The sequence below is a fragment of the Notolepis coatsorum genome, assembly GCF_963971535.1.
Source record: "Notolepis coatsorum genome assembly, chromosome: 4".
Lineage (NCBI taxonomy): Eukaryota > Metazoa > Chordata > Actinopteri > Aulopiformes > Paralepididae > Notolepis > Notolepis coatsorum.
In genome coordinates this window covers 159,229,844-159,301,932 of record NC_140168.1, presented here as the reverse complement: position 1 = coordinate 159,301,932, position 72,089 = coordinate 159,229,844, and positions in this window count along the sequence as shown.

Genomic DNA, 72,089 nt, shown 5'->3' with positions numbered 1-72,089 from the left:
CAGGCAACTGCACCTCCTCATCCATCACGCTCAACATAGGGGCCCCCCAGGGCTGTGTTCTGAGCCCCCTCCTCTACTCCCTGTACACACATGACTGCGTAGCACAGCGGAACAACAACACCATCATCAAATTTGCTGATGACACAGTAGTGGTGGGCCTGATCTCTGCCAACGACGAAAGGGCCTACCTGGAAGAGGTAGAGAACCTGTCACAGTGGTGTCAGGAGAACTGCCTCTCCCTGAACGTCAGCAAAACAAAAGAGATGATTGTGGACTTCAGGAGGTCGGGGGTCAAGGACTACAGCCCCCTCAGCATCGACGGGGCACCGGTTGAGAGAGTGAACAGTTTCAAGTACCTCGGAGCCCACATATCCGAGGATTTGACATGGACCACACACATTGACAGTGTTGTAAAGAAGGCACGACAACGCCTCTACTTCCTCAGGCGCCTAAGGAAGTTCCAAGTCAGTCAGAAGATCCTTAGGAACTTCTACTCATGTACAATAGAGAGCATCCTGACTGGCAACATCACCTCCTGGTTTGGGAATAGCACTGCACAAGACCGTAGCAGACTACAAAGAGTGACACGTTCAGCCGAACGCACAATTGGAGGGGGGCTTCCCACCCTCCAGAACATTTACAACAAGCGGTGCAAGGGGAAGGCTAAGAGAATTATTAAGGACTCGAGCCACCCGAACAACTGCCTCTTTGAACTGCTGCGGTCAGGCAAGCGATACCGGAGTCTTAAGGCGAGCACAGAAAGACTCAGAAGAAGCTTCTATCCCCAGGCCATCAGGCTGCTAAACGAACAATAAACACTATGCAACAACCATCAAATGCACACAGCACACACACCCACACGCACACACTCACTTAAACAAACAACACACTGCAGCACCCACTCTCCACACTTTAGATCACACAAACACACTTTATATTTATTGATAAAGGATTTGCACTACAACTCGTACACCTACTGTAAATTGTACCTAAATTGCACCTCATCCTATTTCTGCCTTGCACTATATAGTATTGTATATTAGTACACTACACAGTATTGTATATTATATGGTAACTCAGTTACGTCTACTCTGCATCGAACATTGTACATATGTCTATACTGAACACTGTGACCTAATTTTTTTACTTCTAATTTACATGCTATACTATGTTATTTTATTTCATACTTATCTTGTCTTGCACAGTCTCTGGAGCGTAACAGTAAGAAGCATTTTGTATAAAAGTATTCTGTACTTCTGTATGACAACTATTAAAGAAACTTGAAACTTCTGGTTAATCATCTTCCCTTTATTCATTTGGTGTTATTCACCATCAAAGATAAAGAAAAAAAATATATATATATATATATAGAATTGATATTCTCCTTTGGTTCATTACAATTGAGTAACAGACACAATATTTCTGACACTGGGAATACATTCCCTGAGATCCATAGATGTCCCTAGATACCAATAACATGCAAATTGCCTTGTAGAAGTGGAGCAATCTTCCATTTACTTAGGTGTGTATTTTTTGGCCTTTTTCTTTTAGAAAATAGGGCTAGAGGTTAAGGGATGACTCCAATATTGACGGTACTGGTAGCATGCGATGGTGTGCTATATTTCCACAATCATGCCAGTAGTCCAAGGGTAAAGTATAGTATTGCACTTAGTACAGAATTACTTTAAATACTTTTCTTTCTACTTTACTTTGACTAATTCCATTTTTGGCAACCTTTTTGGTGATCTTTTTTATCCTACCTTTTTATAAAAAATAAATCCACTCCTCACTATAAATATATAACACATGCAAGTAGTAGTTACTTAGAGATATGGTTGAAGATTGGCAGCATGGTCCTTTAAAATGTGATGAAGTTAACCAATCAGCTACCACATAAAATAGAACAATGGGGGTTTTGTATGGCTGCGTTGTGAATCATTCATAAGGTTACAGGAAGAATGGGAGCTGAACGGAGGGAAGGAGAGACTATCTTGTCAGGTCGCTATAGTCCATAGGTCTGTCAGGTCTCTATAGTTGAAAATAACCCAACATTAATTAATACGTTCTGTATTGATCGATTTATGGCGTGATATGAATCTCTCCCTGTACCATAAGGGGTTAAACATTGGTTACAATGAATGGACCAGCCCTTTATATCTGTCCTGCTTCCATTTGGCCTTTTAAAGATGGAACTCTCATCACCTAACCAGTGACCTTGCTGGGTACTACCCAAGGAGTACTACCCAATTTAACCTCGAGAGCCGTTGAAAATGTCCTTCATAGCGTTTACAGGCGGTCACGCTGCATACATTGCTCCATATGCTTTTCATTTCAACATGTGTCATTGGCCATCTGTGTCCGTAATGCAATATAATGTCAGGCCGGTTGTGATCAAGGTCGTGGAGTTGCCTTGTGGAAAGAAGAAAAAGAAAAGTCACTAGAAGTCACCTGCTACTTTACCCACCTATTCCTTCTGGTTTCAGATGAATGTTACATTGCAATTCATCTGAAAGTTTCATTATGCCGGCTGACAGAATTATTCCAGACTGAGGCAAGACAGACGCTGTGCTCACCATCGCGATCTGATCAGAGGGAAGAAAGACAATTCTTTGAAAACCTTTTTTTCCTTTAGAAGAACCCCTGCTGGTACTGGCACCAAACTCCATCTCCCCTCCTCCTCCTGTCAGTCTGAAATAACGTGTTGATGACTTCCGCTCGTGTTGCCAAGTTACAAGTCTAAACTGGCGTCACTGGGTTTAGAACACTCTGTCGCCACAGTGATTATATGCCGCCGTGTAGTTTAGCTCAGTACTTCAGTGATATGTTTCTTGACCCCCCCCCCCCCCCCCCCCCAGAGTCACATGTACATTTGTGGTGTCCGGACAGACAGTAGGGGTTCAGTACCTTGCTCAAAGGTAATGTCCAACAGGAAAGGGCACGGAACAACATTTATGAAAGTGAACTTCAGACACTATTTCCTCAATATGTCCTATCATCCAGCTCCAGATCCCTCAGATCCAACCGTCAAATCTGCCTTAAGATCCCACAATCAAGATATTTAATTTGTATAATAATAGCATTGTGATGCTAGACTAGACACACATCAGTCTTTGGGCTTCAGTTTGGTTTGAATGTACTATTTTGAAATGACATGTATGTAATGATAAAACATTGTAACTCTACAGCGTACAGTATGTATGGTTGGTTTGGATAACACTTATTAATAATGTTGATAAAACATTGTAACTAGGGATGTCCGATATTATCGGCCTACCGATATTATCGGCCGATATCGGCATTCAAATGTGATATCGGAAAATATCGGTATCGGTTAAAATTTTTTTTTTTTTTTTTTTTTTTTTTACATTTCTATAAGCTTTATTTACCAAGGCAAGCAAGTAAGAACAAATTCTGATTTGATTTATTGTCAAAAGTATGCATAATGTTGTGTTAATTCCACAACAAGAGATATGTAAGGGATAAGGTATATCTAAGGTATAGTATAAGGTATAGGTCATTGTCGCAAAATAATTGACCGACACGGAGTTTAAAATACCGAGCCGCTTCGGCGAGGTGTTTTAAACGTCAGTGAAGGTCAATTATTTTGCGACAATGACCGAGTATAGCTATACATTATCCCGCTTATTACATGGCTAACTTACTAACAATATACCTAATTCATTTTACATCGACTCGCAACACTGGTTCTGGCTGCGTTCTGGCTCCGCTCGTCGCTCCGCCCCCTGTCATCGCCGGCAGCAGAACACCGGCAGTGTCTAATTGCACTGAAACAGTGTGTGTCAGTGGGCTTGATTGCGAACAGCTGCGCACAGCGGTCATTATTGTCCCACAGCGGTCATTATTGAAAAATAATGACCGCTGTCGGGGGGCTATTGACCAATCACAAGCAAGCATTTCGGCGAATGTGAAAACGCCATGTAATAAGTACTGTTAATTACCTGAAATTATTCAGTTTTTTGGGGGGGGGGGGGGACCCTGCATATATCGGTATCGGTTGATATCGGTATCGGAAATTAAGAGTTGGACAATATCGGTATATCGGTATCGGTAAAAAAGCCAATATCAAGCATCCCTAATTGTAACTGTACAATATGGTTGCTTTGGATAATAACACGTATTAATAATGTTGATAAAACATTGTAACTGTACAATATGGTTGGTTTGGATAATAACACTTATTGTTAATACTGTGTATGTGCCTAATCCCTCATGAACAGACCCGAGTCTTGCACAGTCTCTGGAGCGCAACAGTAAGAAGCATTTTGTATAAAAGTATTCTGTACTTCTGTATGACAACTATTAAAGAAACTTGAAACTTGAAACTTGAAACTTGAGTTTACGCAGTAATTGGGTGCATTTACAGTTTGCTCTAAACATCTCCTGATCTGTTGGGAATGTGAAATCAATTATAACCGTGACAATTCTACAGCCCACATTTTATATAAATTAGAATATCATGTTGGGTTTGGTAAATTATACACATTGGCTTCCTTTGTGTGTGGTATGCCGAGGGGAACTTTAAAAATGTCATCAGCGTTTTTAGCATTTTAACCTGCGGTACCTCCAACTACTGGACTCTTATTGCTTTTCAGTTGAACAAAAGCAAGGCTGCATGAGGAAGATGAGGATTGTGATGTGACAGCATCATGAGGAAGATGAGGGTTGTGATGTTCTGATGTGGCAGCTTCATGAGGAAGATGGGGGTTGTGATGTGACAGCATCATGAGGAAGATGAGGGTTGTGATGTGACAGCATCATGAGGAAGATGAGGGTTGTGATGTGACAGCATCATGAGGAAGATGAGGGTTGTGATGTGACAGCATCATGAGGAAGATGAGGGTTGTGATGTGACAGCATCATGAGGAAGGTGAGGGTTGTGATGTCGCAGCTTCATGAGGAAGATGAGGATTGTGATGTGACAGCATCATGAGGAAGATGAGGGTTGTGATGTTCTGATGTGGCAGCTTCATGAGGAAGATGAGGGTTGTGATGTGGCAGCTTCATGAGGAAGATGAGGATTGTGATGTGACAGCGTCATGAGGAAGATGAGGGTTGTGATGTTCTGATGTGGCAGCTTCATGAGGAAGATGAGGGTTGTGATGTGGCAGCTTCATGAGGAAGATGAGGGTTGTGATTGATTGCCACATCTCTGCTTTGGTCACGCCTCTTTTCGGGGGAAAACTACTCAGGGAATACACAGGGATTTAATTGTTTGTTCATAAAATACAACTTTAGGACAAAACACACGGATATAAATCACACTGAAGACCATCACTGACCATTGTCATTATCTCTTAGCTTTAGGTCACATGGAGATTCATAAGCATAATTACATTTCCGGCTAGGGAAATAAGGAAATATCCTGCAGCTGACTGGGGAATCAGGCTTGAAAATTGATCAAACAGAACTTCTCACAATGGTGCAAACGCTCAATGCTGGCCAGTGCTGGAAAGTAACTGCTTGACTTAACATGATGCACCAACAAAACAAACGTTTCAAACTATTTAAGTGTTCCGTCGAAGGAATCTATACAGGCCAAATATATTAAGATAAGATAAGATATTCCTTTATTGATCCCCTTGGGGAAATTCAGGCATCATACATTACATTACATTTACATTTAGTCATTTAGCTGACGCTTTTATCCAAAGCGACTTACAAGTTATGTACGACAAGTCATAAGGAAGGGCACAACTCTATCAGCTGAGCAACAATGTTCATCAAAGTGTTGAGTGCTACAGTGTAGGTTAGTTTATTAGGACAATTGCATGACAGTAAGGTTATAGTTAGGGTTAGATTTTTTTCCCCATCATATCAGCATGGGGGAGGGGAGGTACAGGTAGTAGAAGACATGATACAGGTCATAGAATTATAGTACAGTGGAGAAGTAAACATTTAAATAGAATAAACATAGGCTGTGTTAACAATATAATTAACTCTGGACATGCGCATATGGGCAAGTAGGCAGTGTAAAAAGGTCAAGGTGCAAGATGAGGGTATGTATGGCCTGTTATATTTGCCCTACAATAAATATAGTACAGAGGGAGGTTAGTGGGTACACAGACCCACTCCAGTTTGCATACAAGCAACAGAGAGGTGTGGATGATGCAATGATAACCCTGCTGCATCACACCTACACACAGCTGGAGAAGCCCAAGTCCTTTGTTAGGATGGTATTCGTGGACTTCTCAAGTGCATTCAACACCGTGCAACCTCATCTGATGGGACAGAAACTCCTCTGGATGAATGTCAACCCCCACCTCATATTGTTCATTCTCTCCTTCCTCACAAATAGACACCAGACCGTCAGATTCAACGGCAACTACAGCTCCAACAGAACTGTATCCACCGGGGCACCACAGGGATCTGTCATCTCACCAGTCCTGTTCACTTTGTACACCGACGACTGTAGCAGCTCAGACCCTGAGATGCTCTTCATCAAATACTCTTCTCCCATCCCAATTTCGCCTCGCCAATTCTCCCTTCAATTCTCCCCTCCCCTGTCTCGAACGTTGCTAGACTATGCTTCCCACTGGTCGGCTGCAGTGAGGACCAAGCCTTGCATCACGTGTCCCCTCCGGTACATGAGGAGGCAGCTGTTGCATCTTTTCACCTGAACAGCGTGATCTCTCAGTGGCGAGGAGTAACGCGTGGGAGGCTCACGCTGCCCCCGATACTTCCTGATTCTGCTGTACAGGCGCACCAACCGACCTGTAGGAGTCGCTGTCCACAACGTCCAATCCCAACCCACCGGCTTTTCCACCCCTAACACTGCCGATTGTGTTAGTATGAACGACCAGCCAAGCCGGTAGCAATGCCGAGAGCTGGGCTCGAACCCAGCATCTCCTGCGTTAGTGGCGAGCGCCTTGCCCACTGCGCCAGTTAGCCGCTCTTTCATCAAATACTCTGATGACACAGTCATCGTTGACACTACCAACTCCAATGACCGCATCATTGGAGAAATGAACAGGTTCACAGAGTGGTGTAAGAACAACTTCCTGGAGTTAAACCCCAGCAAAACGAAGGAACTGCTGGTGGACTTCAGGCGTGACCCCACAACTCCCCCGGCTCTGGAGATAAATGGCCAGAAAATAGAGCACGTTGAGGAGTACAAATATCTTGGCACCACCATCGACCATAAGCTCACCTTCAAGACCAACACAGATAACATCCACTGTAAGTGCCAACAGCGACTGTTCTTCCTCAGGAAGATGAGGAAGCTTCAGGTCTGACCATCAATACTGCAGGCTTTCTACAACTCCTTTGTGGAATCGATAATGTCCTTTAACATTACATCATGGTTTGGGGTGATGCGTGCCATCAACCGGAAACCTCTCGACAGGGTCGTTAAGATCAGCGGCAAGATCATTGGGAAGGACCAGGAGCCACTCAGCAGCATCCACAAGAAACGGACAGTTAAAAAGGCCTCCCAAATAGTTGAGGACAACACACACACCCTTCACACCCATTACAAACTAATGCTGGACTTTGTTTGTACTTTGGTAAAAGAAACAATCCCCTCTACCACAATTAGAGTTTACCCAAACCAAAAGCCCTGGGTGGACAAATCCGTCCGTGATGCTCTGAAACCGTGCACCTCAACATACAATGCCGGGCTTGTGACAGGCAACATGAATGACCACAAGGTGGCGAGATACAACGTAAGGAGGGCAGTAATAGTCGAAACAGCACTACAGGGATAAAATGTAACTTCAATATGAACAGGCTGACTGTAGAGGTATGTGGCAGGGCCTCAGAACCATGACAGATTACAAAGGCACCTCCCTCAACCTGAACAGTGACATCCAATTGGCAAAATGATCTCAATACCTTCTATGCGAGGTTTGAGGCTGTGAATAACAACACCAGCCTACAAACCACTGCAATGGAGGGGGGGGGGGGGGGCACTGCCGATGGAGACTCAGGGCTAGATCCACAAAGAATTGGATTGCACGGAGCAAGTTGCACCCTTACTTACAATTCATTATGAATTGAAAATGGTGGACCCTGATGTAAACAAGACGAAAGTCTTTCCCTGGTCTGCATCCCCTTAACAATTGTGTGTATTGAGCCGTACTGTATTGTACCCATTCTGCAATCTGTTAATAAAATTTTCATTCAATCAATCACCATGCAGGCAACTGTGAGAGCAGGCAACTGCACCTCCTCATCCATCACTCTCAACATAGGGGCCATAGGGGCCCCCCAGGCCCCCCCCTCTCCTCTACTCCCTGCACACACATGACTGTGTGGCACAGTGGATCAGGTGGGCCTGATCTCTGCAAACGACGAGAGGGCCTACCTGGAAGAGGTAACGGTTCTAGCGGGATGGTGTCAAGAGAACAGCCTCTCCCTGAACGTCAGCAAAACAAAGGAGATGATTGTGGACTTTAGGAGGTCAGGGGTCAGGGACTACAGCCCCCTCAGCATCGATGGAGCACCGGTTGAGAGAGTGAACATAGGGTTGGGCACTGAGAACCGGTTCTAATAGGAACCGGTTCCTAACTTCCGGTTCTGGAATCGTTTAGAACAGGAATCGAAATGGAGAATCGGAACCGGAATCGTTCAAATCCAAACGATGCCCAACCTTAGTTTTAAGTACCTCGGAGTCCACATATCCGAGGACTTTTTTTTTATTTTCCATTTTTCAACATAGAACAAGACATCACAATACAATAACATTAACAATAATAATAATAATAATAATAATAATAATAATAATAATAATAATAATAGTAACAATAACAACAACGACGACGACAACAATAATAACAGTACAAGGCAGGTAAACAAGAAAGTAAAATAAAAATTTAATTAAAAATAAATGTGGCTCTTATGTGTGTTCATTATCTATGTGTGCTATATATATGTGTGTTCTACCTACCCATGTGTGCATGTGCCTTACCTATGTGCGTGTTTTATGTGTGAATGTGTGATGTGCCTGTGTAATTTACGCTTGCATGTTGCCTGTGTGTGAGTGATGTGTTCTATGTGTGTGCATGCGTATATGTGTGGTGTGAGCGTGTGCATGTGTACGTGTATATGTAAGCACCTTTGCATCAGTTACGGTTCCCTTGGCAACAATGCCAGCACAGTCAGACAAAACAAGGCAGCATTGGTCTATTGGGAGGTTATGGGTAATGGGGAAATCCGGCGAGTACAGTGGTGGATAGCGAAGGTCCAATATGTGACAGATAAGGGTCCCATATTTCATAAAAAGTGTCCAACTTGGAATGCAGCATGCATGTGATATACTCACAGGGAATGCATTCCATTATGATATTGTGCCATGACCTCTTTGATGGGACCTCATCCTTGATCCAAAACAACAGGATGTTCTTCCTAGCAGCAAATGTCAACAAATTGAACAGTCTCTTATGTTTGAAATTGGCAATATGAATATCTGGGAGGCCTAGTAAGAGGCAGAGGGGATCCAGCTTGATGGGGGTGTGAAATATGTCAGATAGTTCCTCTACGATGTCGAACCAATAGCTCTGAAGCTTTACACAGGTCCAAAAGCAGTGGACGTGGTTTCCAGTCTCTATCTTGCATTTAAAGCAAAGTGGGGATGTATTGGAACACTTTGAGCGCCACGCCCGAGAATATTCGGGTTTACGCCCCGACCGCTGAATGCCACGCCCGAGAATATTCGGGTGTTTTTAAAAAAATAAATTATTAGCGATCTGAAATAATATTGCATCACGCGAGCCTACCGTTGGAGATCCAGGGGCCGCTGGCGATCAGATGTGAAAAAAGCGCCCCCTATCGTCTCCCAGATGGTAAATCACCCTTTTGGAATGGACTCAATGAAAGTGAATGGGAGAACGGATTTCTGACTCCACATTTTACTTCTCACTGATGCAGCCGGGGTTACCAGAGTTCATTCTGGAGCCTCTGAGCCGCGGGGAATCATGTGTTCTACTGTACACACGTTGGATCAATACACTTATCGATATTTTCGAATGGTGATCAGGAATTGGAATATACCATTTGGATACCATCTGATGTCAGGTAAGGAATCTATGTTATCAGTGTTAGGATAATCAGACTTGTTTTCATGGAGATATAAGCGTTTCCACTATATGAGATATATCTGTTTTGACTGTAAAAGCCATGAGGAAATAATAGCAGCGATTATCAGCGCACGGCACGAGCGTGCGTGCGCACAAATATACTATCGATCATCTAGCGTTTATTTGAAAACGACAGACAAATGATAACGTTCTGGATTATTCCAGTAAAAGGCGATTATCATAGAATGTGTTGTTTTATCTTCGAAACCGAGTGGTTTTCAAAATGCTATAAAAAGGAAATTAAGCGATAAAAACACAATCTGCCTTGCCAATGTTGACTGGAAAATGATTCTTTGATAAGCGATGGGCAGATTAGACACATAGCCATAATTTAAAACATAGATTAGGCGATATTAACGTTAACATTGGCCGTGGACCGTGGCATCAAGGGGGTAAAAAGGAAAACCCGGCGTGGCACTCAAAGTGTTAAGGGCAGGGGTAATATGAATGCAGTGCAAGATTCTAACTTGAATAGCCTTGGTGCGGTTGCTGTAACTGTCTCTATGTTCAAGTTTAAGTTTAAGTATGATGTCATAGTAGAACCGGCTAGAACAGGCTAGAACATTAGCGCTGCCACAACATTCTGGAACGTTCGTGATTCGTGATGATGTCATAGCTGAACATTCTAGAACCGCTCACATCCCTCTATATAAGTGGACGCTTCGGCACAAACAGTCCTTTCGGGTAGAAGCCACAAGAAGAAGAATCTGCTACAGTCCCTAATTTCCTCTCGTATTGCATGCAGCCAATAAGGTACGTTTGGCGTCATAAATGTGTGTCGTATGTGTAGGCCCAGGCCATGTAGCTCAGGTGCTAGCTAAAGGCTTGCTAAGCATCAATGATTGACGGACGTAATGTGCTTGTAGGTTAAAGGGGAGATTAAGCATAGCGATATAAACATAGTCATAGCATCAAATTAGTATTTAGATAAACCACAGAAAAAATCATGTTATTGTGGGGGACAATAATGGACAATAGAATTCACATTCATATTCTGTCACCTCCATGTTCATTGTTATGCACAGGGTGTGGTTAGAGGGCATTGATGTTATGTAGTCACACGGGTTGACGTGATGACGTATTAGTTTGTATTAAGGAAGTAGGAAGTAAACATGACACGTTACGTGTATTGCATCTAAACAACCGTCTGGCAGTCTGTTTGTTCCGCATTCCTACAGTGGTGACCCTGACGTTCGTTTTTGGACGCTTCCAAAGACTGGATTACATTTTTTGAACAAGCAAACATGTCTGTGAACGCTGTAGCAGTGAAGCTACCGGAGTTCTGGGAGCTGCAGGCTGCTGTTTGGTTCGCGCAAACAGAGGCGCAGTTCGCTATACGGAGGATAACAGAGGATGATACAAAGTATTATTACGTGGTATCGGCGCTCGGCGGGGCTACCGCATCCAGAGTAGCACATCTGCTCGGGAATCCTCCGGAGGATAGTAAGTACGACACACTGAAAGACGTACTGCTGGAAACTTTTGGTCAAACGGAGTCTGAGCGTGCACGTCAGCTACTGTCTTTGCCGCGCTTGGGCGATGCTAAGCCATCGGAGCTAATGGATCGAATGTTGGCTTTACTACCAGGCAACCACAAGCCTTGTTTTATCTTTAAGGAGCTATTTCTGCAGCAGCTACCATGGCAAGTGCGGTCGGCTTTGGCTAACTCTCCCATTATAGACTATCAAGTCAAGTCAAGTCAAGAGTTTTAATTGTCACGGCATACAGGTATACAATGAAATGCGGGTGGTCTTGCCCGCAACGATGTGCAATACAGTGGTACAACATATAATAGAATCAAAATGAAAAAACAACATTGTGCAGTAAACAGGTAACAGGTAACATGGAGTGACATCTCGGTATCTGTACATAGTTATTTACAGAGCATATGGGACATGCTAGTTAGCTTTGGTAGTGCAATACACTGTTCCTGTTATTCTAATTTAAAGTGTCCTTTCCTTTGGCCATAAGTGTGCGTGTGTGCGACATGAGTGTGTGCCCGCTCATGTTAAAGTGTTAAGTGGCTGCTCGTGTGTGAGCGGGGCACAGCGTGCGTGTCGTGTGTGTGTTCATGTGTGCTTGTGTGTGGATAGTTCAATGTTCTGAGCACTCAATGTTCATTGTTCATGGCTCTGATGGCCTGGGGGAAGAAGCTGAGCCTAAGCCGCTCTGTCCTAGTAGCTGGGGTTCGCAGGCGTCTGCCTGACCTCAGCAGCTGAAACAGGCTGTTATTGGGATGGTGAGGGTCTTTCATTATCCTGCAGGCTCTGGATTTGCACCTCTTGTTGTATAGAACCTGCAGGGGGGGTAGTGCAATACCCGTGGTACGCTCGGCTGAGCGCACCACTCTCTGTAGGGCCTTCTTGTCCTGTGCCGTGCTGTTTCCATACCAGGCAGTGATGTTTCCGGTCAGGATGCTCTCTACAGCTCCTGAGTAGAAGGACTGGAGTATCTTCCCCGATACTCTGAACTTCCTTAACTGTCTCAGGTGGTAGAGGCGCTGTTTCGCCTTCTTTTTAGCGGCACGGTGGTGTAGTGGTTAACACTGTCGCCTCACAGCAAGAAGGTCCAGGGTTCGATTCCCGCTTGGGGACCAGGTTTCCATGATGCCAGGTACTCAGGTGGGGTATCTCCCAGGCCTTTCTGTGTGGAGTTTGCATGTTCTCCCCGTGCTCGCAATGGTTTCCCCCCGATAAGATAAACCCAATGGAAAAACATGCACAACAACAGATCGCTAACGCTGTGGCGTCCTTGACAAAGACGGACAGGAGCACTTGGATTGGTCCCCTGGCGCGGCTCACGTTGACGCCTGTCTGCTCCCGGCTGCCCTTGGGGGGGAAGGACGACGGGATGGGTTAATCGCAGAGACAAATCGCATCTGCGATCCTAAAGAGACAATGCATGCGTGTGTGTTCCGGTGTGTGTGCTAAACTAACCGCTGTGTGTACCACTAAAACATTGAGTGTCGTTGCATGGCGAATAAAGACCTCTGCAACAGGTCCTGCATTATTATATATTATTATTTACTACTGTGTCTATGTGTGTTGACCATGTCAGGTCCTCTGAGATGTGGACCCCCAGGTACTTAAAGCTGCTCACCCTGTCCACTGTGGCCCCGTTAATCATCAGTGGTGTGTGCGTCTCCTGCTGTCCTCTCCTATAATCCACGATCAGCTCCTTGGTTTTACCAATGTTCAGGAGCAGGCTGTTGTCCTGGCACCAGCGTTCCAGTACCTCAACCTCCTCCCGGTAGGCCTTCTCGTCGTTGTCCGAGATCAGCCCCACCACCACCGTGTCGTCTGCGAACTTCACTATGGAGTTAGAGCTGAACTTGGCCACACAGTCGTGTGTGTAGAGTGAGTACAGCAGGGGGCTCAGAACACAGCCCTGGGGGGACCCGATGCTCAGGGTGATGGTGTTGGAGGTCTGACCCCCCACCCTGACCGCCTGGGGTCTTTCGCTCAGAAAGTCCAGTACCCAGGCGCTCAGGGCAGAGCTCAGACCTAGCTCGATCAGCTTGTCCACCAGTCTGGTGGGGACTATGGTGTTGAACGCTGAGCTGTAGTCAATGAACAACAGTCTCACATAGCCCCCCTTCTGACGGTCAAGGTGCGAGAGGGTGCTGTGCAGTACCTGGGAGACCGCGTCGTCGGTGGACCTGTTTGTCCTGTATGCAAATTGCATAGGGTCCATATCACTGGGGAGGGAGGCACAAATGTGGTCCTTGACCAGCCTCTCGAAACATTTCATGACCACAGAGGTGAGTGCCACCGGTCTGTAGTCATTTGGACATGTTGGGGAGGGTTTCTTCGGTACAGGGATGATGGTAGACATCTTGAAGCAGGCAGGGACCACTGACTCCGCCAGGGATTGATTAAATATGGCGGTGAACACTGGGGCCAGCTGGTTGGCACAGGACTTGAGTATGCGTCCTATCGGGCATTGGCTAAAGAGGCTGCTACACAACAGTGTCAGGTGGCTAACAATATTGTGTACCAGGTGGATGACTCTCCGCCCCCTGCTGTTGCTGCTGCCCTGTCCAGAGCCCCCGCCCCGGCCCAGAGACAAAAGCCCACAGGTATGTGTTTTCTACCATGCACAGTTTGGCTCTAAGGCTAGAAAACGCCTACCCCCATGCCAAGGGGTCGGGAAACGAGAGGGCCAGCACCCGCTAGCTGCCATGAGTGTTGACCATGAAGGCAGTTTATTATTTATTAGAGACACACTTTCTGGGCGGCGTTTTTTGTGCGACACTGGGGCCACTGTGAGCGTTTTACCCGCATCTGTTTTGGATATACAAGCTGGAGTACGGGGTTCACCACTAGAGGCGGCCAACGGCAGTCCCATACGGACCTATGGTGAACGGCATGTGACATTGTGTTTGGAGGGACAACATTTCTCATGGACGTTTGTTACCGCTGAGGTGTCTAACCCATTGTTAGGTGCAGATTTTTTGTGTGCCCATGGGCTGCTGGTGGACATTAAAAACCGGCGCTTGGTCAGCGCAGAGACTTTTAGCTCATTCCCATGTGAACTCAGTGGTTCTAGCTCCTCAAGGCTGTCCAGTACCCTTACTGCCTCTGAGTTCTCGAGTATGTTGGCGGAGTTCCCAGTTCTTACCATGCCAACTTTTTCAGCAGCTACAGCTAAGCACGGTGTGGAACATTATATACCGACTGCAGGCCCGCCAGTACATGCCCGTGCACGGCGCCTGGATCCAGGTAAACTGGCTATTGCTAAAGCGGAGTTTGAGGCGATGGAGTGCCTCGGCATAGTGCGCCGGTCCAATAGCCCCTGGGCCTCGCCACTCCATATGGTGCCAAAGGCCGCCGGAGGTTGGCGCCCGTGTGGTGATTATCGCCGCCTGAATGATGCTACGACCCCTAACCGCTATCCTATACCACACATTCAGGACTTTTCATCTCGCCTTGCGGGGAAGGTCATATTTTCTAAAGTGGACCTGGTTCGTGGTAATCACCAGGTGCCGGTGCAGTCACAGGACATTTCCAAGACCGCGGTAATCACCCCTTTTGGGCTTTTTGAGTTCCTCCGCATGCCTTTTGGGCTCAAGAACGCTGCCCAAGCATTTCAGCGCCTCATGGACAGTGTGTTAAGGCAGGGGTTCCCAAACTTTTCAGGCCAGGGCCCAGAAAATAAGGTGTCAGAGAGCCGCGGCCCAATGCACATCTTCGGGCTTTTTTTTTTTTTTTTTTTGCCAGGCGACCGATTTTTTAAGCCAAATATCACTTCAATCCTATTAAGTTAGTTCAAGTTAGTTATTCATTTATATGTGCTATTTATGAGAGGGCTAACTTGTTGCAAAATAATAATGATAATAATAATAATAGCCTCATTAAAATACTATTGTTGCTTCGGTTGTTTTCAGCGTTTTATGTGCATAATCTGTTATTTAGCTTGAAATGTTCGTTGAAATAAGTAGATTTTTCGTTTTTGTTTATTTATTAAGTTAATATAAAACCATATAGTCACATTTTAGAATACAATAGAATAGAATTTTAGAATACAACTAGAAACACTGTCCTGGCCTGCTTCTAAGTTCAGTGGCCTGGCAAAAAAAAAAAAAAAAAAAAAAAAATCATCTCGCGGCCCACCCGTGGCTGCTCGCGGCCCACCTTTGGGTCGCGACCCCGACTTTGGGAACCACTGTGTTAAGGGACCTGCCTTTCCTGTTCATTTTTATTTATTTATTTTTTACTTTATTTTTTAGCGTTTATCGCTTTCCTGGTCAAGCATGACCGACAGTTGCAGGGTGAAACGGGAGAGAGAACAGGGGGAGACATTCGGCAAATGACGGCGGGTCCGGGAATCGAACTCGGAGTCAACCAGATCCGTGACGCAGCACGGAGTCCCGCGCGAGCGCGGTAACATGGTGTGCTACTGGAGCACCCTCCTGTTCATTTATTTAGATGACATCCTCATCGCCAGCTCCTCCAGGGCTGAACACATGGTTCACCTCCGCACACTTTTTGAGCGCCTGAGTCAGCATGGCTTGATTCTTAACCCAGCCAAGTGCCAGTTTGGACTGCGAATAATTGATTTCCTCGGGCACCGCATCACAAAGGATGGGGCAGTGCCTCTGCCATCGAAAGTGCAGGCTGTGAGCGAGTTTCCGCAGCCCTCCACCGTCCGGGCACTACAGGAATTTTTGTGTATGGTGAATTTTTATCATCGCTTTGTGCCTGGCGCAGCCCAGCTCATGCAGCCCCTCTACGAGGCACTCAAGGGCAAACCTGCTAAGCTCACTCTCACCTGGACGGAGGAGGTGGAGGGAGCTTTTAAAAACACTAAGCAAGCCCTGGCTACAGCGGCCATGTTGGCGCACCCATTACCTGAGGCGCAGATCTCTCTCACAACCGACGCATCTGATTATGCTGTTGGGGCAGTGTATGAGCAGCTAGTCGATGGTCACTGGCAACCCCTTGCCTTTTTTAGTCGGCAGCTCAGAGCCAGTGAGCACAATTACAGCACTTTTGACCGGGAGCTCCTCAGCCTCTATCTGGCGGTATGGCATTTCCGTTTCTTGTTGGAGGGCCGACCATTCACAGCATTTGTCGATCACAAACCGTTGACCTTTGTTATGGCCAAGGTCTCAGAGCCATGGTCCGCTCGCCAGCAACGCCAGTTGTCCTCCATCTCGGAGTTTACAACAGACATCCAACATGTGGCCGGGAAGGACAACCCTGTCGCCGACTGCCTCTCTCCTCGGGATTGATTATGCACAGATGGCAGCCGATCAGCTTTCCGACAAGGACGTCCAGGCATGTAGGACCACCGATACAGGTCTTCAGTTGGTGGACATCTCTTTTAATGACACTGGTTCTACGCTCCTGTGTGACATCTCACTTGGGCAGCCTCGCCCTGTTGTCCCTGCCGCTTGGAGGAGGCGTGTTTTCGACGCCCTTCACTGCCTTTCAAACCCGGGCAGGAAACCATCTCAGCTGTTGGTGGCAGCCAAGTTCGTCTGGCACGGTCTTAAAAAGGATGTTCGGGATTGGGCTAATTCTTGTCTAGAGTGTCAACGGGCCAAGGTACACCGCCACACCAAGGCCCCACTAACCCCTTTCAATGTGCCTGAAAGGCGGTTTGATCATGTGCACATAGACTTGGTTGGGCCACTGCCACCATCACACGGTTGCACCCACCTCCTTACCATGATTGACAGGACAACCCGTTGGCCAGAGGCCGTGCCACTATCTTCAACTACATCTGCCGACATTGCACGAGCATTCATCGGCACCTGGGTTGCCCGTTTTGGTGCTCCATCGGATATAACCTCCGACCGGGGACCTCAGTTTACATCGGAGCTCTGGAATGCTGTGGCCCAGGGTCTCGGGGTAAAGCTGCACCGTACAACGGCTTATCACCCTCAAGCCAATGGACTGTGCAAGAGGTTTCATAGGTCAATGAAGGCCGCATTCAGGGCCAGTCTTCGGGACAATGGGTGGGTTGACAGACTTCCGTGGGTCATGCTGGGCCTCCGATCAGCCCCTAAGGAAGATCTTCAGTCCTCCTCAGCCGAACTGGTTTATGGGCAGCCATTGCGAGTCTCCGGGGATTTCATGCCCAACACCACAACGCCTTGGTCTGCTGGCCAGCAACGGTCTGTTTTCCTGGACAATGCCAAGGTATTTAGGCCGGTGCCTACGTCACAGCACATTGTGCCCCAGGCTTATATTCCACCGAATCTCCATACAGCAAAGTACGTCTTTGTCCGCCATGATGCCCATCGGTCGCCACTACGGCCACCATATGAGGGGCCTTTTCGTGTTCTGGAGACAGGGGACAAGTCATTTGTAGTCGAAATAGGAGGGAAACCGGACCACATTTCAGTGGACCGTCTGAAACCGGCTCATGTGGACCTGGACCGTCCGGTTCCTGTAGCTCAGCCGCCGCGGTGCGGCCCCCCTCCGGCCGCCCTCCGGCCATCAAAACCTCAGACCGCCCTCCGGGGTCTACGGGTTCCACCATGACGCAGGGTTTCCCCCTGGCCGTTAAGTCCTCAGACCACCCTCTGGTGGTAACTGGTCCCGTCGCTACACAGACTCTGGACACCCGAAGCCGCTTCGGCAGGATTTTACGGGGTCCTCAACGGCTCATGCTGCCAGTTCTTGTGAATTCTGGGGGGGCGCATGTGGGGGACAATAATGGACAATAGAATTCACATTCATATTCGGTCACCTCCATGTTCATTGTTATGCACAGGGTGTGGTTAGAGGGCATTGACGTTATGTAGTCACACGGGTTGACGTGATGATGTATTAGTTTGTATTAAGGAAATAGGAAGTATACATGACACGTTACGTGTATTGCATCTAAACAACCGTCTGGCAGTCTGTTTGTTCCGCATTCCTACATTATAAAAATAAGGCGTTTCTAAGAAAAAACTATTTGTTATGTCCATTTATGTAGCATTTATGAACATGTGCGCCGCCATTTTGTTGCTGACGTCACGGTGTTGGTTTGGTGTATACACTGCTGGTTAGCTGCCTATAGTAAACATGGATTGTCGGGTCAGTCAGTAAATAAAATGTTGCCTACCAAACAACGGGACCGCGGTGGTTCTTTTTGTATTGCTCCTGGCTGTTCAAACAAATTTTACCGTGTGAAAGAGAGAGGAAAGTTGGTTAATTTCCACAAACTACCAGTGAAAGAAACAGTGTTGTTGGCACGTTGGCTGGCTGCACTCAAGCGGCGCGATCAGCCTGTTGGACAGGGAATGAAGATCTGCAGCGAACACTTCATTGCCTCGGATTATGTTGTTGCGGGTGGGAGGTTTGTCCAGAAGACCACTAATCAGCTGAAGCCCGATGCGGTTCCCTCGGTCTTCGACAGACAGAACGGCGCAGGCAGTTCAACCAGCGTCGCGGGGCATTTAGCTACCTGGCTACCTAGCTCCAGTTCAACCAGCGTCGCGGGGCATTTAGCTACCTGGCTACCTAGCTCCAGTTCAACCAGCATTGCGGAGCATTTAGCTACCTGCACGGAGGGAACTGCCACTTCCGACTCCTGTGCTGAGAAAAGAGGGGGTTGGTAGCCCAGAGATACCTCGAACGGCGAGAGGCCGGTGGCGGAGCTGACCAGGGAGTTGATGGCGTACTCAACCCAGGGGAGGAACCGGCTCCAGGATGCAGGCTTCTTGGCGGCAACACACCGGAGAGCAGATTCCACGCTCTGGTTCATTCTCTCCATCTAACAGTGGCCCCCAATCCCTTACAAAAAAGGCCCGCCATACCTGGGAAGTGAACTGGGGCCCCCGGTCCGAGACGTCGTCCTGGGGAAAACCATGGAGGCGGAACACGTGGCTCGTCAGGAGGTCCGCTGTCTCGGAAGCAGATGGAAGCTTGGGAAGGGCCACGAGATGGACCCCCTTGCTGAAACTATCTACCACCGTCAGAATGACTGTGTTTCCCTGGGAGGGTGGAAGGCCAGAGACGAAGTCCAACACCACATGGGACCAAGAGCGGCACGGAATGGGAAGTGGCTGCAGTAAACCGGCAGGTGCCTGGTGAGAGGCCTTGCTGCGGGCGCAGACCGTGCAGGCCAACACAAACTCCCTGACGTCGTTCCTCATGGTGGGCCACCAGAACCGACGAGCCAGGAAGGAGAAGGTGCGGTGGACGCCGGGGTGGCAGGCAAACCGGCTGGTGTGGCCCCACTGGAGAACCCGGGACCGGACAGAGTCGGGGACGAAGAGGCAATGAAAAGGTACGTTGCTCGGAGCGGGATGGAAACGTAAGGCACGCTTGACCACGGTCTCGATGCCCCAGGTGACCACTCCCACCACCCTGACCTCACAGAGAATGGGAGTCGGATCCTCAGTAATGGATCCCCCTTGGAGTGTAACCGGGACAGAGAGTCAGCCTTTGTGTTGCGGGACCCAGGGCGAAAAGTCGAAGAGAAGCCAAAACCGACTGAGGAAGCTGGCCCACCTTGCTTGCCGGCCGTTGAGGCGCTTGGATGTGCGGATGTACGTCAAGTTCTTATGGTCAGTCCAAATGGTGAACGGTTCCTCGGCCCCCTCCAGCCAATGACGCCATTCCTCCAAGGCAGCTACCACTGCCAACAGCTCCCGATTCCCTGTCGTAGTTCCTCTCAGCAGGAAGGAAACAACGAGAGTAGAAGGCGCATGGATGGACCTTCTGGTCCGTCGCCGACCACTGAGACAGGATAGCCCCTAGTCCAGTATCCGAGGCGTCCACCTCCACAATTAACTGCCTCTTGGGGTCTGGGTGGAGCAAGACCGGGGCGGTGGTGAATCTGTTCTTGAGGGAACGGAATGCAGCGCAGGCCGCTGGAGACCAGTCAAGCGGCAGGGAGGGAGAGGTCAGCTTGGTAAGTGGCTCCGCCACTTGGCTGTAGTTCCGGATGAACCTCCGGTAAAAGTTTGCAAAACCGAGGAAGCTTTGTAGCTCCTTCTGAGAAGAGGATCTTGTGGGGGTCGGCTCGGGTCTGGCCACTCTCCACGATGAAGCCAAGGTAATCGACGGAATCGGAGTGGAAATGGCACTTCTCTGCCTTAACGAAGAGCCGGTTGCGGAGAAGGCGATCAAGTACTCGGCGGACATGATGGACATGTTCCTCGAGAGTCTTGGAGAAGATGAGGATGTTGTCAAGGTAGACCACCACAAACTCATCGAGCATGTCATGAAGGACGTCGTTCATGAGCGCCTGGAATACCACCGGAGCCGAACGGCATTACCAGATACTCGTAATGACCCCTGGGAGTCTTGAAGACGGTCTTCCACTCGTCGCCCTCTCGGATCCGGACCAGATGGTAGGCACTCTGGAGATCCAGTTTAGTGAAGACGGTAGCCTGGGTGAGGGGCTCAAAGGTGGAGTTCATGAGAGGAAGAGGATACTTGTTCTTGATGGTGATCTCGTTGAGTTGGCCATAGTCAATGCAGGGCCGGAGACCTCCTTCCTTCTTCTTAACAAAAAAGAAACCGGCCGCCACCGGGGAGGACGAGGGCCGAATGAGGCCTGCTGTCAAGGACTCTGAGATGTACTCCTCCATCGCTGCCTTCTCTGGGACGGTCAGACTGTAAAAGCGGCTGCCAGGAAGGGGAGCCCCAGAGCGGAGGTTGATTGCACAGTCGTAAGGCCGATGAGGAGGAAGGGCCTGAGCCCGGGACTTGCTGAAAACCTCCCCGAGATCGTGGTAATCAGGGGGGATAGTAGAGAGGTCTGGGGGCGGCACACTAGGGGAACTCCGGGGTGACGGACTGGACGCAGCCTGAAGACACTGGGCATGACAGGAGGAGCTCCACCCCATGATGGTGCCGGAGGACCAGGCGATGTGGGGCTCATGCAGCGCGAGCCAGGGACGACCCAGAACTACTGGGACTGAAGGGGACCTGGTAATAAAGAACTGGAGTCTCTCAACGTGATTACCAGCAATGGTGAGGAGGACAGGACAGGTGCGTTGAGTGATGTCGGCCAGGCGGTGCTGATCCAACACGAAGACCTCCAAGGGCCTCTCGAGGTTCTCAAGCGGAATGTTAGCCTGGGTGACAAACTGAAAATCCAGGAAGCCCTCATCAGCCCCCGAGTCAACGAGTGCACCCACCGTCGCCCGCTGGTCCGGCCAGGCCAGGGTGATGCTCGTCAGATGGTTAGGTGGTGCAGGGGTGTGGGAACAGGAAAAACGGCTCACCAAGATCTCCCGGGGTCCCAGCAAGCTTTTTGGCCGGGTAGGACAATTGTAGACACGGTGTCCCACAAGGCTGCAGTAGAGGCAAAGGCTGGACCTGAGCCGGGACTCCCGTTCGGCCGGGCTAAGGTGTGTGCGTCCCAGCTGCATGGGTTCCTCCCTGGTCACAGGCCGGGAGGTGAAGGGGCTACCAGTCTATTCTTTTACCAACGGATTTCCAGTTCCGTGTTCGCGTTCTGCAATCTGATTGGCCACTGACGTTTCTGGTGCAATCTGATTGGCCACTGCCGTTTCTGGTCATGTGACATGTGCGCCCAATCGCGTGACGTGCCCATTTCCGCCTCGAACAGCAGCAAACTACCTAACGCCTAGTTTATCACTGGTTAAGCTTAGGCGACTCTTTCGAAGTTGGTTAAGGTTAGAGTATGGAATCAGGGCTGGTGTTCTATCGCCCTGCTCTAAGACACTCTAACCTTAACCAACTTCGAAAGAGTGCCTAAGCTTAACCGGTGAAAGAAAGAGGCGTCACACGATTGGCGCGACCAGAAACGTCAGTGGCCAATCAGAGCGCAGAACACGAACGCGGAACATGAAATCCGTTGGTAAAAGTATTCAGGCAACCGGGCTCCAGGATCCTGGCCACAAGCTGGGTGGTGGAAAACCCTTCGGAGCTCTGCCACAAAATCTGGGTAGGAAAAACAGAAGTCAGCCCTCATGGACCAGGAAGCAGTAACCCACTGTGATGCTCGGCCTGTGAGCAGTTTAGTCATGTAAGCCACCTGGGCTCCCTCTGTCGTAAATCTGCTGGGTTGATGAATGAAAACCAACTCACACTGCATGATGAATGTGGCACAGTCCTCTAAGTTACCGTCGAACAGTCGTGGGCTGGAGAGATGGGGCTCCCGGGGAGCGGGGTCGGGAGGTGCAGGGTTAGTCGCAGCGGGAGGTGGTGGACCGGCTGCGACTCCTGCCACTGGTGGGGTTAAAAGCAGGGTGTTAAATGCTGCACTGAGAGTCTGCAGCTGGTGTAGAATATCTGCCTGCTGATTACCCTGCGCAGTCTGCTGGGTGGTTAGTGTGTCCAGAGAAGTCTGGATAGGCTGGACCTGGGCCCGGAGGCCCTGCACAGCAGCTGCAGCCGCCTTTAGCTGTTGGGTGTGGGTGTTGGTCAGCTGGATCTGACCTGCCAAGGCTGCTCTAACACCGTCTGTGTCGGCTGGGGTCGACATGGTTGGGTCGTAATGTTAGGTTTTGTAAACAACCCCAACAGCACGACACAGACAGGTAGTTCAGAGTTAGCCAAAAACGTTGGGCATATTTATTTTCACAAAAAACTGAAATGTGCAACAAAACAGTAACTCCATTAGAGGGGAATGTCTTCTAGTCAAGTAGGGCTCTGCTGCACTGCCCACAGCAGGGTTGACTATGCGGCTCTGCAGCACTGTCCTTCACAGAGTCTACTCTGCGGTTCTTCGGCTCTGCAGTGCTGTCCTTAGCAGAGTCTACTCTGCGGTTCTGTGGCTCTGTAGCGCTGCAGCCCTAGGTTATTCCAACTTGCGGGGAAAAGGAAATGGAGAATCTCATTAGTCCCAGAACGCAGAAAATACAGGGCAGAGTCCAGTAACCAATCAAATCTACACTTCTTCAGTGTTGTAGGAAACACACAAAAAACGGAACCAAGGCGGAGAGTCCAGGACAGAACGAGGATTGCAGTTCATGGAAAAATAGTCCTCCAAATGAACTCACCAAAAGCAAAGTCGAAGTGGGTAACGAGGCACGGGTCCACGGAGGCAGAGAGAGAAACACAGCAGCAACTTCCAAGTGGCGCACTGGAGAAACAACGAGAGGGAACAGCAGTAGAGCTGGTGGTGACAAAACAACCCGACACAGAATGATCAGCAAACCGAGTATAAGAGTGCTCCCGCCGAGCTGATTGGAAACTCCTCTCAGGTGCGTGATGGTAATTGGCACTGAGAAGCGCGCAGTACTGGGCCAGCCCTCACAGATAGTCAATTATATTGACTTATTTGTTTACACTGCTTGTGTTGTTTTTACTCCCTGTGTACCCCCCCCCCATGCTGCTATGATGCCTGAATTGATCAAGGGGATCAATAAAGGAATATCTTATCTTATCAACCAGAGTGGATAAATTAATTAACGTTACAGAAAAATAAGAAGTATCCAAGAGTTTTGAACTGGGGACCATATTGTCCACAGGCAGGGCACTAACCAGTTGAGCTAAACGAGCCTTCATGAATTGCTACTGACTAATCCATCATTTACACTTTCCAAGTGCCAATTGCGGTCGTCGTCCATTATTGGCATTAATAAATCAGATATCATGCTATTATGTCATGTTCTACAGTAGGACGTACTACTATATGATACCCATTAAAACAAGTCATTCAGATTCAGATTCAGATTTCTTTATTCACCATATTGTACAGGTACAAATGGAACGTGATTTGACGTTTCAGTGCATGATTGATTTTTTTCACAAATAGGAACAACATAATAATAATAATGATAAATAAATAAGTGCAAAACAGGACAGAACAGTGAGACAACAATACGACAGTAAAGTGCAGTGGTTTGGGACATGGATACAGTGCAGCACAGTTCAAGTCCAGAGGTCTAGCCCTAGCAGCCATAGAGGGGGGGGAGCAGGGGGACACCTGACTCATTTACCAGGCGAGCTGCTGAGGGGAAGAAGCTGAGTCTATGGCGGGACTTTAATGTCTTGGGCAGCCGTAGCCGCCTGCCGTGGGGGAGCATAATGAAGAGGCCGTGACCCGGGTGGGCGGGGTCTGCCATGATCTTCCTCGCCCTCCTCAAGGCCCTGGTGGAATGTAGGGACTCGAGGGAGGGAAGGGGGCAGCCGATCACCCTCTCCGCTGATCGTATCACCCGCTGCAGCTTGGCCTTGTCCCTGACCGTGGCTGCAGGGAACCAGGTGATGATGGAGAGGGTGAGGATGGACTGGATGATGGCAGTGTAGAACTGGACCATCATAGTCCTCGGCAGCCTGAACTTCCTCAGCTGACGTAGGAAGAACATCCTCTTCCGGGCCTTTTTATTGAGAGCGATGGTGTTCAGCTCCCATTTCAGGTCCCGGGAGAGTGTCATGCCGAGGAAGCGGCAGGACTCCACAGAGGCCACCGGGGTGCCTCCCAGAATGATCGGGGTGGGGGGGGCTGCCTTCCGCCTGAAGTCCACTACCATCTCCACTGTATTCTGGGCGTTCAGGTCCAGGTTGTTGCAGCTGCACCAGCTCAGCAGCCTCTCGATCTCCCTCCCGCAGGCGGACTCGTCCCCCCTGGATGAGACCCACCAGGGTGGTGTCGTCCGCAAACTTCAGGAGTTTGACCGAGGGGTGCAGAGAGACGCAGCTGTTGGTGTACAGGGAGAATAGTAGTGGGGACAGAACGCAGCCCTGTGAGGAGCCAGTGCTGATGGACTTGGGATCGGAGATGTTAATTCCCAACTTCACCCGCTGTGACCTGTTAGTCAGGAAGTCCACCTGCAGGTAGAGTCCGGCACCTGCATCAGGGACATCTGATGCTCCAGGATGTGCGGGAGGATGGTGTTGAAGGCCGAGCTGAAGTCCACCAACAGAATCCTGGCGTAGGTCCCTGCAGTGTCCAGGTGTTCCAGGGCATAATGCAGAGCCATGTTCACAGCATTCACAGTCATTCGAATAATAGAAGCATACTTTGCTGGAACGATTCATTTCAAACGTATACAGCGTGTGTGCTTTTGTGTGTGCGCTCTTGCGCTGACTCGTTAAGCCTTTCCCTACACATATTATTTTCTGTAGCATTTCTTTATCCACTCTGGTTGGATGGTGTATTGTACTCGCAAATCGCTTCCTGTTGAATGAATCGGTTGAGTGCAATGCCGACTCTCTACTTTCCCTGTCTTCACAGCCTAGAATATGACACGCCCACTGATGATGTCACGGTTCGCGAGGAAAAACCAACTATTTTCCGGTGCCAGCTGAGCACCGACTTGTCACGTTCTGAACCAATTAATCCCGGTCTGAACGTGCCGTCCGGTGCGAGATTATGTTCGGGAACCGGCTCCAGCACGGAGCCTGGCCGGTGTAAAAGGGCTAAGAGAGAGCACAGAGAGAACACAGAGCAGAGAGAGCACCGATAGAACACAGAGAGCACAGAGAGAACACAGAGAACAGAGAGAACACAGAGCAGAGAGCACAGATAGAACACAGAGAACAGATATAGCACAGAGAGAACACAGAGAGAGCACAGAGAGAACACAGATCAGAGAGAGCACATATAGAACACAGAGAACAGAGGAGCACAGAGAGAACACAGAGAGAGCACAGATAGAACACAGAGATCACAGAGAACAGAGAGAACACAGATAGAACACAGAGAACAGAGAGAGCATAGAGAGAACACAGAGAGAGCACAGATAGAGCACACAGAGAGAACACAGAGAACACAGAGCAGAGAGCACAGAGAACACAGAGAGCACAGATAACAGAGATAGCACAGAGAGAACACAGAGAGAGCACAGAGAGAGCACAGAAAGAACACAGAGAGAGCACAGAGAGAACACAGAGAGAACGCAGAGAGAGCACAGATAGAACACAGAGAACAGAGAGAGAACACAGAGAGAGCACAGAGAGAACACAGAGAGAGCACAGATAGAACACAGAGAGAGCACAGATAGAACACAGAGAACACAGAGAACATAGAGAACACAGAGAGCACAGAGAGAACAGAGAGAGCACAGAGAGAACACAGAGAGCACAGAGAACACAGATCATTTAGCACCAGTGTTGGGACTAACGCGTTACAAAGTAACGCGTTACAGAAACGAAGTTACTTTTTGCCGCAACTAGTACTCTAACGCATTACTTTTGAAATTCAGTAACGCTACTTACGTTACTGAATGGTTTGTTAGTTCGTTACTGCATTCTTTTTATGTAGATTCATAGCGAGCGTCCTTATTTCGCCTGCGTTTGTTTTGTTTACTGTAGACTGAAAGGCGCTATATAAAACGAAGTATTATTATTATTATTATTTCTTTCCGTAGCCTCATTCTGGTTTCGCACTTCTGATTGGCCACTGACGTTCTGAAAGAAATAGGCGCTCTCTACAGTAAACAACAAGAGGACGCTCGCTATGAATCTACATAATAAGAACGCAGTAATAATAACGAACTAACAAACCATTTAGCAACTACTTGGAGAGATAATTAATATACAACATGGAAACGAGATAAAGAACATGTTTGAAGGGCTGCTGGAGTCAACTGGACTAACGTTACATCTCGACCACCGCAGACTGGTGACGGTGAGTGCAATGTGTTCACTGAAACTCAAGATCAACGGATTTTGACTGTACTTAATCTGCCAGGGAATCTCATAATACTAATCAAACAATATAAATATAGTCCTTTCATGCACAATTGATATCCTAACTATTCTAACGTTGCAATGCTTTGATAACAACGCTGCAAGATGGTTATGAATGAATTAATGAATGGATGAATGAATGAATGAATGAAAACTTTATTTAACAGATTGCAGAATGGGTACAATACAGTACGGCTCAATACATACAATTGTTAAGGGGATGCAGACCTGAGAAAGACGTTTGTCTTGTTTCCATCAGGGTCCCCCATTTTCAATTCATATAGACATTTATGACATACACAACATACATGACATTTATGGCATAGGGACATATAGGTATTTAGTACTGATACATTTGTGACATAAGCGGTATTCAAATATACAGTACTGTTACCCCTAGATCCTGACAGAGTATATACATATGATGGGGAGGGGACTGTACATTAGGAGGGGGTGGGTGGGTGGGAGAGAAATATACATACAGCGGGGAGGGAATATATAATGAAACGCTCTAGACCACATTGCTTAGCAGAGTTCGGTGATGTGAATGGAAACTGTCAAGTTGATCAACCGATTTTGAGTATATGGGGCATGGGACTTGAGCAATTTATTTTTTTTATTTTTTTTTAAATAACTAAATAGTTACTTTTCACAGTAACTCATTACTTTTGGGTGTAAGTAACTAGTACAGTAACGAAGTTACTTTGAAATGAAGTAACTAGTAAAGTAACTGAGTTACTATTTTTCAGTAACTAGCACAACACTGTTTAGCACAGAGAACAGAGAGAACACAGAGAGCATTTAGCACAGAGAACACAGAGAGAACAGAGAACACAGAGCACAGAAGTTGTACAGCAGACATGTAAGAGGTGTGGCGTTCATTTGTTGATGATGTTGTTGTCATTGTTGTTATTATTTATTGTTGCTTATATTTATTTAAATTTTATTATTGTCCTGTCTTTATTTAGTTTTGTTTAGCGTGGGTGGGGGAAGGGACTAAGGGGTGAGAGAATTGCTGTGTGCATGTATCTGCTGTACACCTGCATGTTTCTCAAATAAAAAGCAGTTAAAAATAAAAAATAAATGAATCCTTGAACATTCAGACAATCAGTAATGCCACAATCTGATTACGGATTACAGTAATCTAGTTACTTTACTGATTACTTGATAAAGTAACTAGGTTACTAAGTTGTAATCGTCCCCCCTGCTGCTGCCACAACATAAGAATGACAACAGTTTTAATAATGCTTTACTGAAAATGCATGTCATAAATCATGATTGGCTGCTCAGACAGGTCATGATGAGACGTCAGCCATCAGGCCATATAAGGTCACAGCTGTCCACTGCTCAGGTACTCTAGGACAGTGGTTCCCAAACTAAATAAAATAGAAAATGTATAATATAATTTTTATTTAAAATAAAATTGTAAACCCGTCCATTCAATTCACGGTTGTTTGCAGCTTTATTGAATTTGAATTGAAAAAAAAACTTTATTTATCCCCGAGGGGAGATTAAGATGTCCTTACAGCAGCGTAACAGCAATTTAAAAACAGCAATTAAAAAACAGTTTATACATAACATACATGTGTTAAAACAAGATGGACAAGTACACAGGGATACAAATAGCTAAAATAGGACTAAAAATAGCTAAAAAAGAGTGGTGAAAAAGAAACAGGTCCAATCATGAATGTGTTGTTAAATAATTAAATTAATTGGTTACAGTCCACAACCCAGCTCCTCCAGTCCACGGCAGTTGGCCCGTCCTGGCCCTGCTTGGTTGTGGAGCCTGATTGCCACCGGCACAAATGACTGCCCAAAGCGATTTGTGGTATGTCGGGGGGGGGGGGGGGGGGGGGGATGAGTGTGGCGGGTGCCCTCTAAGCCATCCTAGGTTGTCAAAGTGGGCAGGCGTGAGGTGGGTTCTAGGAGTAAGGTCAAGCAGTAGTCTGACCAGTTTGTTTTCAGATGTTTGTAATTTTGTTTTTAGCGCCTTTGAGGTGCTTTGGTACCATGAGGTGCAAGCATAGTCGTAGTACCCTTGAATGAGTGCTCCTGCCAAAGTCTTAAGGGTATTCTTGTTTACCAGAGAGGAGATCTGGTACAAGAATCGAGTTTGTTGGTTGACTTTTTTTTATTACATTGGATGTTTTATGTTTGTGTTTATTTAGGATCCCCATTAGCTTTTGCACTAGGCAAAAGCTATTCTTCCTGGGGTCCGGCACACACAAATGTACAACAACATTCAATACATTACAATTTAGGGCTGCAACTAATGACTATTTTGGTAGTCGACTAATCTGTCAATAATTTTTTCGATTAGTCGACTAATCGAAAAAAAACTATATTAAAAAAAATAAAATAAAAATTTATTATTATTATTATAATTTTTATTTTTTTTGCACTACCTATCTTTGTGAAAGTGGCTTCTCAGCTCTGGTCCAGCTGAAGACAGAGCAGAGGAACAGATTGGACATTGAGCATGACCTCAGAGTTGCTTTGTCTACCATCACCCCAGACTTTGAGACTCTTGTCAGGACCAAACAACATCCCCAGTTATCCCATTAGTTCCCCCAAACTTACTGTCGGTCTGTTATGTTAACACTTTGATCGCCATGGTTAAATTCATAATTTACCATCCCTCGCCATCTCTATTTGTCTATGGAGAAGTTCCCCTTCTTTGCAGGGCTATAACTTTTTAAATTGTATTGCTAAATTGACATTATTATGGCCCATTCAATGTCCTATATCTATTGTTCAGGGCGTAGCAACGTTATACTTTTTCATTCACATATTCATACTAAAATACGGTCTAAAGTATAAGTATGTTTTTATCGTTTTCTGCAGCTTTCTCCAGAACTTGATTTATAGCCCCAAATGCATTATATTGATGATGAAATACAGTTTGATAGCGATCGGTGCCAGATAAAAAATTTCAACTGGAGGTACTTCTAGAAGTTACTACGTATCATCTGATGTTGACCGGATGGGCGGGGGGTCGTTTATAATTCCGTGGCCAACGTTAGATGATTCATGTAGTGTGGGTGATATGGTCATCAGAGCAGTTAGTAAAGAACATGTTGGAAAATAACGCTGGATCTTACCGTATCTTCCTCGCGCCGTTGGACGATCAGCTTGGAGTAGACAGTTTTCTATTATGGGATGTTGATCTAGATGAACCATTTCCATATTGTATAATACTATATACGTCCAAATAACGTTGTTTATTGAGTTAGGGCGAGCGATTGATTATCCAGTGTGTCGAGATGGAGTCCGGCTAACGATCGCGAGTGCCCGGATGAAATATGGGTGAGCACTTCCTGTTTGGCGCGTCACTTCCCGTTGGGCGATCTGCCGATCGGCCACCAGATGGCGCTCTTGAACCGTTAGACAGTTGAGTGGAGCTCAGCAGTATATCTCAGGTCCCCGGGGGAGAAATATGATTTCGATCACAGATTTTTGAAATATTGATATCAAAGACGCGTTACGGCGTCTTCGGCAGAATGAGCATGGCGGGCAATGACGAGTTTCGGCGTTTCCGGCGATTAAAGTGTTAAGCTAAGAAGTCTTCAGCTGGACCAGAGCTGAGAAGCCACTTTCACAAAGATAGGTAGTGCAAACAAATATATAATAATAATAATAATAATAATAATAATAATAATAATAATAATAATAATAATAATAATAATAATAATAATAATAATAATAATAATAATAAAAAATGTAAACTACTAATCGACGCAACAATTCCTCGTCGACGATTTTTTATAATCCACGTCGATTATGTCGACTAATTGTTGCAGCCCTACATTACATCAACATCAATACATTACATCAACATCAACATCAGTCACATCATCAATTACATCACTATCAACATCAGTTAGAATGATATTGTACAAAATATCCACCAGCAAAAAGCATTAAAATAAAATCACTAAAATAACTAAAATTACTAAAATCAAACAAATAGTGCTTCCTGAGCAGCACTCACCGCCATCAACTTAAACACAACCAACAGTCAACTGGTTTTCACCTCTATGCCATAATGGCTCAGTGCATGCTCGTCAGCAGATGGCACTTTAACTTCCTCTTGAAGGTAGCCTTGGATTCTATTTCAGCTAAGTAGCTTAGCAATGAGTTCCATTCCATGATAGCTCTGTAAGTCACAGAAGATTTTAGTAGATTTGTTCTCGGTTTAGGTGCCATTAGATGGCCAGACGTAGCTTGTCTAGTCATATGGTCTTGTTCTTCTCTTATGTAAACTATATGATCATAAAAATACTGTGGTTTTTTGACAACTTGAACATTTCTGAGAAAAGTAATGAGACGGGATTGCAGACGTTTCTCAACTGGAAGCCATGATAATTGTCTGTGCATAACTCCAATATTAGTGCACTTTGAACAGTGGAGAGCTAGCCTTGCAGCCTTATTTTGAGCTATTTGTAGTTTCTGTATATGACACACACACACACACACACACACACACACACACACACACACACACACACACACACACACACACACACACACACACACACACACACACACACACACACACACTTCAGAAACAAACATAGTATCAATGAGAGCATCAATAATACACCTGAGTGATGTCTAGTAAAAAAAAAATGTTTTTTTTTTTTTTTTTTTTTTTGGCCCCCCCCCCCCCCCCCAGTGCTGGGCCCTTGGAATCATCCTAGACTACCCCCCCCCCCAGCTACGCCCCTGTGTGTTTTTGCTGCTGATGACCATATTACGGGACCACGGTGGTGGTGGGGCTGATCTCGGACAACGACATTGAACTGTCCACACACAAGCACACATGAACACACACACGACACGCACACTGTGCACGCTCACACACGAGCAGCCACTTAACACTTTAACATGAGCGGGCACACACTCATGTCGCACACACGCACACTTATGGCCAAAGGAAAGGACACTTTAAATTAGAATAACAGGAACAGTGTATTGCACTACCAAAGCTAACTAGCATGTCCCACATGCTCTGTAAATAACTATGTACAGATACCGAGATGTCACTCCATGTTACCTGCTACCTGTTACTGCACAATGTTGTTTTCTTCTTTTGATTCTATTATATGTACCACTGTATTGCACATCGTTGCGGGCAAGACCACCCGCATTTCATTGTATACCTGTATGCCGTGACAATTAAAACTCTTGACTTGACTTGACTTGACTACGGGACAGTGTAATCAAGATGTGACAAAACCAGAGCCTGGATGACTTCCTTCAAAGTGGTTGGTGTTAAATACGTTGTGCATTTTCTTGTCACAGCTATGCTCCTTCCTATTTTTGTTATGATACTGTCAATTTGCTTTGTCCACTTTAAACCTGAATCAAGAACCATGTCAAGCAACTTAGCCTCCAGCCAGAGTCAGGCTTAATTGTGGATCGCTGCTTAATATGTGTCTGGATCCGAACACCATTGCTTTTGTTTTTGCAATGTTGAGTACCAGTGTGTTATTGTTGACCCAGTCTGTTATGGCTTTAAGCTCTATTCCAAGTATATTGTTTAACTCACTACATGTTGATGCTGTACTGTACATTGTCGAATCGTCAGCATACATGATTACACTAGATTTATTTAATACATAAGGGAGGTCGTTTGTGAATATTGAGTATAGCAAAGGCCCAAGCGAACTTCCCTGTGGTACCCCACACTGCAACACCTTACTTTCAGAAAAGCTCCCATTGAAAAATACTCTCTGGCTTCTCCTAGTCAGGTATGTCTCCATCCAACACATAGCAACAGAGCCAAAGCCATAGCATTTGAGTTTGTTCAGCAGCACACTATGATCGATCACATCAAAAGCTGCGCTAAAGTCTAACATCACAGCTCCAACAAGCCTTCTATCATCCATGCTCTTAAACCATTCGTCGGTCATTTGGGCAAGTGCTGCACTAAAACCCAATAAGTTTCCAGAACTTAAAAAAATGTACGTAACCCCCTGCCTCAAATTTTTTAAGTTGATCAACTCAAATGTTTTCAGTTGGCTAAGACTTACAATTCTCAGTTAAGGCAACTCAAAAATATGGTCTGTTACTGTGACTTACAGTTCTCAGTTAAGGCAACTCAAATATGTTCAGTTACTGTGACTTAAGGTTCTCAAGTGGAGTGGACTCAAATATGTTCAGTTACTGTGACTTACAGTTCTCAGTTAAGGCAATTCAAATATGTTCAGTTACTGTGACTTAAGGTTCTCAAGTGGAGGCAACTCAAATATATTCAGTTACTTTGACTTACAGTTCTCAGTTAAGGCAATTCAAATATGTTCAGTTACTGTGACTTAAGGTTCTCAAGTGGAGGTAACTCAAATATATTCAGTTACTGTGACTTACAGTTCTCAGTTAAGGCAATTCAAATATGTTCAGTTACTGTGACTTAAAGTTCTCTAGTGGAGGCAACTCAAATATATTCAGTTATTCATGTGATTAAGTTAACAGAACTCAAATAAATTGAGTTATTCTTATGCCTCATTTCTTTTAAGTTAATCAACTCAAATATTTGCAGTTACTATAACTTAAGGTTCAGTTTTAAAATCCATGTGAATAAGTTAACAGAAAAATAACTACACAAGCACATTATATCAACTTCAAACTCTTATTTATTTCTATTCAGAGTATACATCTATTTAACTTACAAAAACATTGTGTTGCCCTCTCCAACATTATGGCAATGTTAAAATTGAAAAAATATATATAGAAAAAATATATATAAATACATACATGTTATAACATGTACATAAAATGTAATGTATATTACACATTTAATCCCACTGGTCACATTAGTGTAATAATGTTTGTTATAAGGCTCTGAAAATGTTACTGAATGATGTATCAATGTATTTCCAGCAAATATTGAAATAATAAAGGGTCTCAATATGTGCAGTGCACATGACCAGAGCTGTTTACATCCTGGCTAAATTACTCAAATTTGTATAGTGTGGTCATAGAATGAGCAAACATGTTGACGGCAACTATTGTGACCGTTGGGATAACACAGTGTATCTATGTACAGTACAGAATAAAATGTATAGATTATCTGAAAATATATATAGAAAATATATATAGAAAATAAATACATGTATGTTATAACATGTATAAAATGTAATGTATATTACACATTTAATCCCACTGGTCACAATAGTGTAATAATGTTTGTTATAAGGCTCTGAAAATGTTACTGAATGATGCATCAATGCATTTCCAGCAAATATTGAAATAATAAAGGGTCTCAATATGTGCAGTGCACATGACCAGAGCTGTTTACATCCTGGCTGAATTACTCAAATTTGTATAGTGTGGTCATAGAATGAGCAAACATGTTGACGGCAACTATTGTGACCGTTGGGATAACACAGTGTATCTATGTACAGTACAGAATAAAATGTATAGATTATCTGAAAATTGTCAATCCGCTTGGCACATGTAAAATTCACAAACTTTGTGCTGTATATTGGGTCCTGCCAATGTGGAACCAAAATACCAATCCACATTACACGCTATACACCTGGCAATACTGGTAATAGTGACATACCTACATATAGGTATGGAAATGCAGCTGTACTTGCTCCATGACGTTCTATATCATGGAACAAGATGGTGTTTTCATTGAAAGAGTTGGTCAGAATGTCAGGGGCACCAACGGTCATTTAGAGCAGGCTATGTTTGCAGAATGATAACTATAGAACACTACAGTACTCTGTACTGAGAACACAGTACTCGGTACTGAGAACACTATACAGAACACTCTACCACTGCCTACAAGCAATGGAAGCAGTCAGAGCAGAGTGGCATTTATGCCCATTGCCTCCTATTGTTCCTCGAGAAACAAACGTTTTGGGACTTGGATGTTGCCTTTGAGATTCTGATAAACTCTTTCAACTCTAAAACTTACTTGGATGAAATTACAATAATGCTATAGACGGTTAAGAAAATTCTAACTGTAAAACTCTCAAATGTAAACATATTACATACAAAAAAAGAACAAGGTACATTGAGTAGTTTGGACCTATTGGCTGAACATCTGCAAAGTAGTACAGCAACTTTTGAAGGTATTATTTTGACATGACAAGACATTTCAGATGAGTTTCTATAGACACACTTTTGAGGTGTTGGTAAGTGCTTTGGGGTAGTGCATAGATTAGTCCAAACATTACAGGAAGGAATCACCAAATCTGGGGAAGCTGATCATGATATGACTTTCAATGACAATAGAGATTGTCACAGGCTGGTAGTGAACTGGACTTGTGTCATGATCACTGATTACAGTAAGGAATAGAAACTCATCTGAAAGAAGGATGTGGGGTGAGGTATTAATTTCCTTGTCATGTCAAAATAATACCTTCAAAAGTTTAATGCAAGAGCGGTCAGGTGACGTAGCGGAGATTGCGTTCGTCACCAACGCTGGAGACACTGGATTCGCGTGTTCGAATCCAACTCCCTGCGTTGTCACCAGCTTGGCTGGCCGTTCACACTAATACAATTCGGCAGTATTAGGGGGTGGGGAAGCTGGCGGGTGGGAATCTGGCGTTGTGGACAGCGACGCCTACAGGTCAGGTACATTGAGTAGTTTGGACCTATTGGCTGAACATCTGCAAAGTAGTACAGCAACTTTTGAAGGTATTATTTTGACATGACAAGACATTTCAGATGAGTTTCTATAGACACACTTTTGAGGTGTTGGTAAGTGCTTTGGGGTAGTGCATAGATTAGTCCAAACATTACAGGAAGGAATCACCAAATCTGGGGAAGCTGATCATGATATGACTTTCAATGACAATAGAGATTGTCACAGGCTGGTAGTGAACTGGACTTGTGTCATGATCACTGATTACAGTAAGGAATAGAAACTCATCTGAAAGAAGGATGTGGGGTGAGGTATTAATTTCCTTGTCATGTCAAAATAATACCTTCAAAAGTTTAATGCAAGAGCGGTCAGGTGACGTAGCGGAGATTACGTTCGTCACCAACGCTGGAGACACTGGATTCGCGTGTTCGAATCCAACTCCCTGCGTTGTCACCAGCTTGGCTGGCCGTTCACACTAATACAATTCGGCAGTATTAGGGGGTGGGGAAGCTGGCGGGTGGGAATCTGGCGTTGTGGACAGCGACGCCTACAGGTCAGGTACATTGAGTAGTTTGGACCTATTGGCTGAACATCTGCAAAGTAGTACAGCAACTTTTGAAGGTATTATTTTGACATGACAAGACATTTCAGATGAGTTTCTATAGACACACTTTTGAGGTGTTGGTAAGTGCTTTGGGGTAGTGCATAGATTAGTCCAAACATTACAGGAAGGAATCACCAAATCTGGGGAAGCTGATCATGATATGACTTTCAATGACAATAGAGATTGTCACAGGCTGGTAGTGAACTGGACTTGTGTCATGATCACTGATTACAGTAAGGAATAGAAACTCATCTGAAAGAAGGATGTGGGGTGAGGTATTAATTTCCTTGTCATGTCAAAATAATACCTTCAAAAGTTTAATGCAAGAGCGGTCAGGTGACGTAGCGGAGATTGCGTTCGTCACCAACGCTGGAGACACTGGATTCGCGTGTTCGAATCCAACTCCCTGCGTTGTCACCAGCTTGGCTGGCCGTTCACACTAATACAATTCGGCAGTATTAGGGGGTGGGGAAGCTGGCGGGTGGGAATCTGGCGTTGTGGACAGCGACGCCTACAGGTCAGGTACATTGAGTAGTTTGGACCTATTGGCTGAACATCTGCAAAGTAGTACAGCAACTTTTGAAGGTATTATTTTGACATGACAAGACATTTCAGATGAGTTTCTATAGACACACTTTTTCCTTGTCATGTCAAAATAATACCTTCAAAAGTTGAATGCATCATCAAGTCATTCTTGAGAGTCTGCAACCTGGGAGACAGTTCCCCAGCTTCTAGACCTAGTAAAATCTTCTGAATGAATTCAAAAGTGTTGGTAAGTCCCTTGGGGTAGCTGAGGTGTAGTGCATAGATTAGTCCAAACATTACCAGGAAGGAATCACCAAATCTGGGGAGGCTGATCGTGATGTGACTTTCAACGACAACAGAGATTGTCACAGGCTGGTAGTGAACTGGACTTGTGTCATGGTCACTGATTACAGTAAGGAATAGAAACTCATCTGAAAGAAGGATGTGGGGTGAGGTATTAATTTCCTTGTCATGTCAAAATAATACCTTCAAAAGTTTAATGCAAGAGCGGTCAGGTGACGTAGCGGAGATTGCGTTCGTCACCAACGCTGGAGACACTGGATTCGCGTGTTCGAATCCAACTCCCTGCGTTGTCACCAGCTTGGCTGGCCGTTCACACTAATACAATTCGGCAGTATTAGGGGGTGGGGAAGCTGGCGGGTGGGAATCTGGCGTTGTGGACAGCGACGCCTACAGGTCAGGTACATTGAGTAGTTTGGACCTATTGGCTGAACATCTGCAAAGTAGTACAGCAACTTTTGAAGGTATTATTTTGACATGACAAGACATTTCAGATGAGTTTCTATAGACACACTTTTTCCTTGTCATGTCAAAATAATACCTTCAAAAGTTGAATGCATCATCAAGTCATTCTTGAGAGTCTGCAACCTGGGAGACAGTTCCCCAGCTTCTAGACCTAGTAAAATCTTCTGAATGAATTCAAACGTGTTGGTAAGTCCCTTGGGGTAGCTGAGGTGTAGTGCATAGATTAGTCCAAACATTACCAGGAAGGAATCACCAAATCTGGGGAGGCTGATCGTGATGTGACTTTCAACGACAACAGAGATTGTCACAGGCTGGTAGTGAACTGGACTTGTGTCATGGTCACTGATGACAGTAAGGAGGGCCACTGCAACACCCTGAAGCTCTGGCTCATCAGTCGTGTCCTGAAGGAATGAAAGAGACATAATAATCACAAATAAATCCATGGTTTCTACAAAGTGCAGCACAAAGCTAAGTATATGGAGTTGTGTTTGTAAGTTGTTCATATTTTAGTTAGAAATTTTTTTTTGGTGAGAAGGTTATTTTTATTTAACCAGGTTAGTCCTGTCGAGATCAAATATCTCTTTCACAAGGGAGACAGACTGATACTAACACTGATACTAAGCTCAAGAACACAGATAATTTTTTTTACTAAACTTCTGATCACTTTGAACAGAACACCAAGCCAATTCATTTGTAACAAGGTGAAAGAAAACAGGCCATACTTCTCCAAATCAACTGTATGGATAGACTAAACAAGGGTAAGTCCGAAAACATGCCACTGTAAAAGCGTCAGAGTCCCTATGCAGATAGGAGAATCTGTCTGAACGACAAAGAACTCTAACGAAACTCTCCCTCCCTCGGCTGTTATTGGCGCAAGGGTTTAACCTCATTCCTATTATGGGTAGATAGGTAGACGGCTATGAGCCCAGATGCAACGAGTAATTGTCTACTCAGTATCAAGTAAGCGTCATGATTACGTCATTACAAACTGGGACTTAATGGGAGAGCAGGAAAGATCCAATGACTTCAGTCACAAATCCGCCGTCAATGCAAAGGTAAACATACCTCTTTATATAGAGAAGTTTTATATAAGAATAATCTATTGTGTATAACATTCAACTCACGATTCTACATGGGCTTCAGGTGGTGGTCTGCGTCTTCTCCGCGGTGGTGACAAAGTTCCCGCAACTGGCGAAGAATCTCTGAAATATTGGATTGACAGTGACACACAACAGAATATTATTTTATGCCTGAATTTCCCCCAAATTGCTAATTGGCTAATTGGACAGCACTTCTCCACAATCAGTGGCTACATGTCAAATAGGTGCAGATAGGAGAATCTGTCTGAACGACAAAGAACTCGCAAAACTCTCCCTCCCTCGGCCGCTATTGGCACGACAGTGTAGCGGTCATTCCTATATGGTAAGATAGGTAGACGACTATGAGCCCAGATGCAAAGAGTAATTGTCTACTCAGAATCAACTAAGTGTCATGATTACGTCATTACAACCTGGGACTTGAATGGGACAGCAGGCAAGATCCAATGTCTTCAGTCACAAATCCGCCAATCAATGCAAAGGTAAACATACCTCTTTATTTATATAGAGAAGTTTTATATAAGAATAACGTGTCAGATAGGTGCAGATAGGAGAATCTGTCTGAACGACAAAGAACTCGCGAAACTCTCCCTCCCTCGGCCGCTATTGGCACGACGGTGTAGTGGTCATTCCTATATGGTAAGATAGGTAGACGACTATGAGCCCAGATGCAACGAGTAATTGTCTACTCAGAATCAACTAAGTGTCATGATTACGTCATTACAACCTGGGACTTGAATGGGACAGCAGGCAAGATCCAATGTCTTCAGTCACAAATCCGCCAATCAATGCAAAGTGTCACCCTTAATACAATTATTCTTCTATCATTCTTATGTGTTGTAATCTCCTCTATTCAGTGGCAATACCAACAGCTATTTCTGACCAGGCCATGCAGCTGTTGGTAGGAAGCACAGACAGAGAAGGGAGGATTTGGCCTACTAAGATAAACTAGTTACAGTATGCATAAATATATGCTATAAGAATCAATCTACTGTTCCAGTTATCCATTGTAAGAATGTATAGACTACCATCTACAAATATGTATACTATTACAAAATGTGCTGTTTACTGTATTAAAGCAGGCCATGGTCATATAGAAATGCACTGATTTGACCCACAGTCTGTCCTTCACAAATGAACCACCTATGACAGAGCTAAAATAGCGAGGTTCTCGGTTTACAGTCTGTCTCCTTGTTTAGACGTGTTGCATGGAGTATAAATTGGCAAGGGAGGGAACAGGATGGGACAGACTTCTGCTCTGCTCTCACCAAGCTAAGTTGAACTGTCCACTCTCAGCTGTGATGTGTATTCTCTGTAATATTGTTTTATTCACTCTGTAATAAATCTTTGAACCTAAAACCTTCTCCTTACCGTCTCTCCAAGGTCAAATTAACTGAACCCGACAAATTGGTGGCCAGTACGGGTATTTGGCCTTTGGAACGGGACGGCACTCGTGGACAGGGCTGGGCGGCACTCATTAAACGGATCCGTCAGAAAAGGTAAGCATAGCCTGTTATATCGAAATCTGCATAGGTTAACAATAGTATGAGTGTCTCCCAGTGCCTGAAACCGTGAGTGTTCTCTCCATTACATTTATAAAACATTTGGATAACAATTTGGTTAAAGTCAGATTGACATTTTCCTAAAAGAGTGAATAATCAATATTATATTCTGATACTGTATAACCCTGTGATGTGCTGATATGTATTTCCGTGGGACAGTGGCAGAAGACCTTTTGTAAGGCCGGGGATTATACCTGAATAGTATTATATGTTAAAAAGGCCTAGAAGAGATGCCATAGTTGTAAACCGAAGACATAGTGTAAACCAAAGTCCTACAAAAGATAGGCCTGCCTGAAAAGACAGATATATGACATAGTGTAAACCGAAGACATAGTGTAAACAAAAACCTAAAAGGATATAGGCCTGCCTGTAAAGACAGAGATATTGGGCAGACAAACATTGAATGCAGGGCTGATTACGTTTGGAGGTGCGGGCAGTTTACGGACATATGGATTAATATTACCTTTGTCTTGTCCTGGTACTAGTCTCCTATATTGTCTCAGGATCACTGCAATTCAAGTCTGCAAAATAAGCTTAGACTGTTGTAAACCTATTTAAACGGCATGACTAGGGAATAAAGGAAAAAGTACTGGGTAGGTGTTATATTTCATTTATGTTTTGATTGTGTGAGCAATAGCTCAAAGCAGTGTGTTTTAAACCTAAACGGTGTCCATGTTTTTGAGAACCTTATGGAAGGCTTCCGGTATGAGAGCAGACGGGTAACACATGTGCGATAGAGCTCCTGGTCAAATGAGCGAAAAAACGGATAAAAAAAGACCCGAAAAGTAATTAAAAAGGAAAATGCACACGAGAAGTAAGGAAGAGACAACGATTGTGAAGGAAATAGAAATGGAGAACATACGAGAAGGAGAGAAGAAACAGAGTCCCCGAAGCGAAGCCGAGAAAAGACAGGCGGAAGAAGGGGGAGGTACCGCTGAGGCAGACACGAGAATGCCAGGATGGGCCGTGGTCATGCAGGCCGGGATACTGGAGAACATAACAGCGGCGATAAAACTGAACACGGACACGATAAGGAATGATATTGGGAAGCTACGGGAGGAATTGAGGAAGGAACAGGAGGACTTCAGAGGAGAAATGAATACAGAACTCAAAAGGGTGGAGGAGAAGATGGCGGAACAGGACAGAAACGTGACCGAGTTACGAACTAGGACGGCACACGCGGAGGAATGGAACACGGAGATACACGAGGTATTAACATGTGTGATTCAGAAACAAGAACAGATGGAGACAAAGATGTCAGACATGGAGGGGAGGTCACGGAGAAATAACATCAGAATATGGGGACTGAAAGAAGGAGTCGAAGGGGAATCGGTGACCCTATATGTGGAAAAGCTTATCAAAGAACAACTGAAGGAAACGGGACTGGAAAAAATGGAGATACAGAGGGCCCACAGGGCGTTGGCTCCGAGACCACAATCGGACAGACCTCCGAGGGCGGTGATTATTAACTTTCTGAGATTCGAGGTTAAGGAATTGGTACTCAGAACCGCGTGGACCAAGAAGATTGAAATCGAAGGGAAAAGACTATCATTTGATCACGATTACTCGACAGCGGTAGCGATAACACGCAGGACCTACGCGGGACTGAAGAAAACTCTGAAAGAAAACGGAATGAGATCCAGTCACCCATGACCTCGCTAAGGATTCACTGGGAGGAAGGGGCGCACGAGAAGCGGAGCGAGAGATGAGACGACGAGGGATGCGGATGACGGAGGACGGAGAAGGAAGGAGGCGGGAGGACCAGACACGGAGCTTGCAGCAGAGATTGGAGGGAGCCCACAGATGGATCAGAGCGGGAGACCGAAACCGGAGAGAGGAGAGAGGAGAGAGGAGAAGGCCGAGGTGAAACGTGACGGAGCGAGGACGGAGACGGATGAGGAGGCCAGAGGCGGAGAGGAGGCGGGAGGAGGCGAACGGATGAGTACACGCACAAGAGATTGAAAAAACTATTCAAATAGAGACAAAGTATAGAAACTGAAATAACATATGCATAAGCACACATTCCCAGGTAGAGGCAGGATATAGAAATGAACGTAACGTATACATGGACACATAATACACAAGCTGATGGAGGAAATAAATGGAAATATAACTAGGTTTGATAGGCGAGACACAGAACATACTGAAACAGATACATAGATTGGGAGGGATTAAGGGGATAAATGGACATCACATAGAAAATAGTGGAGAGGAAAAGAAAGTAAAAAGGGGTACACGGGAGACACCGCACACGGATATGGGAGGAAGGAGGGACAATGAAACATATGAGTCACATTGAGAGGGACCAAGAAAAGAGGGTCTTTGATCAAAAGGAAGGACAGAGCGCTTTTGACCAGGAGCTCGAAAGCAAAAAAAAAACAGTAAGAAAGCTGGACAAATATGACGAGCGATTGGGGGCAAGGGTTTCAAACCCCCAAGCCGTCAGGAGGGGGCCCCTCGCTAGGAGGGCAATTACCCCTCACCCACCAGCAGGGGACAGGGGGGGACACAGGGACCCCCCGAACGCCTTGGGAGCACTTTATGTAAAGTTTATGTTTTTTATTTATGTTAATCATTATATGTATTCGGTGAAGAGAGCGGAGGCTCCAACCGGAGGGGGGAATGAGTGTGACATGGGGGGACTGACAGACGAAAGAAGAAGAAAGATGACAAGGGTTAAAGGTATAAAAATGATGTCGTTAAACGTTAATGGAATGAATAATGCAATAAAAAGGGGCAAAGTGATGTTGAAATGTAAAAAAAGTGAGATGGAAGTGATTTTTCTGCAGGAGACACATTTGGTAGCACAGGGTCATGAGAAACTGAAGAGATTTGGATATGAAAATGCATACTATAGTTCCTTTGAACAAAACCCGAGGAGAGGAGTAATCACGTTAATCAAAAACACAGTCAAATTTGAATTGATCAAGGAAGTAAGAGACAAGGAGGGAAGGTTTGTTCTGGTGAAGGGGAAAATGGAGGGCCAAATGGTTACGTTAGTAAATGTTTATGCACCCCCAGAGAGTGAGAGGGATTTATATGAGACAATTTTTTATAGGATAGTGATGGAACTAGAAGGGATATTGATATGTACGAGAGGTTTTAACGTAGTACTGAATCACGACCTAGACACCACGAGTACTAGAAAAGGACGGGCACCCATCAGTAGATATATGAATATTCAGATGACGGAAATGGGAATTACAGACGTTTGGAGGGGGATGCACGCCATGGACAGGGAATACACACATTACTCACACCCACACGTGACATATGCGAGAATAGACTACTTTTTGATGACGACGGGGGACAGTTACAGGGCACGGGAGAGCAGTATAGGAGTGGCGGACATATCGGATCACAGTGCCATATATCTGACAGTAGATCTAGAAGGGAGACGGAGGAACACGATTTGGAGACTAAATGTAGGAATATTAAATAACAAGGGGGTGGTGAGTCAGATCAAGGAGGAGATAGCCAGATATAAGGAAGAAAATGACAACGGGGCGGTAGACCCGAACATTCTATGGGACACACTGAAGGTGGTGATAAGGGGGAAATTGATGGAAAAAACAGCAATGCTGAAGAAGGCCAGAACGGAGATATATCACAATCTGATAGGGAAGCTGAAGAAGCTAGAGGGGAGACACCAGATATCAAAAGAACAGGAAACGCTCGGAGAAATCAAAGAAGTAAAGGCCAGGATAAATAGGGAATTATTGACGGAAATAGAAAAGAAAGCGAGGTTCATGAAACAAACGTACTATGAAGGGGGACCAAAAGCGACCAGACTGTTGGCTAGGAGAATTAAAACGCAACAGAAGTTGAACACGATACACACAATAAGGGATACAAAGACTAATGAAATATTGAGGGACCCAGCTGAAATAGAGAGGACATTTAGAGAATACTATGAGAAATTATACACACAGCCAAAAGCAGCGGGAGAAGAGGAAATAGAAACATATCTGGAGAAGCTAGAGTTACCATCGATAGGGAAAGAACAGAATGAAGAATTAAATAAAATAATTACAGAACAAGAACTGGAAGAGGCAATTAGTAGAGCTAAAAACAACAAGTCTCCGGGGAGCGACGGATTCCCATCGGAATTCTACAAGACATTTAGAACTGAATTAGCACCCATGTTAGGGGCGGCGTTCAGACACACGATGGAAGAGGGGAAAATGCCCCCCTCGTGGAAGGAAGCCATAATCACCACGATACCGAAGGAAGGGAAGGATAGGGAATTATGTAGTAGTTTCAGACCTGTGTCCATACTTAATGTAGATTACAAGATGTATACATCGATAATATCAAAAAGATTTGAGACGTTTATGCCAGACATTATAGATGAAGATCAAACTGGATTTATTAAAGGGAGACAGACACAGGACAACGTGAGAAAGACATTACACATAGTAGAGGAGATACAAAAACAAGGGGGTAGCGCGGTACTGATTAGCCTAGATGCAGAAAAAGCGTTCGACAGTGTGAGCTGGACATTTTTATATAAAACATTATTGAGGTTTGGACTGAACGGGAGGGCGATGAAGATGATCAAGGCGCTATATCAAGAACCGACAGCGAGGGTTAAGGTGAATGGCAGCTTGACGGATAGAATCAGATTAGAGAGGGCTACCAGACAGGGATGTTGTCTCTCACCGACGCTCTTCGCCGTTTTCATAGAACCACTGGCACAACTGATCAGACAGACTGAGGACATTAAGGGAGTAAGGATAAAGGGAACGGAATATAAACTAGGCCTATTTGCAGACGACGTGATAGTATACATGAGGCAACCAGAAAAGAGCTTCCCGGCACTGATGGATCTACTGAAGGAATATGGCCACTACTCAGGATACAAACTAAACGTGACAAAGACACAGACCTTAGCATGTAACTATACCCCAACGACGGAAATTAGAGAACAGTACGGGATAAGATGGGACATGGACAAGATTAAATACTTAGGGGTGAACATCACGAGAGGGGTGGAGAAACTGTTTGAGGCGAATTATACACAGATAAATCAGAACATCAAGAGAGACTTAGAGAGATCAAGTTCAAGTTCTTTAATAGTTGTCATACAGAAGTACAGAATACTTTCATACAAAATGCTTCTTACTGTTACGCTCCAGAGACTGTGCTAGACAAGATAGTATCAAATAACATAATAACATAATATAGCATGAATTTAGAAGAAGAAAATGAGGTCACAGTGTTCGGTATAGACATATGTACAATGTTCTGAGTTACCATATAATATACAATACACAATACTATGCAGTGTACTAATGTACAGTACTATCTAGTGCAAAGCAGAAATGGGATGAGGTACAATTTTAGGTACAATTTACAGTAAGGTGTACGAGTTGTAGTGCAATCCTTCATCCATAAATATAAAGTGTGGGGAGTGGGTGCTACAGTGTGTTTGTTTAAAGTGGGTGTGTGCTATAAGTGTGTGGAGTGGGTGCTACAGTGTGTTTGTTTAAAGTGAGTGTGTGCGTGTGGATGTGTGTGCTATGTGTAGTGTTCATTCATTGTTCGTTTAGCAGCCTGATGGCCTGGGGATAGAAGCTTCTTCTGAGTCTTTCTGTGCTCGCCTTGAGACTGCTGTATCGCTTGCCTGACCGCAGCAGTTCAAAGAGGCAGTTGTTCGGGTGACTGGAGTCTTTAATGATTCTCTTAGCCTTGCCCTTGCAGTAATGCCCTTGGACTTCAATTCAAGAATAGAGGTCATTAAAATGAACATACTATCAAGGTTACTGTACCTATTCCAGTCACTACCGATACAAATACCACAGAATCCACAGATATAAAACACTACAACTACCAAAGGAAGAGGGAGGGATGGCAGTACCCAGCCTACAAGATTATTACTATGCAGCACAACTGAGAGCAGTGACGTGCTGGTGTAACGACAGATATGAGGCAAGATGGAAAGACATTGAAAAAGAAGGGGAGGGATACAAGGTACAAGCTCTGGTGGGAGATAGGGAACTATTTAAAGAAAAAGAGGGACTATTAGATCCAATCACCAAATGCACCTTGACCATATGGAACAGAGTAGTAAAAACACACAAATTGGAGAAGCAGTCAGGGGTCCTGAGATGGGTAACACATGACAAGAGATTCAAACCAGGGAGGTTAGACCATGGATTCAGAAGGTGGGAGAGGTGGGGGGGCAACAGCGATATGCAAAATGATAGAGAAGGGAGAAATGCAGACACTACAAAAATTAAAGGAGAAATTTGGACTAGAAAACAGGGACCACTTCAGATATCTACAGGTTAGAGACTACTACAACAAAGAAATAAGGGGGGCCAAAGACGAGGAACAGAATGGAATAATAAAGATGATAGTATGGGCATACGAAGGGGGGCAATGAAGAGTAATATCAGCAATATACCGGGCTATAATGACCAGCAAGGGACACACGACCGATTATATAAGGGAGAAATGGGAGAGAGAACTAGAGATAGGAATAACAGGGAAGGAATGGGGGAACATATGCGAGGTACAACATTCAACAACAGGATCGAGAATATGGAAAGAATTTGGATGGAAAAACATAATCAGATTCTTTATAACCCCAGAGCTGAAGGGAAAATATGCACCAACACAAAAAGCATGCTGGAGGATGTGTGGGAAGGAGGGGGCAAATCACACACACATATTCTGGGGATGTCAGAAGCTGAATGGGTATTGGGAGGAGATAGGGGAAGCAATGATCAGAATATTAGGATACGGGCTACCACAAACAGGACTGGTGCTTTACTTAGGAGACCTGACACACGAGGGAATACAAGGGGGGTGTTATGGTTTGACACCGACCCCAAACGCTAACGACACAAGAGAGTAGGATTCAGAGTTGCCAAATACGAGGGCTTGTTTATTTGATAATAAGAATAAGTGAAACAGGGAAAGCAGGTCAACAAGAACAGGTACAATGAACAAGGGGCAAAGTTCTGCTGCTCTGCAGCTTCTCCCGGAAGGGTAGTCTTGGGAAGCAGGAGCAGACCTCTGTACCGCTCTGCAGACTCTCACGGCGGTCCTCTCAGATGTTGTGCAAGACCGAGAGAGGGAGAGAGGGAACGGGTCAGTGACAGAGCAGACTTGAAACGAGCTGGAGGACAGGGTGTTATATTCTTCGTGTTAAACAACACAGTGATGCGCAATCTTCCAAAAACAGCCCAAGTGAATATCTTCATGTAAACACACAGTGAGCAATAATCCAAACACCGTCCAAATGTGAAATACTATCTTCGTGTAAACACACAGTGAGCAAAAATCCAAACACAGTCCAAATGTGAAACAATATCTTCGTGTAAATACACAGTGAGCAAAAATCCAAACACAGTCCAAATGTGAAATAATATCTTCGTGTAAATACACAGTGGGAGGTGGAAGATCCCAAAAATATTATTCCATAAAGGAAAGAGCAAAAACGATAAAGGCTGGGTGAGTGACTGTCTGACAAAAAGGTGGTAGACTTCAGTGTAAAGGTTACACACGAAAATCGGAAATAGGTCAAGACAGTCAATCTAGAAAAACTCACCCAGACGAGCTGCGTAAAAGGAACAGGAACAACAGTGGAGGCGAGCGCGCGCCACGGAGCAGGTATCCAAGCGAAGGCTTCTAGGAATTCCTGGAGAATAGCACAGTGAAACAGAAGCAACGGGGAAAAACATCCAGCGACAAATCAAGACGAACCAACAACTTAGGGTGGGGAAAACGGGGTATAAATACTGAGGGATCGATTGATTGAAAAGCAGTGACAGCTGGGGAATGTGATTGAAAAGCGTGGGGAAGAGAGAGAACCAATCAGCGACGTCTCAGATGACGTCAGCGGGGAGAAACGTGTGAACGAGGGAATTGAAATACTTGACAGAAAAAATGAATGAAAACAAAGCGAGGGTGGTTAAAGGAACAGAACGAGTGAGAAGGCAAGGACAGAAACCTCACAGTACCCCCCCCTCCACGGGAGCCGCCCGGCGACCAGGCCGACCCGGCTCGTCAGGATGGGCCCGATGGAAGTCGGTGATCAAGCCGGGATCCACGATGAGCTGCCGGGAGACCCAGCTACGCTCCTCAGGGCCGTAACCCTCCCAGTCCACCAGGTATTGGAATCCCCGGCCCCGCCGACGAACGCCCATCAACCGGCGGACCTGCCACTGGGGGTGACCATCCACTAGCACAGGAGGCGGTGGATCAGGAGCCGGAGGCATAAGGGGACTGAGGGAGACGGGCTTAACCCGGGAGACATGGAACACGGGGTGGATGTGCATGGATGCAGGAAGCTTCAGGCGCAGGGCCGCCGGACTGAGAACCTTCAGGACCTCGAAAGGACCGACGAAGCGAGGGTTGAGCTTCTTGGCCGAGGACCGTAGCGGGAGGTCCTTCGCGGAGAGCCACACCCTCTGCCCAGGGCGGTAAGTCGGCGCGGGAACCCGGCGCCGGTCGGCACCACGACAGGCGCGCTCAGATGTCCGGAGCAGCGCGGTCCTGGTGATCTCCCAAACGCGACGGCAGCGGTCGAGGTGGACCTGCACGGAGGGAACTGCCACCTCCGTCTCCAGTGCGGGAAAAAGAGGGGGCTGGTAGCCCAGGGAGGCCTCAAAAGGGGAGAGGCCGGTGGCGGAACTGACCATTGAGTTGATCGAGTATTCAACCCAGGGAAGGAAACGACTCCAGGATGCCGGCCTCTCGGCTGCCACACACCGAAGAGCAGACTCCACGCTCTGGTTCATCCTCTCCGTCTGCCCGTTTGTCTGGGGATGGTAGCCAGAGGAGAGACTGACCGTTGCCCCCAATCCCTTGCAGAAAGCCCGCCATACCTGGGAGGTGAACTGGGGCCCCCGGTCAGAGACGATGTCCTGGGGAAAGCCGTGAAGGCGGAACACGTGGTGCGTCAGGAGGTCCGCCGTCTCGGCTGCTGAGGGAAGCTTGGAGAGGGCCACGAGGTGGACCCCCTTGCTGAATCGATCCACCACGGTCAGAAGGCAGGTGTTCCCCTGGGAGGAGGGTAGACCAGTGACGAAGTCGAGCGCCACATGTGACCACGGACGGCTTGGAACGGGAAGTGGCTGCAAGAGTCCGGAGGGTGCCTGGTGAGAGGCCTTGCTGCGGGCACAGACCGCGCAGGCCAAAACGAACTCCTTGACGTCGTTCCGCATGGTGGGCCACCAGAAACGACGAGCCAGGAAGGAGAACGTGCGATGGACGCCTGGGTGGCAGGCGAACCGGCTGGTATGGCCCCACAGCAGTACCTGGGACCGGACAGAGTCAGGGACGAAGAGACGGCTCCTAGGGACGTTGCTTGGGGCACGCTGGAAGCGTAGGGCACGCCTCACCACACCCTCGATGCCCAAGGTGATGGCTCCAACCACTCGGGCCTCCGGGATGATGGGAGATGGGTCCTCAGAGGGTGGAGCCCCCTTGGAGTGCATCCGGGACAGGGAGTCGGCCTTCGTGTTGCGGGAACCGGGGCGGAAGGTCAGCGAGAAGTCGAACCGACTGAGGAAACTGGCCCATCTCGCCTGCCGACCGTTGAGGCGCCTGGAAGCGCGGATGAACGTTAGGTTCTTGTGGTCCGTCCAGATGGTAAAAGGCTCCTCGGCACCCTCTAGCCAATGACGCCACTCCTCCAGAGCAGCCACGACCGCCAGTAGCTCCCGATTGCCGGTGTCGTAGTTCCTCTCGGCGGGGAGGAAGCGACGCGAGTAGAAGGCGCAAGGATGTACCTTCTGGTCGGAAGGAGAACGCTGAGATAGGACAGCGCCCAGGCCAGAATCCGAAGCGTCCACCTCCACGATGAACTGTCTCTTGGGGTCAGGGTGGAGCAGGATAGGAGCGGAAGTGAACCTTCTCTTGAGGGAGCGGAACGCAGCGCGTGCCGCTGGGGACCAGTCGAACGGCAGAGCGGGGGAGGTCAGCTTGGTAAGAGGCTCCGCCACTTGGCTGTAGTTCCGGATGAACCTTCGGTAGAAGTTTGCGAACCCGAGGAAACTCTGTAGCTCCTTCCGGGTGGTGGGTTCCGGCCAATCCTCCACAGCCTGGATCTTGCGAGGATCCGCTCGGGTCAAGCCCTTCTCCACGATGAGGCCCAGGTAGTCGACGGAGTTGGAGTGGAAACGGCACTTCTCCGCCTTGACGAAGAGCCGATTGTGGAGGAGGCGCTCCAGCACCCGGCGGACATGCAGGATGTGTTCCTCGAGGGTCCTGGAAAAGATAAGAATGTCGTCCAGGTACACCACCACGAACACCTCCAGCATGTCACGGAGGACATCGTTCATGAGTGCCTGGAATACCGCCGGGGCGTTGGTGAGGCCGAACGGCATCACAAGGTACTCATAGTGGCCCCTGGGGGTCTTGAAGGCGGTCTTCCATTCATCGCCCTCACGGATACGGACAAGATGATAGGCACTTCGGAGATCCAGCTTGGTGAAGAACGAGGCCTGGGTCAGTGGCTCGAAGGTGGAGCTCATGAGAGGTAGGGGGTATTTATTCTTGATGGTGATCTCGTTGAGCTGACGATAGTCGATGCAGGGTCGCAGGTCCCCATCCTTCTTACCAACAAAGAAGAACCCGGCCGCCACCGGGGAGGAGGAAGGCCGAATGAGTCCTGCTTCCAATGACTCAGAGATGTAGAGATCCATCGCCTTCTTCTCCGGGACAGTCAGACTGTAGAGGCGGCTGCCGGGAAGGGGAGCCCCTTGGCGGAGGTCGATGGCGCAGTCATAGGGGCGGTGAGGTGGAAGGGACTGAGCCCTGGTCTTACTGAATACCTCCATGAGGTCGTGGTACTCGGGAGGAATGGACGAGGGATCCGGGGGCAACTCACCAGCCGGTCTCCGGGGCGGGGGACAAGACGCCGCCTGTAGACAGCGGGCGTGACAGGAGGAGCTCCAGCCCCTGATGGTACCGGAGGCCCAGGCGATGTGGGGCTCGTGCAGCGCGAGCCAGGGCCTACCCAGGACCACCGGGACAAGGGGGGATTGGGTAATGAGGAACTGGATCCTCTCTACGTGGTTCCCAGCAATGGTCAGCAAGACTGGGCCGGTCCGTTGAGAGATGTCGGCCAGGCGGTGTTGGTCCAACGAAAAGATCTCCAAGGGCCTCACAAGGGCCTCAAGAGGTATGTTGGCTTGGGTGGCAAACTCGAAGTCGAGGAAGTTCTCGTCTGCCCCAGAGTTGATGAGGGCCTCCACCGTGGCACGTTGGTCCCCCCAGGCCAGGGTGACGCTCAACAGATGGTCAGGTGGTGCGCGGCGCTGGGAATGGGAAAAACGGCTCACCAGGATCTCCCGGGGTCTTGGTGAGCCCGATCTTTTGGCCGGATAGGGCAGTCGGCGATACGGTGTCCCGCACCTCCGCAGTAGAGGCAGAGACCGGACCTGAGCCTTGCCTGACGCTCCGCCTGGCTCAGATGAGAGCGTCCCAGCTGCATGGGTTCCTCCTCGCGCACCGGACGGGGAAGCCTGTTACCATCAGTAGTGTTGGGGACGGGGCGTCCAGGAGTCCGGGGTGTTTCAGGAGGTGACAGTCGGGTCCTCTCGCGCCTTCTCTCCAGGAGGCGTCCGTCAATACGGATGACAAGGCTAAAAAGCTCCTCGAGGGAGTCGGGCACCTCCCTGGTAGCGAGCTGGTCCCGGACTGCGTCACTGAGCCCCCTTATGAAGGTTAGGCGAAGAGCAGGTTCGTTCCATCCACTCTCCACCGCCGCCAGTCGAAACTCCATGACATAGTCCGTCACCCTGCTGCTCCCTTGTCGGAAGGTCCCCAACCGGGCTCCAGGGTCCAGACCTCGGGCTGGATGGTGGAACACTCTGCGGAGCTCCGCCACGAAGTCTGGGTAGGAGAACAAAAAATCTGCTTCCATTGCCCAGGAGGAAGTGACCCACTGGGCAGCATGGCCTGAAAGTAGGTTGGTTATATAAGCCACTCGGGACCCCTGAGCAGAAAAACGGCTTGGTTGATGACGGAAAACCAACTCACATTGCATGATGAATGTGGCACATTCCTCGGGATTACCGTCGAACAGCCGTGGGACGGAGAGAAGGGGTTCCCGAGGTGCGAGATCTGCTGGGGCTGCGGGGAATGTTCCTGAAGGGTGTGAGAGATGAAAAGTATTAACGGCGTCGCCCAGCGAGTTAAGCTGGGCGAGAATCTCGGACTGTTGTCCCGCCATAGCGGCCATTGAACCCTGCATAGGCAGGACCTGGTCCCTGAGGTTCTGCACCGCAGCCGCAGCCCGCTCAAGTTGGAGACCGTGATCCCTGGTCAACTCGACTTGAATTGCAAGTGCCGTTCTGACCCCCTCTGTGTCGGCTGGGGTCGTCATGGTTGGTTCGTAATGTTATGGTTTGACACCGACCCCAAACGCTAACGACACAAGAGAGTAGGATTCAGAGTTGCCAAATACGAGGGCTTGTTTATTTGATAATAAGAATAAGTGAAACAGGGAAAGCAGGTCAACAAGAACAGGTACAATGAACAAGGGGCAAAGTTCTGCTGCTCTGCAGCTTCTCCCGGAAGGGTAGTCTTGGGAAGCAGGAGCAGACCTCTGTACCGCTCTGCAGACTCTCACGGCGGTCCTCTCAGATGTTGTGCAAGACCGAGAGAGGGAGAGAGGGAACGGGTCAGTGACAGAGCAGACTTGAAACGAGCTGGAGGACAGGGTGTTATATTCTTCGTGTTAAACAACACAGTGATGCGCAATCTTCCAAAAACAGCCCAAGTGAATATCTTCATGTAAACACACAGTGAGCAATAATCCAAACACCGTCCAAATGTGAAATACTATCTTCGTGTAAACACACAGTGAGCAAAAATCCAAACACAGTCCAAATGTGAAACAATATCTTCGTGTAAATACACAGTGAGCAAAAATCCAAACACAGTCCAAATGTGAAATAATATCTTCGTGTAAATACACAGTGGGAGGTGGAAGATCCCAAAAATATTATTCCATAAAGGAAAGAGCAAAAACGATAAAGGCTGGGTGAGTGACTGTCTGACAAAAAGGTGGTAGACTTCAGTGTAAAGGTTACACACGAAAATCGGAAATAGGTCAAGACAGTCAATCTAGAAAAACTCACCCAGACGAGCTGCGTAAAAGGAACAGGAACAACAGTGGAGGCGAGCGCGCGCCACGGAGCAGGTATCCAAGCGAAGGCTTCTAGGAATTCCTGGAGAATAGCACAGTGAAACAGAAGCAACGGGGAAAAACATCCAGCGACAAATCAAGACGAACCAACAACTTAGGGTGGGGAAAACGGGGTATAAATACTGAGGGATCGATTGATTGAAAAGCAGTGACAGCTGGGGAATGTGATTGAAAAGCGTGGGGAAGAGAGAGAACCAATCAGCGACGTCTCAGATGACGTCAGCGGGGAGAAACGTGTGAACGAGGGAATTGAAATACTTGACAGAAAAAATGAATGAAAACAAAGCGAGGGTGGTTAAAGGAACAGAACGAGTGAGAAGGCAAGGACAGAAACCTCACAGGGGGGACAAATATTTAATAAAGATAATGTTGATAGCGGCCAGAAAAGCAATAACGAGACTGTGGTACAAGGAAGACCCACCGACAATAGCAAAATGGGTAGGAATAGTGGAAGAAATACAGGATATGGAAAGGATAACACACATGCTGAGGTTACAGGAAGAGAAATTTGGGGAAAGATGGGGAAAGTGGGAAGATTATAAAAGGAACGAGAACGACATCACAGAGGAAGAACCAAATGCAACACAAGAGGGCGAAGGGTAAAGGAGGAAAGATGTTCAAGGAGGGTCTATGAACCCATGTCACACACCTGTGCTTTAGTTAGTATTTTCTATTTTGTTTTTGGGATATTACAATTGCTGAATGCTTGTATACCTTATTATTTATGTCTGTTTAACGGTGTGATATTAAATATTCAGGGATGATGTGGTTTGTGTATGGGTGAACCAAAAGGCAAAGTGAAAGTTAATAAACAAGAGAAAAAAAAAGAAAGGACGAAGGATAAGGGAAGAAAGAAGCTCAAGGAAGGTCTCTGGACCCAGATCACACATACAAGCCTTAGTCAGCATTTATCATCTTTGAGTAGGAATTACCTGTTTATGCCTGTTTAAGGGAGATACACAATCAGTCTTTGTATCAAATACCTAGAAAACAACAGTAGGGGAACCAGACAACTAACCATGATACCCATGTAAATATTTATGTGCACTGTTTTTTCTTTTTGTTTTTATTGTGATGCTAGTTTCTTTATTTTTTATTATTTATTTTTTGTAAGTGCTGTCTGTCTAAAAACTGTTAATAAAAAATTTAAAGGGGACATGCATTGCTATTCCTAGCACTATTTGGGCAACTTTACACAATTCCTGTGAGTCTATTGAAGACATCTGTACGTTTTTTTTTTTTTTAAATGCATTGTTTTATATTTCTAATCAAGTACTCAAAACCATAATTTTTCATTTTTCAGATTTCAGGCTGTTATGGCCTGGCTCCGCCCATAAGCACTTTGAGTGACAGTCAGTCCACACAGTCTGCGACTGGTAGACAGAGAGAGAGAGAGAGAGAGAGAGAGAGAGAGAGAGAGAGAGAGAGAGAGAGAGAGAGAGAGAGAGAGAGAGAGAGAGGGGGTGGGAGAGAGAGAGAGTTAGAGAGAGAGAGAGAGAGAGAGAGAGAGAGAGAGAGAGAGAGAGAGAGAGAGAGAGAGAGAGAGAGAGAGAGAGAGAGAAAAAAAAGACAGGCCGTTATTGATAAGGCCCCCTCTCTCCCTTCCTCCCTCTCTCTCCCTTTCTTTTTTTCTTTCTTTCTTTCTCTCTCCCTCGCGGCAGCTTGTGCTCCCGAATGGGGGGGGGGGGGGATCTGCCGCGCGGCACACCCCCCCAAACGGGAGAGGGAGAGTGAAAGAAAGAAAGGAAGAGAGGGAGAGAGAGAGAGGGAGGGAGGGGCCTTATCAATAACGGCCTGTCTTTTTTTTTCTCTCTCTCTCTGTCTCTCCCTCTCTCTCGCTCTCCCTCCAGAGTGCATGCAGAGGTGGGTTTCACTCTGCCGCAGTATGAGGAAGTGGTTTCCACTCGCTGTGTAGTCAGTCTAGGTAGATTGTGGGCGGGCATTAGCTACAACCACAGAGCCAATCACATCACTGTCCGCTACCCAGAGCCTGAGTGACGTCACTCAGGCCTTCAAATCAGGATGGCCTAATTTACTGGAGCAGGAAATGATCTGAGCTGAATCAGAGCAATCCGCCAATATGGTATTTAGACACAAAAACACATTGATACTAACTCCTATTACTATAATACAATGCTAGAGACTGAAAAATGACATTTATAATGCATGTCACCTTTAAGTTTAAAAAAAAAAAGAGAACCTTATGGAAACCTTGCGGTGGTAACAAAAAAGGTTTTCAGAAAAAGGCTGATTGACTGAATGCAATTTCAATACAATCTGGCTGGCCGTTTAGGTAGTGATCTGGGGGAAAAGTGGGTGGCTTAAACTTGGCTGATCTTAACAAAATACTTGGATGAAAAAAAGCATCCAAGAATTTTAAGATTACACTGTGGACGGGGTGGGAATCTTTAGAATTAGCTGACTGGCGCGGAAGTTTAAAATTGAATAAACAGAGAGGGTTGGCAAGGCAAAAAGTATTTGACCTACAACGGTCATAGGCTGTGTATAAATAGTATTTCTAACTAACTAATTGAGACCTATATATTTGACAAACTACACCCTACTACTTATGATATTCAACAAGTTTTCTTTTTTACAAAAACATACACAGAGAACTTTTATCTAAACATAACAGTCATCTGTAGTCTCACAAATCCTATTTATAAAACACACACACACACATAGGAGGAGACCCCCTGCTGTCTAGCACATGCTATTTAGGACACACACACACACACACACAACGTGCTATTTAGGACACACACACACACACAACCACACACACACACCCCCGCACACACACAGACACACACCCCCCAACACACACACACACACACACACACACACACACACACACACACACACACACACACACACACACACACACACACACACACACACACACACACACACACAGTCTTACTTATAATATATCCCACACACGCTCATTTGCAGTATACAACATTAGTCTCAATCAAACCAAGATGGCGGATGTTGAAGAAACCACCCAATCTGTACTACAGAAAGTGTATCTACGGCTCGATGTGACCACAGAGCCCCAAGACAGAAGTAAGACAAGGAAGACTATGGAGAAATTGATAAAGAATTGGCAGATGAGGAACCTCTTCCCCCAGAACGAGGCACCGGCTCCTTCAGGGGCAGACAGACTAAATGTGTTTAACCATGAGCAAGGGGAGCTTTCCTTGAGGACTATTGCATGGGAGAAAGGGGGAAGGCACAGAATGGGACCCACCAAAACAGCCTTGAACAAATCCCTGATGCAGATGGCAAGAGTGACCTGTCTCCTATTACACATTAAAAATGTGACCCCAATGTCAGCAGTCTCTGTCTGTCCAGTCTCTATAGAAGACAGGTCAGACATTTTCACCCCGTTACAGCCTCAATTTTGCTCCACTCCAAGCTCAAATTCCTCTGCCCCTCCACTATACCCTAACCCAGCCAACCTATTAGACACAACACCCCCAGAGTATACACCCCCCACCAATGCATGCCTTTTCCCTCAACAAACACAGGCCCCCATAATCCATATTACAAACGGGGTCCTGGAAGTAGAAGAGACCAGTAAAGACAGGGAGCTGACACAGCTGATCCATGATATCCGAGCCATCAAACATAATACCACTGAAATAATAGAGGCCTGCAGGGAAGGGCAAGCAAGCTCCAGCGATAAGGAGGGACTGTCAGGCCCAAAAGGAAACATGACACCAAAGAATGTAGATGCAAGGAGGAGGAAAAAGGTGGAAGCTAGGACATGCTACAGTCTGGGCAGCGACGCATACAGGACCAGTGCAGGTACTAGTCAAGCTTCAAAGGAGCTCTCATCTGGAGAAAGTGGGGGAGAAGAGAATGGATACGCGGCTGATGTAGAGCCATGGGACAGAAACAATGACATCAAAGAAGAAGAGGGGGTGGACAAAGTCATAGTGCTAGAAGGACGACTGAAACTACGAGGTGATGAGAAGAGCCCCAGAGGAAAATCCCTGGAGATAGCCGGTGGAGAAATGCTATTACAACACACTCCAGTGGGACACCACACAAGAGCAAGAGAAAGAGCCAGAGAGAGGGAGGAAGGAGCAGCCGGTCACAACATGTGCCCCCTGGTGACCTCTCATCATGGACAAGGAGCAGCCGGTTACACCATGTGCCCTCTGGTGGCCACTCATCATGGACTTACTATATACCAGGCCTGGTGCCACAGGGACCTGGAGGCCTTAGTGGCGAAGCTACCCCCGCTGGCCAAAGGAGGGCAGCGATGGATAATGGAGGTTGAGAAATTTACTGCCGGAGATACTCTATGTCTGGGAGATCTCAGGGCCCTGATGGGAAGATTGGAAGGAAGACTAAAGGCAAGAACCATAGATACCCAGGCAAATTGCACTAACTCCCCAGATGAAGATAATTTCAATCAACACAGACAGTTATATTGGGCTGGGGTCCGAGATGTATACCCCACTACAAGGACTCTCTCCTCCCTAGCCAGTCTGAAGAAGGAACAGGGTGAGGAGATACATGCCTTCCTGAAAAAGTGTGAAGAGGTGTGGTTGGAAAGCACAGGAGAAAGACATGATAGCTCCAAAGCCACCACCATGTTGTGGAGAAACGCAGTGGTACATGCCCTTCCCCAGGCAGTGCAAGACCGATTGGAGGACATTGTGGGTCTGGATACGAAAGACGACGAGGAATGGAAAGCCCACCTCATCCATTATGACAACAAGCACAAGAAAATTCAAAACGACAATGATGAAGAGATAAAGACATTGGGAAAGAGACTGTTGAAAATGCAAGTGAGTGAGAAAGACGATGAGGCCAACAGGGCAAAGAGAGGAAAAAAACAAATGTTGATGGGTCACATGGGGCCACCCATGCAACAAGAAGCTGTGGAAGCTCCAGCCACTGTACCCTCACCCATGCCACCACCACAGCAACAGTGGCCCGCTTACCCCACTCCCATGGCTCCCTATGCGTACCCACCCCCATACCAATACCAAGCATACGGGCCTCTAATGAACAGAGGGCCACCAAGAGGAAGAGGAAATGGGAGGTTCAATCCACCGCCACAACCAACTGGATGCTACATCTGTGGACATGGTGGCCACTGGGCCCGGGACTGTTATCAGAACATACAGAACAGAGGCGGACAGAGCGGCAACCCTAGAGGAGGATACATCCCCAGAGGAAGAGGAGGACCTCTGCAACAGGAAGGATCCAGAGGTTACCCGCCGAATGCCTCCCAATTGCCTATGTCAGCATGGGAGACTGAAGAGTGGGGACCACAATGAAGATGCCCAAAGGATCCAACCACAGGTATAGCGGTACCGGCCCACCAAGAACCAATGGTTACCTGTGAAATTGAGGGTGAAATAATACAGCTCATGGTGGACACCGGAGCCGCAGTATCGGTTATCACCAGCCTCAAGGGAAAGTCCCCACCACTTTCCACAAAGACTCTCAACACAGTTGGATACTCGGGAAAATCTGAAATGCAGAAATATACCACGCCATTGGTCACCACAGTAGGCTGTCAAACTCTCCTCCATTCCTTCCTCCACGCACCCAAATGCCCTGTCAACCTATTAGGAAGAGACCTTTTGGTCAAAATAGGAGCTGTAATCCTCTGCTCTCCAGATGGCCTTATCCTACACCTCCCTGGAAGCGCTGAAAACCTTACAACATACAGCAGTGGAGAAAGGATATTAATGTTGGGAACTCCGGACACCCCACAAGAAACCACTCAAGTCTACTGGAGTAGGCTACTCACTACTGGTATTGACAGCCCAGAAATACAAAGATGTTACATGTTATGGAAACCTTGGATAAACACCCTGGGAGCATTTGGGCCCCCGATAGACCCCCTTCATCTTACCTACAACTACCTCAGACGACCTTATGAGGAGTATCAACAAGCCTGGGAAGAGGACAAAGAAAATAATACTGAGAAGATACAGATATCAGACCTCTATGTGGGACAACAAGGAGTCGCTGCACAATGCCTACTCACCCCAGAACAACAACAGTGGTATGTCCTGGATGAAGAAGCCACCCCACACATCACCCTAGCGGTAGCAGTGGGACAAGAAGCAAGGTCACTGGGCCATATGATGAGAAAAGCCCTGGCCAGCACATGGTTACCCACCAGGTCACCAAAGCTCTTCGTCAATCCTGAAGGCACCATGTGGAGAATCCTTCACAACGGCACTGATCAAGGCCAGTTGGAAAAACAGGAATTAGAACGGGACCATGGAAGAGAACATACTAACCATCCAGACACGGAAGAATGGCTGCAGAACGTCCCACATACGTTATGGACCACCGGCCCCTATGATGTGGGACTAGTGTCCAATAGAGAAGTTTCAGTCACCCTCAAGCCAGACCAAACCCCCTGTTGGAGGCCCCAGTACAAACTCAAACCAGAACAGATCAATGGAATTGATGACACCATCCGAGGACTCCTAGAAGTTGGAGTCTTAAGACACACCACATCTCCCTGGAACACCCCCATACTGCCAGTACCCAAAGCAGGAAACAATGGATGGAGAATGGTCCATGACCTACGAGAAGTCAACAATGCAACAGTAACAGAAAACCTTCCTGTGCCTGACCCCTATGTGGCGCTGCAGAACATTGATCCGTCACATACCCACTTCTCCGTCATCGACTTGGCAAATGCATTCTTCTGCCTGCCCCTCGATCCAGAAGTTCAAGATATGTTTGCCTTTACCAATAAAGGACTTCAACTCACCTACAATAGGATGCCGCAAGGCTACAAGGGTAGCCCTGGACTATTCAACCAAGCACTGAAGAAGGACCTAGACACCCTGGCACTGCCGGAAGGAGTCATTCTGATTATGTATGTGGATGATCTGCTCTTGGCTGCCCCCTCTGGTGAGACCTGTCTATAAGCCACCTCCGATCTGTTGGTATTCCTAGCCAAAATTGGCTACAAGGTTAAAAAGGAGAAAACCCAGATAGCAAGACGAACTGTTACTTTCCTTGGAAGGCTCATCTCAGCAAACAGCCTGACGCTGTCCTCATCTCAACGAACCTCCATCCTCACCCATGGGAAACCAAGAACAGTGCAACAGATGTTGGCTTTCTTGGGCTTGACCGGTTACAGCAGATCCCATATACCTGACTATGTGTCCCTAACTCAGGCCTTGAGGGACATGATTACAGAAGCTGGCAACAGGAACCTCACAGCGGTACTGGATTGGACACTGGAAGGAGAAGAAGCATTCACCCAGACCAAACAAGCCCTGGCACAGGCTGCTCACCTGTGCACTCCAGACTACTCACAACCATTCTACTTGGATGTTTCTGAAACAGAGGGGGTGGTAAACAGAGTTTTGTTTCAGAAAAAGGAGGGGGAACGAAGGATACTAACATATCATAGTTCAAAACTTGACAACATCGAAAAAGGTCAAGCAGGATGTACAAGACACCTGGCGGCACTCGCCAGAGCCATTGAGAAGACAGCTCACGTGGTCATGTGCCACCCCCTCAAAATAAACACAACTCATGGAGTAGTCGCATTCCTGAGCTCCAAAGCCTTCACCTTCTCGCCAATCAGAAGAATCAAGGTTTCTGAGACCCTCACACAACCACACATCAGCTATGAATCAGGAAGAGTGAACATCAAAAGACCTGGAACCACATGACTGTAGTTACATCGCCCAGAAAGATCTGAGAATCAGAACAGATCTACAAGAGGAACCACTACCAAACCCAGAAAAGGTCATGTACAGTGATGGATGCTGCTACAAGGGTGAAACAGGAAACGTTGCCTCCTACGCAGTAGTACAACAAAAAGGTTCCCAAACAATAACTCTGGAAGCAGCCATCATACCACAACCAGCCTCAGCACAACTGGCTGAGATCAAAGCCTTAACCAGAGCACTGGAATTAAGTGAAGGTGCCAGAGTAAACATCTACACAGACTCAGCGTATGGCCATGGAGCCGTTCATGTCAATGGACCCCAGTGGATAAGAAGAGGTTTCATCACCTCCCAGAAAGCACCTGTCAAACATGCAGAAGCACTCAGAAAATTGTTAGCGGCTGTACTGCTCCCCCAAGAGGTAGCCGTTATAAAGTGCAAAGGACATCAGAATTCGACCTCACCCATAGCCCGGGGAAACGATGCAGCAGACAAAGCGGCCAAAAAAGCAGGAGGTTACACAGGACAGATGGTGAGCCTCCAGGAAGAAAACAGACCAGAGCTAACTGAAGACAGCATTAGAGAAATGCAAAAAGAAGCAGGACCTTATGAACAAAATCAATGGGCAAGGAAAGGAGCCCAATGTGAAAAAGGAATCTGGAGGGCACATGACGGCCGCCTAGTAGCTCCCACAAAACTATGCCAGCTACTCATAAAACAGGCCCATGGCCCCACCCACGTCAGCAGACGGAGAACCACCAAGGAAGTAGAACTACAATGGTGGCACCCTTACATGAAGGACATGATAGAAAACTACATTACAGATTGCGACACTTGTAATGCATACAACAACAAAAAAACATACAAGCTCCCCATGGGAAGGTTCCCTGTCCCTGATGCACCATTTAAGGAAATTTGTGTTGACTACACTGACATGAGGGCTGAAAACGTTGTAAGGGGCTACAGATACATACTGGTGATGGTGGATAGATTCACCAGGTGGGTTGAAGCAATCCCCTGTAAAAAGGAGGATGCTGGATCGGTCATTAAGTGGCTAAAAAATGAACTAATTCCAAGGCACGGTGTCCCCCGGCTCATAAGGTCCGACAATGGGACTCATTTCACCAGCCAAAAGCTAGGTGAGGTGGAAAAATACTTAGGAATAGAACACAAATATGGCAGCGTTTACCATCCTGCCTCACAAGGTTTGGTTGAGCGAGCAAATCAGACCTTGAAAAGGAAGATAGCAAAAGCTTGTCATGGGACAAAGCTGAAGTGGGTGGATGCCCTGCCTCTTGCATTGATGTCTATGAGATCCTCTCAAAATGAGAACTCATCTCTCCCCTCATGAGTTAATGACAGGGAGACCAATGCCAGGCCCACCTAGAGAGGGAGTGTGCGAACCCACTTTGAACATATGGGAGATAGAGGTGGAAGATTACCTAAAGGCCCTCACTAACATCACTCAAGTCTTGTCTACACAGGTTCAGAGATCCGAGGAGGATCAGGAGGAAGCAGATAAGACTCCTGTTAAGCCTGGAGATTGGGTACGGGTTAAAGTTCACAAAAGAAAGTGGACAACCCAGGTGGACAGGGCCTTGGGAAGTGGTTGAGCACACATCCCACGCCCTGAAAGTTAGAGGAAAAACAGGAGCTCATTGGCACCACCTCACACATTGTGTACCTGCACAGGCACCCTCTCGAACAGTCGGAGAGATTAGAACTGATTTGGCTGCGCTGGAACAATCAAAGTAATGACAATTTGGCTACTTGATCAAGAACTAACAGAAACGGCGCAAACGGACGATATTGAGTCTGTAGATACCTTAGACATAACTCAATCCACAATTCTCACCCCTCCCCAAACAAAACACGACCAACAATTATACCTCACTCAGTTTGTTATTTCCGCCTGTCAAAAGGGCTCAGCAACCTCCACCGTTCATTCCGTATTCAGGAAAGTATTCATGTATCACCAGGAAAGACCCCTGTTTATCAGCATGTTCACGTAACATAGCCCTCCATAGCCTGGCCCCCTACCTGACTGATAATGTGATCTCCTTCTCCCCTACCGCCCCACCCGTTTCCCTCCGGTCCTCTTCCACTCTTTCCCTCACTGTCCCATCATCCAAACTTAAAGGTTTTGGTGACCAGTCTTTTTCATGAGCTGCACCCAGACTGTGGACCACCCTCCCTCAGACTGTCCGTGACTCTCCCTCACTCTCCACCTTTAAAGCCAGACTCAAAACCTACCGGTTCGCATAGAACCTTCCCTACCCATAACCACCCTCCTCCAACCTACCACCTCCCTTTCCCCTTCCCTACTTCCCTGACTGTTCCCCTACTGGACTCTGCATCTGTTACTTGTTTACCTGTGGTTAAAGGTCCTCTGTCCTCATACTGTTGCTCATTCCCTGTGATTCTCTGTTTCTTTGTTTCTTTGTTTTTACTCACGTCAGCGTTTTTGGGTTCTTGAAAAGTGCTTTATAAATCAAAATGTATTATTAGTATTAATAACATGACTAGAACCTGTTGAAACAGTATGAAAGAACACCAGTATGAAAGAACACCAGATGGGAAGTGAATAAATCGGGGCCATTGTTTCCAAATCAAGCTTGCCCTACTGGTAAAATGAAAGACGAGTTGAGTGAATGACATGGAATGGATGGAAGGTGATAATGATAAAATGCAAAGAATCGAATTATTATCCGAATAATTCCGAGATCACTCACGTGAAGAAGATGGGTCCAGCGATAAGAAGATTTTTTCGTATGGTTATTTCTATATTTTTGCGCACTACGCAAAGGAGGGATGGAGTGTGACCTTCCAGGCATGACATCCCTTCTTCACATTTTTCCGGGGTTTTTGGTGATATTACTAGATGTGACTAATGCATTGTTGGTATGCTGCAGATGTGTTTTCTGTGTGGAACACCACATATTTATTTCTTTATACTGCAGATGTAATATACGGTTGTTATATGGATTTTTCCACTAGTTATTACACCATGTATAATTGCCAACCATACGCCAACGTCAGAAGCTTATGCCTTATATTTTACTGCCTATGCGGTCTCACCCATTGTGTATTAAAAAATACCTTCGTCTGGACAGAGAGATGGTGAGTAGAGTTTCCCCTTGACCAAATCGTACTGTCCCGCAGGGGTTTTCGCTCTCACACAATAGGGTTGGAGGATTTGGCATATCATATTAACTTCTGTTATGGTTTGGTAATTATTATGGTAGTTTTGTGGTTTTCAGTTGTTCACACCATAAAATTGGTGTGAAAGGAGGGATTGTCACCCTTAATACAATTATTCTTCTATCATTCTTATGTGTTGTAATCTCCTCTATTCAGTGGCAATACCAACAGCTATTTCTGACCAGGCCATGCAGCTGTTGGTAGGAAGCACAGACAGAGAAGGCAGGATTTGGCCTACTAAGATAAACTAGTTACAGTATGCATAAATATATGCTATAAGAATCAATCTACTGTTCCAGTTATCCATTGTAAGAATGTATAGACTACCATCTACAAATATGTATAATATTACAAAATGTGCTGTTTACTGTATTAAAGCAGGCCATGGTCATATAGAAATGCACTGATTTGACCCACAGTCTGTCCTTCACAAATGAACCACCTATGACAGAGCTAAAATAGCGAGGTTCTTGGTTTACAGTCTGTCTCCTTGTTTAGACGTGTTGCATGGAGTATAAATTGGCAAGGGAGGGAACAGGATGGGACAGACTTCTGCTCTGCTCTCACCAAGCTAAGTTGAACTGTCCACTCTCAGCTGTGATGTGTATTCTCTGTAATATTGTTTTATTCACGCTGTAATAAATCTTTGAACCTAAAACCTTCTCCTTACCGTCTCTCCAAGGTCAAATGAACTGAACCCGACAAATGGTAAACATACCTCTTTAGAGAAGTTTTATATAAGAATAAACGCCAGTGAACTTGTGTATAAAATTCAACTCACGCTACAGGCAGTCTCGGCCTGCGTGCAACTGCTGGTCTCTGGTGGTAATTCGGGAATGGCTTCAAGTTCCTCTGGCGAAGAATCTCTGAAATATTGAATACGACTAGGGATGGGTACCTTTCACATTTGAACCGATACCGGTACCTGTGAATCGATACCGGTACCCAACGGTACCTTTTTTCTGTACTTTAGTCTCTAAAAATTGTATCTACCTACCTCAGTTGTAAAAAAAAAAAATCCAAACTTAATATTTAATAAATAAATAATGTATTATTATTACTTTATTATTATTTACATCTTACTAATGCAAAGTATTTTACAACTGATTAAACAAACAAACAATCTAGCAGCAATGAACTACTCTGCTGCTGATTGAGTATTCTAGCAGTTATTTTTGCTCCACCCCCGCTTTGGAGAAGACCCGCTCTGCGGTGTGTGTGGCTTGTTTACCGACGTCACATCCTCTACTCTTCTGTCTGTCCCGAGTTGTGCCGGCTTGCACTGTAGCCCTAGGAGCTAATGTTATGTCCGACGGTTAGTGTAACTGAGGGGTACAATTCCCTGACTGTATTGATAAGTATGGTATCATTAAACCATTACCGCTTTATGTACTTTAACTACTGGCCACACAGTACATGATATAGATATGATGAACACTTTCCCACCTGATGAAACCAAGTCCACACAAATGTATCCGTCGAATCTTTAATATATAGCAAAGGGTATATACAACATTCACGTAATGACATTTATGATTTGAATGCACTTGTAAGGCAAATGAGTATTCGTAGGCAAATCAACATTGAATGTCCAATCTCTGGTTACGCAGGAAGCAAGTATACAACCTGGTTCCTTAGGGAACTATAGCGATGGTACTTAATGATTATAGCTGGATACACTAAAGGGGGTCCCGCTGGTTGTAAGTCAGTAGGGGGGGGGGGGGTTAGGAGAGCCGCTGGCGATATCCCATCTGGCCAACGATTTCTTGGGAGAATTCAGAGTGCTGAACACGGTGCCCACAGAACCTTGGTCCACAGATGAATACAGTTGGGCCCTCTTGTAGACGGTAGCTGCCGGTCCACAACGAAGAGACGTGAGGCGACCTCACTCGGGTTAGAGCGCCGTCTCACCTGGACTCCTCTCGGGGGTAGTTCCAACACTTACCAGTGTTGGCTGTTATCCATGGCATAATCAAAGCACCCAAAGCAAGTAGATAATCCAAGCCGTGTAGGGCTCGCCGTCGTCCGGGTAAGGTAATCCAATGTGCAGGTCCACTCGTCCTTGCCCAGAACTCCTCGGATGAAAGCACCACACGTGGTCTGCCCAGCCTGGTTAAGACTCTAGATAACGCGAGGAAAACGATGGGGGTACTGCTCACTTTATAACTCTAACCGAACGATGCACCATACATAATAGACTATTATTAACTTAATAGAAATACGTCCCACTCGACGGTATAGTGCCAAACTATGACAATTCAACTATTAATCCACACGATGTCTCAATGCCATTCTGAGGCCAAGTTGACCATACTGCACCACACGTGTATCGTGGGTGAGGCTTAACGTCTTGCCACTAGGTTGGAGGGTAAAGAACTAAGGGCTAAGGGCTAAGGGAAGTTCTACTTTACTTGCGCCATATATATATGCGCTGTGAACAAATAGTACCATTCGTATTTCGGCAGACGTATTCCTACGCGGAACCGGGGCTAGTAACGACATGTTCGTCGGCACGATTGAACTTGAACCAAGGGGCTTGGCTGCTGGCGCCAAGTTCTTGTCCAATGAGAGAATGAAACTATTATGGGCTGTTAGTAGACCAAAGGGATATTCAGTGTATATGTACAAGGAATATACAAGGGATATCAAACGATATACAAATACTATTAAATATATATCCATAAATAAATATATATATTCGGTTTAATCTGATCCTTCACAACAGCCGCCCCCTAATTAGTCCCACCTAATTAGCTAAGCAGAGACAGATTGACCGCACTGTCTACCACTCAAGGTCCGCTGTAAGGGTCAGTCAACTCACAAAGTCATGGGGTCATGGTCGTCATCGATAGTGTCTGGGAGTCTGGGCAGTTCTATTAGCCTCGCCACGGGTCGTGTGTAAGTTCGCCCTTGGACGAGCACCTCAGCTGCTCGGACCTTGCCATCGGCACCGGTGATCACTTTGCTTACGCGGCCAGCCGGCCACATAGCTCTGGGTAGTGACTGGTCGATAATCATGACGACTGTTCCTTCTGTCAAATTGTCTCTCTCTTTTACCCACTTCTGGCGGGTCTGTAGAGACGGTAGGTAGTGGAGTAGAAAGCTGTTCCAAAACTTGTCAGCTAGTACTTGACTGTACCTCCACATTCTTCGGCCGTTCGCTTCTTCAGGCCTGTACATTGTCTGGGGTAGCGCGGGGTCCAGCCGCCCCATCAAGAGTGTGTTGGGGTGACTGGGTCGACATCTGCTATATCACTGGAGACGTAGCCGAGGGGCTTGGAGTTCAATACTCCCTCGATCTCCGTGAGGACTGTCATTAGGACTTCTTCCGCCACAGTCTGGGCCCCAAGCACGGCGTACAGGGCTGTCTTTATAGAACGTACTTCTCGTTCCCAGGTTCCACCGAAGTGGGGTGCGTTCGGGGGATTAAACTGGAAGTCAATCTGGGATGGAGCGAGGTGGGTCTTAAGTTATGGGCCCATAGCTTGGAAGCTCTCTCTCAGCTCTCTTTCTCCGCCTTTGAAGTTTGTCCCGTGATCAGACAACAATGTAGACGGTTTTCCTTTCCGTGATGTGAATCTTCGGAAGGCCATAAGGAATGAGTGTGCTCATGGTTGGAAGGAGTTCGATATGTATCGCTCTGGTGGTCATGCATTTGAATACAATACCCCACCGCTTCTCGGTTCCTCTTCCTTTCTTTATATACAACGGGCCAAAACAGTCCATGCCTGTGGAGTGGAATGGCTTGTCGCCGAGTCGGAGGCGACAGGGAGGTAGGTCAGCCATCCGGGGTATGCTGGGCTGCGCGCGCCACTTTCGGCAGTCTAGACAGGTTCGCTGGAAGCGTCGCACTGCTTCTCTCCCTTGAAGTATCCAATAGCGACGTCTGATCTCCGCGAAGACTCTCTCTGCTCCTGCGTGGTGTACATCCTCGTCGTATTTCTTTATGATCAGCTCTGTGACCTTGTGTCGGCTGTTCAAGACTATCGGGTACTTAACGTCATCCGGTAGATCGGGGGCTCTCCGCAGACGACCACCCACTCTGATGAGATTATGGGCGTCGCTCTCGGGTGCCAGGTGGAGCAATCTGCTGTCTGATGGGACGGGCTTTCCTCCCTGTAGACAGTCTAGCTCGTCGGGGAACGAGTCTCTCTGGGCTCGTTGTAGTAGAAGAAGTTCTGCTTCTTCGTAGTCAGCTGCTGAAATGTCGGCAGTGGGCTGAATCTCTGGGTGGTGCCACAGGAATGTCTTTAGTTGCGCACTCTGTAGGGTGAGGCAGTCATCTATGTTGGGGTCTGTGGAGGCGACTGTGCTCAGTCCACAGAACATAGGTTTCTTGTTCTCAGCCTCCTCTTTACTCGCCTCCCGTGGGGTGGGCGTAGGCCACTCTCCTTCCGGGAGCTTGAGGAACTCTGGTCCGTCACTGTAGATGTTGTGACGGGTGAGGTCATCTAGGGACATTCCCCGGGTGATGACGTCAGCTGGGTTGTGTTTGGTGTCCACATACCGCCAGCTCGCTGCTTCTGTTAACTCTTGAATCTCGGTGACTCTGACTCCCACGAAGACCTTGTATCTGCATGAATCAGACTTGATCCATGTGAGTACTGTCGTAGAGTCTGACCACAAGATTGTTCTGTGCACCGGAATGGTGAGTTCACGTTGGATTAACGTGGCTAGATGCGCTCCTGCTAGGGCTGCGCAGAGCTCTAGACGCGGGATAGATTGTTGCTTTCGTGGGGCTATTCTTGAGCGAGCCAGGATGAAAGCAGTGTGTATCTCTCCTCCCTTCTCTTGGGCACGCAAGTAGGCCACCGATCCATAGGCTACTTCGGAGGCGTCACTGAAGACGTGTAGATCCATCTTGCATGTCTCTGGCCTCACTGTGGGTGGGAAGTAGCTGCGGCGTATATTGACGCCTGGGAGTGAGCGGAGCTCCGTCTCCCACTCTCTCCATGTGGAGGCAAGGGGTGCGGGTATTGGGTCGTCCCAGCCCTGGTCCTTGTCCCATAGTGCTCGTACAATCATCTTTGCCCTGGTGGTGTAAGGTAGAATACATCCCAACGGGTCATATTGTCTGGCGAGTGTTCTGTACACACTCCGTCTGGTGGTCGGTATCGCCGTCGACCTTCCCTGCTCCGTGGTCAGGGGTTTGTGTCTATAGTGGAGCGAGTCTGTTTTGAAGCGCCAGACTAGTCCTAGTGTCATTTCTTGGGCTTCTCCTGGGATTGTCGCCATCCAGGTCTCGCTGCTGGCAGCCTTGTCCGCGGGGGAGAGGCTGCGCAATACGTGCGGGTCGCTGCTGGCCCACTGCCTGAGATCAAAGCCGCCTTTGATCAGGGAGGCGCGTAGCTTGAGTAGGAGAGCCTCGGCTTCTTCTTGAGTCGAAACGCTTTGTAAACAGTTGTCCACGTAGAAACTGTTCTTCACACTGTGTCGGACCTCTTCATCTGCTGCTGGGTCCTCTGCGACGTGTTTCTGCAGTGCAAATGTAGCACAGCACGGGCTGCATGTGGTTCCGAAGGGGAGGACTTCCCATTGGTAGATGGCTGGGTGCTCATCTCCGATCCTCTCTCTCCATAGGAACCGCAGTAGGGGCTTATCCTCCTCCACTAGTCTCACCTGCAGGAACATCCCTTTGATATCCCCGCTGATAGCCACCTTGTCCTGGCGGAAGCGTAGTAGCACGCCTAGTAGAGAGGGGCCGAGTGTGGGGCCGGGCAAGAGCTCTTTATTCAGATTCTGGGATCCAATCTGGTAGCTGCAGTTAAACACAATGCGATCCTTGCCGTTGTGGTGGACCTTGTGGTGCGGCACGTACCATGATTCGGTCGTCTGATCGGCCTCTTTAATGTCAATCTTCATTACGTGTCTCGCTGTGATTAGCTTCTCAATCTCAGCGCGGTACACACTCTCTTGAGCGGGGTCTTTGGCTAGGCGCCGCTCTGTGTTCAATAGATACCGCTCCGTAGCTTCTTTCGTGGCGTGAAAGGTGGGCATTCCCTCTCGCCTCAGGAGTGGAGTTGCGTATCTCATCACTCCGCCGACTGTGACTCTCTTTGTCCCTTGCTCGAGGAGGTTTATGGCGTAAATGTCTTCTTTAGAACGAATGTCTTTCTTTTCGTTCTTAAAGGGCATTGTCTCTAGTGTCCATAGCCTCTCGACATGCTGCAGGAGAGTGGTGTCTTCCTCTGTCACTCTGGAGTGGAGGCAGCTAGTGGCTGCTGTTCGGTTGAGAGATTTAGCGAGGGGGCCTTGTAGTGTCCATCCTAGGCGGGTCTCGACTGCTGCAGGACAGCCTCTGGGTCCTGTATGGACCCGGTCTATCGGGACTATGAGGTCTGCATGGTCGGAGCCTATCAGCAGGGTCGGGGTGGCGCCGTCTATGAGCGGGATAGGTAGTTGACGCAGGTGCACATATTTATCCATCAGCTTGGCGATGGGGTAGGTGTACTGTGATAGTCCTATTTCTTGGCTGGTGAAAGCATTTGTAATCCTATACCGTCGCTCTGGCTGCCCGCTTGCTGCGATAGTGAAGGAGACATTCTCGCCTTTTATCGTCTTTAAATCTCTTCTTATTGTCCGAATCGTCATTTGGTTCTCGCTCCCCCGCAGTCCCAGCTGGGCCGCAGCGGACGCGAGCAGAAGGGTCTTCTCTGACCCGTCATCAAGGACGGCGTAAGTGTCCATGACTTTATCTTGGTAGCTCAATGTTACACGGACTACCTTTAAGAGCACTTGGGCGCCGCTTGCCTTGGTGCTGCTCGATGGTGCAGGTGCAGGCTTTCTTCTGTTACTGTCGTGTAGGACATCTAGGTGGGCTCCGTCACACCGACTGCACCTCTTCTTTAGGCGGCACTCGGCTGCCATGTGACTGCTTGCACATCGGTAACAGCGCCTGTTGGACTTTATCCATTGACTCACTTCTTCTGCATTCATCTTTGTGAACAGGTCACATTGTGACAGCCAGTGTTCCTTCTCGCAGTACGGGCACACCATCTTCCACTTCTCTTTTCTCGAGGGGGTACTGTGGTTCTTACTGCTCGGTACTGATTCTGATTGGTGCATGACAGTCACCGATCTTCTTCCATCGTTTATTCTCCTGGGTCCCTCTCTGGAGCTTGGTGTGCTCCGCACGAACGTATCCAGTCGTAAGCTGCTGACTTCTCTCGCCAGGAAGTCGGCTAGATCGAGGAGGGATGGTTCGGGACCGTTAGGATCACGGTGGTCTCTCTGCCGCCTAAAGCGCTCTTGTCTGGCGGGTGGCAGCTTCTCTAAAATCCTCTCGACGTTAGAGTTGGCGTATAGCTCGTGCATACCCTTTTCTCGTTGCGCTCCCAGCATCCCTACCAAGGACTGCACTTTTATAGACAGGTCGTCTAATGAGCGATTGTCTGTTGCTGGGGGTAGGCGGTCAATATGCCTTATCTCTTGGATTACGTAATCCCATATACGTCCATATCTCTGGTCCAGCGCTGCTAGAGCCGCGGTGTATGGGGTCGTAGAGGTGGCATAGGCTAGCGCTATATTGTGCGCTCGGGGTACTTTCAGGTGCTTCAGTAATATTGCATACTTGTGACGTTCATCAACGACATCCACCATCATTGTCTCTAAGCACATTCGGAGCTCCGTGTAATGTGCCCGATTCTCATGGGTGAAGTCTGGGATGGTCGGTGTGGCAATGTATGACGCCGTGGATGGCTGATACATCGGCGAGCGTTGGGGGAGAGGCCTCCTAGGCGAGTCTCCT